The 72,089-nt window shown below is 46.9% G+C and overlaps 2 long non-coding RNA genes and 1 pseudogene across 2 annotated transcripts; all 3 read right to left on the bottom strand.

Moving 5' to 3' along the window:
• Nucleotides 1-32,986: 32,986 nt before the first annotated feature.
• On the bottom strand, nucleotides 32,987-33,379 carry LOC134929249 (uncharacterized). Its single transcript, XR_010178415.1, has 2 exons — nucleotides 33,299-33,379; nucleotides 32,987-33,105 (listed from the first exon to the last, which is right to left on the bottom strand). It is a non-coding gene; the product is annotated as an uncharacterized LOC134929249 (long non-coding RNA).
• A 1,268-nt stretch (nucleotides 33,380-34,647) lies between these two features.
• LOC134929248 (uncharacterized) lies at nucleotides 34,648-37,372 on the bottom strand. The gene is made up of 6 exons (XR_010178414.1): nucleotides 37,309-37,372; nucleotides 36,594-36,635; nucleotides 36,210-36,290; nucleotides 35,565-35,627; nucleotides 34,793-34,816; nucleotides 34,648-34,677 (listed from the first exon to the last, which is right to left on the bottom strand). It is a non-coding gene; the product is annotated as an uncharacterized LOC134929248 (long non-coding RNA).
• Nucleotides 37,373-46,282: 8,910 nt separating this feature from the next.
• On the bottom strand, nucleotides 46,283-46,401 carry LOC134929985 (5S ribosomal RNA; annotated as a pseudogene).
• Between the last annotated feature and the right edge of the window lie 25,688 nt (nucleotides 46,402-72,089).

Below are 72,089 nucleotides of genomic sequence, written 5' to 3'. Positions count from 1 at the left end.
GTCCATAAGTATAAGTAATAATAGTATACTATCCACCCATCTACATTGTATACCTGTGGTGGCTTTTAGTTGTGCGCAAAATATGGAGAACAAAAATGTGGAAGTTAAATAAATAGGGAAAGATCAAGATCCACTTCCACCTCGTGCTGAAGCTGCTGCCACTAGTCATGGCCGAGATGATGAAATGCCATCAACGTCGTCTGCCACGGCCGATGCCCAATGTCATAGTACAGAGCATGTAAAATCCAAAACACAAAAGATCAGTAAAAAAATGACCCAAAAATCAAAATTAAAAGCGTCTGAGGAGAAGCGTAAACTTGCCAATATGCCATTTACGACACGGAGTGGCAAGGAACGGCTGAGGCCCTGGCCTATGTTCATGGCTAGTGGTTCAGCTTCACATGAGGATGGAAGCACTCATCCTCTCGCTAGAAAAAAGAAAAGACTTGCGGCAAAAGCACAGCAAAGAACTGTGCGTTCTTCGAAATCCCAAATCCCAAAGGAGAGTCCAATTGTGTAGGTTGCGATGCCTGACCTTCCCAACACTGGACGGGAAGAGCTTGCGCCTTCCACCATTTGCACGCCCCTTGCAAGTGTTGAAAGGAGCACCCGCAGTCCAGTTCCTGATAGTGAAATTGAAGATGTCAGTGTTGAAGTACACCAGGATGAGGATATGGGTGTTGCTGGCGCTGGGGAGGAAATTGACAAGGAGGATTCTGATGGTGAGATGGTTTGTTTAAGTCAGGCACCCGGGGAGACACCTGTTGTCCGTGGGAGGAATATGGCCATTGACATGCCTGGTCAAAATACAAAAAAAATCAGCTCTTCAGTGTGGAATTATTTCAACAGAAATGCGGACAACTGGTGTCAAGCCGTGTGTTGCCTTTGTCAAGCTGTAATAAGTAGGGGTAAGGACGTTAACCACCTCGGAACATCCTCCCTTATACGTCACCTGCAGCGCATTCATAATAAGTCAGTGACAAGTTCAAAAACTTTGGGCGACAGCGGAAGCAGTCCACTGACCAGTAAATCCCTTCCTCTTGTAACCAAGCTCGCGCAAACCACACCACCAACTCCCTCAGTGTCAATTTCCTCCTTACCCAGGAAAGCCAATAGTCCTGCAGGCCATGTCACTGGCAAGTCTGACGAGTCCTCTCCTGCCTGGGATTCCTCCGATGCATCCTTGAGTGTAACGCCTACTGCTGCTGGCGCTACTGTTGTTGCTGCTGGGAGTCGATCATCATCCCAGAGGGGAAGTCGGAAGACCACTTGTACTACTTCCAGTAAGCAATTGACTGTCCAACAGTCCTTTGCGAGGAAGATGAAATATCACAGCAGTCATCCTGTTGCAAAGCGGATAACTGAGGCCTTGACAACTATGTTGGTGTTAGACGTGTGTCCAGTATCCGCCATTAGTTCACGGGGAACTAGACAATTGCTTGAGGTAGTGTGCCCCCGTTACCAAATACCATCTAGGTTCCACTTCTCTAGGCAGGCGATACCGAGAATGTACACAGACGTCAGAAAAAGACTCACCAGTGTCCTAAAAAATGCAGTTGTACCCAATGTCCACTTAACCACGGACATGTGGACAAGTGGAGCAGGGCAGACTCAGGACTACATGACTGTGACAGCCCACTGGGTAGATGTATTGCCTCCCGCTGCAAGAACAGCAGCGGCGGCACCAGTAGCAGCATCTCGCAAACGCCAACTCGTTCCTAGGTAGGCTACGCTTTGTATCACCGCTTTCCAGAATACGCACACAGCTGAAAACCTCTTACGGCAACTGAGGAAGATCATCGCAGAATGGCTTACCCCAATTGGACTCTCCTGGGGATTTGTGGCATCGGACAATGCCAGCAATATTGTGCGTGCATTACATCTGGGCAAATTCCAGCACGTCCCATGTTTTGCACATACCTTGAATTTGGTGGTGCAGAATTATTTAAAAAACGACAGGGGCGTGCAAGAGATGCTGTTGGTGGCCAGAAGAATTGCGGGCCACTTTCGGCGTACAGGCACCGCGTACAGAAGACTGGAGCACCACCAAAAACAACTGAACCTGCCCTGCCATCATCTGAAGCAAGAGGTGGTAACGAGGTGGAATTCAACCCTCTATATGCTTCAGAGGATGGAGGAGCAGCAAAAGGCCATTCAAGCCTATAGATCTGGCCACGATATAGGCAAAGGAGGGGGAATGCACCTGACTCAAGCACAGTGGAGAATGATTTCAACGTTGTGCAAGGTTCTGCAACCCTTTGAACTTGCCACACGTGAAGTCAGTTCAGACACTGCCAGCCTGAGTCAGGTCATTCCCCTCATCAGGCTTTTGCAGAAGAAGCTGGAGACATTGAAGGAGGAGCAAATACAGAGCGATTCCGCTAGGCATGTGGGACTTGTGGATGGAGCCCTTCATTCGCTTAACCAGGATTCACGGGTGGTCAATCTGTTGAAATCAGAGCACTACATTTTGGCCACCGTGCTCGATCCTAGATTTAAAACCTACGTTGGATCTCTCTTTCCGGCAGACACAAGTCTGCAGAGGTTCAAAGAACTGCTGGTGAGAAAATTGTCAAGTCAAGCGGAACGCGACCCGTCAACATCTCCTCCTTCACAATCTCCCGCAACTGGGGGTGCGAGGAAAAGGCTACGAATTCCGAGCCCACCCGCTGGCGGTGATGCAGGGCAGTCTGGAGCGACTGCTGATGCTGACATCTGGTCCGGACTGAAGGACCTGCCAACGATTACTGACATGTCGTCTACTGTCACTGCATATGATTCTCTCACCATTGAAAGAATGGTGGAGGATTATATGAGTGACCGCATCCAAGTAGGCACGTTAGACAGTCCGTACATATACTGGCAGGAAAAAGAGGCAATTTGGAGGCCCTTGCACAAACTGGCTTTATTCTACCTACGTTGCCCTCCCTCCAGTGTGTACTCCGAAAGAGTGTTTAGTGCCGCCGCTCACCTTGTCAGCAATCGGCGTATGAGGTTACTTCCAGAAAATGTGGAGAAGATGATGTTCATTAAAATGAATTATAATCAATTCCTCCATGGAGACATTCACCAGCAGCAATTGCCACCAGAAAGTACACGGGGACCTGAGATGGTGGATTCCAGTGGGGACGAATTAATAATCTGTGAGGAGGGGGATGTACACAGTGAAAGGGGTGATGAATCGGACGATGATGATGAGGTGGACATCTTGCCTCTGTAGAGCCAGTTTGTGCAAGGAGAGATTGATTGCTTCTTTTTTGGTGGGGGCCCAAACCAATTAGTCATTTCAGTCACAGTCGTGTGGCAGACCCTGTCGCTGAAATGATGGGATCCTTAAAGTGTGCATGTCCTGTTTTTACAACATAAATGTGGGTGGGAGGTCCCAAGGACAATTCCATCTTGCACCTCTTTTTTCTTTCATTTTTCTTTGCATCATGTGCTGTTTGGGGAGTATTTTTTGGAAGGGCCATCCTGCGTGACACTGCAGTGACACTCCTAGATGGGCCAGGTGTTTGTGTCGGCCACTAGGGTCGCTTAGCTTAGTCGTCACACAGCTACCTCATTGCACCTCTTTTTTTCTTTGCGTCATGTGCTGTTTGGGGAGTATTTTTTGGAAGGCCATCCTGCGTGACACTGCAGTGACACTCCTAGATGGGCCAGGTGTTTGTGTCGGCCACTTGGGTCGCTTAGCTTAGTCACACAACGACTTTGGTGCAGCTCTTTTTTTCTTTGCATCATGTGCTGTTTGGGGACTATTTTTTTAAGTGCCATCCTGTCTGACACTGCAGTGCCACTCCTAGATGGGCCAGGTGTTTGTGTCGGCCACTAGGGTCGCTTAGCTTAGTCGTCACACAGCTACCTCATTGCGCCTCTTTTTTTCTTTGCGTCATGTGCTGTTTGGGGAGTATTTTTTGGAAGGGCCATCCTGCGTGACACTGCAGTGCCACTCCTAGATGGGCCAGGTGTTTGTGTCGGCCACTAGGGTCGCTTAGCTTAGTCGTCACACAGCTACCACATTGCGCCTCTTTTTTTCTTTGCGTCATGTGCTGTTTGGGGAGTATTTTTTGGAAGGGCCATCCTGCGTGACACTGCAGTGCCACTCCTAGATGGGCCAGGTGTTTGTGTCGGCCACTTGGGTCGCTTAGCTTAGTCACACAACGACTTTGGTGCAGCTCTTTTTTTCTTTGCATCATGTGCTGTTTGGGGACAATTTTTTTAAGTGCCATCCTGTCTGACACTGCAGTGCCACTCCTAGATGGGCCAGGTGTTTGTGTCGGCCACTTGTGTCGCTTAGCTTAGTCACACAGCGACCTTGGTGCGCCTCTTTTTTTCTTTGCATCATGTGCTGTTTGGGGACTATTTTTTTGAAGTGCCATCCTGCCTGACACTGCAGTGCCACTCCTAGATGGGCCAGGTGTTTGTGTCGGCCACTTGTGTCGCTTAGCTTAGCCATCCAGCGACCTCTGTGCAAATTTTAGGACTAAAAATAATATTGTGAGGTGTGAGGTGTTCAAGAATAGACTGAAAATGAGTGGAAATTATGGTTATTGAGGTTAATAATACTATGGGATCAAAATGACCCCCAAATTCTATGATTTAAGCTGTTATTTAGGGTTTTTTGTAAAAAACACCCGAATCCAAAACACACCCGAATCCGACAAAAAAAATTCGGTGAGGTTTTGCCAAAACGCGTTCGAACCTAAAACACGGCCACGGAACCGAACCCAAAACCAAAACACAAAACCCGAAAAATTTCAGGTGCACATCACTAATTTTAATACAATTAGAGCAAGCCTGTCCAATTCATATCTTTTTTAAATTGAGAAAAAAAATATATCATGCAGTGTATTATGTGAAAAACACTATTAATCTTTGTTTTTTAATTTTCGTGCAACATCTACAGGTATAACATATAGCATTTTAAGCACCGTTTTAAACATATTTGTAACCTGATAAATTTAATCTCTCTTCACAAGTAAATATACAGTGTATAAATTCTCATTTGCATACATGATGGCACTACACATGATAAGGTTAAAGACACAGATGATTGTATAATCTCCTCATTTGCATAATTAGTGGTGATACTGATAACTGTAGCAATTAGCTATAACAGAGAAGTGTTATATTTGCTAAATGTATTTAAGATACATAGCACTGATGATCTGAATCCCGTCTATGTCCTTTAATAGGCCTTAATTTAATCAGTGGAAAGTGCATCCAGCCAGGCAGCCTTCTGAGCCCCCTATAACGAGCCCAGCAATGCACAGTGCACATACAGGCCCTCTGTCCTAGAATTGTATTCACAGCCAGCCCTGGGCCCCCTTCTGCCTCTCTCACAATTTCATACTTATCCTTCTTGTGGTGAATGTCCGTCCTTTTCCTTCTGTGACTGTCCACACTCACGCTTGTGTCTGCTCCTTTGTCCGGACTCTGGCGGCTCCTCTTCTCTTCACTGGCACGACGTGGCATCATGCTGTTCTTTCTGCTGCATGTAGTGGCCTCTGGCCAGGCTGTGGGGGGGGGGGGGGGGGGGGTGGGGGGGGGGGGGGGGAATTCCACACCACTGTTCCAGTATAAAACAGGAACTGTTAAATTATTCAGGTTTTTGATACCTGCGCCCAACTTTATACTCTATGTTGTATGTGAGAAACAAGTGTCTATATGGTCTGTAAATACTTTTGTTTTTGGAGTCATAATGCTCAGTATAACACATGCAGTGCTGGATGTCTTCCTGGCTCTGCTGTTGGGCCGGGTCCCACCAGAAGCTACACTGAACAGGGGAAGTTGCGTTGCCGCAAGGCTCCGCTTCTTCCTGTGTCCTTTGTGGTCTCAACGGCCGCTCCACTCACCAGCCGGGGAGGATTCTTATGGATGTGGTCTGCGGTGATGTGCAGGCAATGCAGGCTAGCGGTGTCTGTGTGTGAAAATGGTCCGAACGAGTTTCAGCCGCAAACGGCCTTTGTCAACAACATTAATAACATTCATTTCCACTCATTTCCAGTCTACTCTGAACACTTCACAATATTGTTTTTAGGCCTAAAAGTTGCACCGAGGTGGCTGTATGACTAAGCTAAGCGACAAAAGTGTGTGGCACAAACACCTGGTCCATATAGGAGTGGCACTGCAGTTGCAGACAAGATGGCACTATTCAAAAACTAGTCCCCAAACAGTACATGATGCAAAGAAGAAAAAGAGGTGCAATTAGGTAGCTGGATGGCCAAGCCAAGCGACGCAAGTGTGTGGCACAAACACCTGGCCCATCTAGGAGTAGCACTGCAGTGTCAGACAGGATGGCACTTTTCAAAAACTAGGCCCCAAATAGCATCTCATGCAAAGATGTAGAAGAGGTGCAATGAGGTAGCTGAATGACTAATCCAAGCTACACAAACAATTGGCCCATCTAGTAGTGTCACGTAGTGGCTGAATGTCGAGAGTGGGCCACAATTGTTCAGTCCACTGACAGCATCTCCAACACGCCCCTGTCATTTTTTAAAAATTCTGCAATTAGTGGACTTATACGGCAGTACCCAAGGACTAATACAGCAGTACCCCTGCACTCATACGGCAGTGTCAGACATAATGGCACTTTTCAAAAACTAGGCCCCAAACAGCACCTCATGCAAAGATGTAGAAGAGGTGCAATGACAGTGGCGCATGCAGGGGGGGGTTCCGAGCACCCAGAAACCCCCCTCCACCCAAAAAAATAATAATATATATCTTTTTTTTTTGGCTGCATTTTGCGAGCCGAGTATTACTAATGGCTGTCTGGTCTCCTCTGCAGCCTGCTGTCTTCGTGGTGGCACTTGTAAGTGCTTAATAAAAGTTTACTTTATTTTAATTATAGTAAATATATGTCCATGTGCATACATATATACACATGTATATACATACATATAAACACACACACACACACACACACACACACACACACACACACACACACACACACACACACATATGATATATATACATGTGTGTATATACGTGTACTGTATGTATATATATATATATATATATAGAACAGAACAGAAAAGCCGCACACATTTCCATAGTTCAGTCCGGGTGCTGTAATTCCATATAGAAAGTATAGTGAGACGTTCCTATAACATGAGAATCCCTCCTCAGCCACAAGAAAGAAACCAGCACACCAGCAATAATCAATTCAAAGAGAGCTCTATTTCAGCATGGCAACAGTCAGAGTTGAAACCACATTATTTTCCAGTTAGGATAAACATGATACATCACATGTCCCTTTGGTGAAAAGGAGAATCCTGATCCCCTCTGCCCAACAGCTGTTTCGATGTCACCACCTTCCTCAAGGGCATCCATACTAACACTGAGCCAAACGCTGCCATTTATCCACAGTCTGACGCCTGTCAACAACCTCATAATCCCACTCACCTGTCCACACGAACCACCATCACCTGGGACCAGTCACGTCCACACCGCTCAAGGCCGGAAGTCCCCGTCTTGGAACGCATTCAGCCCGCGGTGGAACGCACTTCCTGTCCCGGCTTCCGTCACGGGTGCACCATACATCCGCATGACGCGGCCGGGCGCTCGCGTGAGCCAATCCAGTGCGTGTGTAAAAATTCACCTAGGCAACCCGGGTAAACAAAGCCTTCTCATAATATGAGCTCATCTAGAACCAAATAGGATCTTATGGAAAACAATCAAAAGTTTTGAAGTATTGAAGTATTCACTCTCTCTCTGTAATGTCTCGCTACTGGAGGTGTAGATTGTTCAACCTTGGCCATGTCTACACCTCCAGTAGCGAGACATTTTGTGACTCATGGTCACACACTACGTGACTTTAAATTTATGCCATTGGATCAGATCAAACCATGGAAGAGAGGGGGTGATCGGCATAAGAGGCTGTTACAGAGAGAGTGTGAATTGATCTATAACTTCAATACTGTCTCACCACACGGGTTAAACGAGGAATTAACTTTCACTTGTTTCCTATAAACGAATGGAGAACTTTTGATTGTTTTCCATAAGATCCTATTCTTGCCGTGGCTTTTGCTTGCCATATGATTGATATAGTTGGTTCAGATGATTGGACTCTGAGGGCTGCCTTATGGTTATTATTTATTATTATGTTTTGATCTGTATGTATATAATGTTATGTATGTTTTTTGATTTTGTTGTTGATCTTGGGTTCTGTATTGATCCGACACAGACTCCGCAGTATGGCGCCTGTCAGGCAAGCCTCAGACCCTGCCGCACTAAGGTTTACGGGTATGCTGGGATCTCATCATTGCGATAACCAAAGTATGGTTCTAGATGAGCTCATATTATGAGAAGGCTTTGTTTACCCGGGTTGCCTAGGTGAATTTTTACACACGCACTGGATTGGCTCACGCGAGCGCCCGGCCGCGTCATGCGGATGTATGGTGCACCCGTGACGGAAGCCGGGACAGGAAGTGCGTTCCACCGCGGGCTGAATGCGTTCCAAGATGGGGACTTCCGGCCTTGAGCGGTGTGGACGTGACTGGTCCCAGGTGATGGTGGTTCGTGTGGACAGGTGAGTGGGATTATGAGGTTGTTGACAGGCGTCAGACTGTGGATAAATGGCAGCGTTTGGCTCAGTGTTAGTATGGATGCCCTTGAGGAAGGTGGTGACATCGAAACAGCTGTTGGGCAGAGGGGATCAGGATTCTCCTTTTCACCAGAGGGACATGTGATGTATCATGTTTATCCTAACTGGAAAATAATGTGGTTTCAACTCTGACTGTTGCCATGCTGAAATAGAGCTCTCTTTGAATTGATTATTGCTGGTGTGCTGGTTTCTTTCTTGTGGCTGAGGAGGGATTCTCATGTTATAGGAACGTCTCACTATATATATATATATATATATATATCTATATATATATACTAGGTGATTCATCGCGCAATACGGGCGCTCTTCACACTGTCGCAAGGGGGAAACCCCTTTAACCCTTGCATGCCTTTCTGGGGTTCAATATTTGTGTTATATGGAGTATTACCTGCATTCCTTTGTTAGTGGTTAAATATTGCACAATGAAAGGGCGTGCGATGGTGAAGGAGGCGCAGCCCTTTGCGACGGCGTGAACAGCACCTGCAGGGCACGATGTACAGAATGTAGTGGGTGCGGGTGCGGAAGGGGGAGGGTGTCTGTAGATGCTGCGGGTGGAGGGGGGGCAGATTGGGGGGGGGGCGGATGGGGAAGGGCCGGGAGGTGATGCGAGTGGGGGAGGGGCAGAGGAGTGGGGGTTGCAGATGGGGGAGGGGTCCGGATGCACTGCAGGTGGGAGAGTGGCAGGGGTGCCACGGGTGGGTGAGGGGCAGGTGCGGGATGTTGCGGATGGGTGAAGGGTTCCGGAAGTGCTGTGGGATGGGAAGGGGCGGGGGTGCCGGGGGTGGGGTAGGGGGTCCGGAGGCACCGCGGGTGGGGGAGGGGCTGGTGCGGGTGGTGTGGTGGATGGGGAAAGGGGTCCGGAGGCGCTGCAGTTGGTGGAGGGTTGGGTGCGGGGGTGCCGTGGTTGGGGGAGGTGTGGGTGAGGGGGGAAGCGGATGGAGGAGGGTGTCTGCAGATGCTGCGGGTGGAGGGGGGGCAGGTGTGGGGGAAGACATATATGGGGGTGGATGGTGGAGGGGGTCTGGAGGTGCTGTGGGTGGTGGAGGGGCGGGGGAGTGGGAGCCGCGGGTGGTGTAGGGGGTCTGGAGGCACAGCGTGTGGGGGAGGGGTGGAGTACCGCATGTGATGGAGAGGAAGGTGCGGAGGTGTGGTGCATTGGGGAGGGGTCTGGAGGCGCTGCGGGTACCGTACCTGCCAAAAAGGTAGTTGGAGGGTATGCAGTAACAGGGCCAGGACAGGGTGACGGGGCCAGTACAGGGGTGATGGGGCTAGGACAGGGGTGATGGAGCAAGGACAGGGGTGATGGGGCCAGGACAGGGGCGACGGGGCCAGGACAGAAATGACATGGATAGGATGGGGGCGGCAGGACCAGGACAGGGGTGACAGGGCCAGGATAGGGTTGACAGTGCAAGCACAGGGGTGACAGGGCCAGGAAAAGGGTGACAGGGCAAGGCCAGGGGTGACAGGGCAAGGCCAGGGGTGACAGGGACATGACAGAACACAGGGCACGGGAGAGATTGGTATTAGGGACAGAACAGTGGTGACAGACAGATGTGTCTTACCGGAGTCACTGCTGCTGGCTGCTGCTGTTCCACTCCAACCTGTTGGGATCTTCTGCTGGTGGAGACTTGGCATGGCTGACTCTCTCAGGCTGGAGTCCTGCTTCCTCTGTCTGCCCGCATCCCTCCCCCCGGACCTCACGCGGCTGCCGGGCACTGTGGTAAGGGGAGACTGGGAGTGACTGGTTAGCCCCCAGGAGATGCTGCGCCTGGAGGGATGAGGGGGTCGGAGTCTGCAAGCAGCACAGACTTCTGCAGCGCTGCCCACCAGCTAAAGTTTGAGAAGGAGCTGGGTGCACCTCACTGCGGGCGGCAGTGCTGCAGCAGCTAGCGGTGGGGTTGCCGGGGCTGGAGATAACAGAGGCAGTACGGAACCTGCACAACGGCAGGTGCCCCACAAAACTGCAGCTAAGAAGCGTGGAGTGTGCCAGAAAGTGCCGCTCCTCCACGCCAGAGAGCCCCTGCTGAGTATGCTGATGTGGGGGGTCAAGCACACAGTGAGCCGGTGCCCGTCTGTCTGCACGGCATACCCCCTCACACACCCCATACCTCCCAACTGTCCCGATTTTCACGGGACAGTCCCATTTTTTTGGGTCTGTCCCACCCGCAGGCCGCAGTGTCCTGTGGTGGGAGGTGGGGCAGTAGGGAAGCTCCTGTACTCACTGTTCTGCTTAGCAGAGCAGCGGTTAATAGACGCTGTGCGCATATGCACAGCGTCTATTTAGTGGAGACAGAGGGAGAGGGGGCATCAGGGGGTACGGATTGAGGGTGGGGTCCGGCAGCAGAGCCGGATTAAGGGGGAGCCCCAGGGGGTACGTACCGTGGGCCCCACAGTTTTAGGGGGCCCTCCGGCTGGAGTAGCTCTGTCCCAGCTCTGAAGCTCCCCCTTCCTGCCAGCAACAGCAGCAGCATTGTGCTACAGTCAGCACACGCTGCTGTGTGTTGGCAGGTCTGTAGTGTTGCTTTCTTCTGCCTGTGCGGGTGTGTAGGGGGGGAGCGACCACACCCTCTAGATTTACCCCTAGCTGGGTGGCCAAAATCCCATAAAAAAACCAACAATTAGCGGAATTTACATAAGGGTGTGTGGCCACACGTCCCACGATTAGGCCACGCCCCCGAACCTGCAGCAGGCACAGCAATGAGATAGGTCCCCCCTGTCTCAAGTGCCCTGGGCCCCCCGGACTCATAATCCGCCCCTGGGGGCATGTCAGCAGCTCACAGAGCGCTGGGCATGCCCCCTCACTGACGAAAACAGGGGCGTGGCTCGCGATTGCGGGTCTTCCCATGAAGCCACGCCCCTTTTTGTTGGACACGCCCCTTTTCGCCACGCGTATGTCCCTCCTTCTGCCTGAAAAAAGCTGGGAGGTATGCACCCATGCCTGTGCCATGGCCATACCATCTGCTCCTGCTCCTAGTCTTCTATAGATTTGCCCAGATATGTGACTCATTTGACTAACTCCGCCCAGTGTTGTGACTCCACCCAGCGTTAGCAAATGAGGCACAAAGTCACAGATCTGGGCTCATATATAGGATATGCATGTTTAATATGCTATGTGTATATGTATATATATATATATGTATATATATATATGTGTGTGTATATACGGTATATATATGTGTAGATATGTATATGTGTGTGTGTGTGTGTGTGTGTGTATATGTATATATATATATATATATATATATATATATATACAGAGACACACTAGTTTTACGGACCCAGCATATATTGGATAACAGTCCCCAACCCCGTGCTTTGCTCCACCCAGTTCTGGAAACCCCCCATGCAAATTCTGCGTTTGTCACTGAATGGGGTAGCTGTATGACTAAGCCAAGCGACACAAACAATTCCCACTGGAATTACTCGTCCAAATCACTGGAATTATACGTCCAAATCACTGGAATTAAATGGCAAAATCACTGGAATTATACGTCCGAATCGCTGAAATTAAATTGCAGTACCACTGGACATATACGGAACTGTCAGACAGGACGGCAATTTAAAAATATAGTCCCCAAACAGCACATGATGATAAGAAGAAAAAAATGTGCAAGATGGAATTGAGTTTGTTTGGGCCCCCAGCAGGGGCGTCGGAATGGAGGGGGGCAAGGGGGCAGCTCGCCCCCCGCAAAAATGAGAGAGGCACCTATCAACTGTAGTAGCGGAGCAGAAATACCGCTGCTGCACTTTACAGCTGACGTGCGTGCAGCAGCAGTACCTCCTGATTCCTCATTGCACCGTCTGACTGTGTGGTCCTGGACTCCTCCATGGCGCCACCTCCTCCTCCGTAGTGGCTCCGCCCCCTCCCGCATTGGCCCCACTTCCTCCTCCCAGCATGGAAACGACCCTGCAGAAGCGAAGGATGTAGCAGGAGGGGGGATATACCAAGCCTGGCCCAGCGTGCTCTGCCCCTACACTGCTTGCGCTGGCCAGCTCCCAGTGGAAGTGTCGTGATTTTCGGTTATTTAGGGGGCGGGGCCTAATGCCGTGAAGTGCCCGCCCCCATAAAATACCTGTGCTCTGCTGCAGTATGAAAGTGTATCTCTGGCTGGCTTCATCTCTCTCTCTCCCCCCCTCTCTCCACCTCTCCCCTCTGTTTTTACACTGTCTACCTCCAGGCTCGGTGAGAGGGAGGGGACAACTATACCAGGGCCCACAGTTCAGAGGGGCCCAAAAAACGGGGGCCCGAGTGCTTAGTACTACTTTTTTAATTAAGCCAATTAAGTTTAAAAAAAAAATTAGTTACGCCTCACCGGCCACTTCTTCCCCCATTGTTACACTGTCACCTGGTCTGGTCCTGCTTCAGCCCTTCCATGCTGTTTTCACACCGCGCAGCAGGTCATCCCTGAGCCCAGCAGGAAAATCGCCTCCTGACATGACAGCAGTGTGTGTTGATGCTATCTGTATGAGAGGGCACATCACGTCAGGACACTTGCCAGCCACCGCTGCTTGCCCAGCAGCAATGCCGAGACCGGACAGTTTAAATCCACCACACAAGAGCGATCTGCCTGCTTTCCCGGCCACCCTCCCGCCACAATTACAGAGATGAGTAGAACAGGAGAAATCCATCCTCCTGCACTAAGGTACAGCCTCAAAGTCACGTTGCCCTTAGACATGACTGACAGTATCCAGCCCACACGCAGCAAGCTGACAGCAGTGACCTTCCCCTACCACTACCACTTCACTAAAGGAAAGTCCCTGTCTGTTCAACCTCCCACACCCCCACTCTTTTTGCTCTATGTATGGTCTCATGTTGATTGTTACACACAATGTCATACAGTGCTCGAAGTGGGCCGGTATATACCGGTATGGCATACCGCCACTTCGAGCACTGACTGAGACCCCCGCCGCCGCAGTATTTCAAATTCAGCGCTATTAAATCGGTCATGACCAGCAGCCAATCAGGCGCGGCCGCTCCTGATTGGCTGCCGTTCAGTGGCAGATTTACTATAGCCCGCTGTCTCTTTCGCACCCATGCCCAGAGCATCCTGCTCGGCACCGCCGCCTCCCACAGCACAGCCTCCTCCGCACCGCCGCCCACAGCCTCCTCATCCGCCGCCGACCACAACCAGCTCTGCACTGCTGCTGACCACAACCTCATCAGCCTCCACGCCGCAAATCACACCCTCTCCACACCGCCGCTGCTGCTTAGGTAATTTTACACTGCTGCCTTTCTCTCTCCCTTCTGTATGACATTGCTGTTCCTCTCTCTGTCACTCTCCCTTTCCCTACTGTCACTCTCCCTGTCCCTATGTCCCTGCTGTCAATCTCCCTGTCCCTATGTTCCTGCTGTCAATCTCCCTGTCCCTATGTCCCTGCTGTCACTCTCCCTGTCCCTATGTCCATGCTGTCACTCTCCCTGTCCCTATGTTCCTGCTGTCAATCTCCCGGTCCCTATGTCCCTGCTGTCACTCTCCCTGTCCCTATGTCCATGCTGTCACTCTCCCTGTCCCTATGTTCCTGCTGTCAATCTCCCTGTCCCTATGTCCCTGCGGTCACTCTCCCTGTCCCTATGTCCATGCTGTCACTCTCCCTGTCCCTATGTTCTGCTGTCAATCTCCCTCTCCCTCTGTCCCTACTGTCACTCTCCCTGTCCCTAGGTCACTCTCCCTGTCCCTCAATTGCGGCTTATACTGTGTGGCATAATGTGCATTTTGGCTCATTCCATGTGGCATAATGTGAATTTTGGCTCATTCTGTGTGAATTATGGCTCATTCCATGTGGCATAATGTGAATTTTGGCTCATTCCATGTGGCATAATGTGAATTTTGGCTCATTCCGTGTGAATTTTGGCTCATTCCATGTGGCATAATGTGAATTTTGGCACATTCCATGTGGCATAATGTGAATTTTGGCTCATTCCATGTGGCATAATGTGAATTTTGGCTCATTCCATGTGGAATAGTATAAGTGGTCCTACTATTGTGGTGAATAATGGGGGTCATTCCGAGTTGTTCGCTCGGTAAAAATCTTCGCATCGCAGCGATTTTCCGCTTAATGCGCATGCGCAATGTTCGCACTGCGACTGCGCCAAGTAAATTTGCTATGCAGTTAGGAATTTTACTCACGGCTTTTTCATCGTTCTGGCGATCGTAATGTGATTGACAGGAAATGGGTGTTACTGGGCGGAAACAGGCCGTTTTATGGGCGTGTGGGAAAAAACGCTACCGTTTCCGGAAAAAACGCAGGAGTGGCCGGAGAAACGGAGGAGTGTCTGGGCGAACGCTGGGTGTGTTTGTGACGTCAAACCAGGAACAACAAGCACTGAACTGATCGCAGATGCCGAGTAAGTCTGAAGCTACTCAGAAACTGCTACGAGGTGTGTAATCGCAATATTGCGAATACATCGTTCGCAATTTTAAGATGCTAAGATTCACTCCCAGTAGGCGGCGGCTTAGCGTGAGCAAATCTGCTAAAATCCGCTTGCGAGCGAACAACTCGGAATGACCCCCAATGTGTATAAGGGGTATATGGTATGGTACACTACACTTAAGGGCACGTCCTTTTTTCAGGAGCACGCGCGCTTAATAACAGCCTTCACTTTTCCATACCCACACTTCAAAATTTCCACTTCGACCACTGGTGTCATATAGATTTAGTGCAGCTGCAGTTCTATCTTGCCCTGCTGGAAAATGTAGTGCATATAAATTCTATCAGTGGAGACCAACTCTTAGGGGCCCATTTATCATGTATCGCATGTTGAATGCGACCTGGGAGGGATCTTACCTCCCTGAATGTATAATGCAGCGTAGGCAGGGACAGGGGCTCCGAAAGGAGCCCATCCCTGGGATGTGCTGTGGTGTCTGCCGGGACATCTGCGCATGCACGGTCAGCTTAGACTATACACGCACAGAGGTTACTTCGGGGGAAGGTTGCAGGGCCAGCAATGCGATGTGTAGCCCATAGGCTACAATAGGCTGAATTGCAGTAGCTGCGGGGAATAATATCGGGAATGCTTTGCATTCCAGATATTGGTAAATAAGGCAGCATCGCATCCCCCATAGAAACCTGTGAGAGATGCTGGTGCGGGCGACAATGGAGGGATCCCAGCAGGTATCTCTGATACCTGCTGCGATCCCTCCATACATTCAGTAGATCCCTAATATTTGCGGGTAACCCCCGAAAATGTGTGTGTAGAAATATATATATACAGGTTGAGTATCCCATATCCAAATATTCCGAAATACGGAATATTCCGAAATACGGACTTTTTTGAGTGAGAGTGAGATAGTGAAACCTTTGTTTTTTGATGGCTCAATGTACACAAACTTTGTTTAATACACAAAATTATTAAAAATATTGTATTACATGACCTTCAGGCTGTGTGTATAAGGTGTATATGAAACATAAATGAATTGTGTGAATGTAGACACACTTTGTTTAATGCACAAAGTTATTAAAAATATTGGCTAAAATTACCTTCAGGCTGTGTGTATGAGGTGTATATGAAACATAAATGCATTCTGTGCTTAGACTTAGGTCCCATCACCATGATATCTCATTATGGTATGCAATTATTCCAAAATACGGAAAAATCCGATATCCAAAATACCTCTGGTCCCAAGTATTTTGGATAAGGGATACTCAACCTGTATAGCCGTAAATGTACTTTGCTAAATGGGCCCTTTAACCCCATGCTACACATGGCCATGAACAACTTCCTAACAGGTTTATATTTATACCGTAAGCTAGCCCCTCTCCCCTAACCCTCCCTTCCCACAGCCTAACCCTAACCTCCCCCTTAGTGCCTAACTCTTACCTCCCCCCGGTTTTACCTAATCCTAACCCCTTGTCCCCACAGCCTAACCCATCACCCGTAGTGCCTAAACCTAACCGCCCCCCCACCGGTGGTGCCTGACTCTTACCTTCCCTCCCTGCAGCCTAACCCTAACCTCCCCTCCCCTCCCACAGCCTAACCACAACCCCCCCGACTGGCTCTTACACCTAACCCGCCCACTATACTTGCGTTCGGGATATCGGTGTCAGTATCCCATATACTGTGTGTGTGTGTATATTTACATATATACATATATATATATATATATATATATATATATATATCCAGGGCCGCCATCAAGGGGGTGCCCTATGTACAGTTGTCCCGGGCCCGGCCACTCTGACAGAGTGGAGGGCCCGGGCTGCGGCGGACGCCACTGGTGAGACTGACGCGGCTACCCTTCATATCCCACCGGCCGCCGCCGCTCCCCTTCTGCTGAGTGCGGGCCGGGCCAGCTATCACCGCGAGCTGCCCGACCAACCCACCCACCTGCTGCCGCCGCCGAACTTAATCAGCAAGCAGCAGCTTGCTATTTAATAACGTTTTTTTTAATCCGGATGCAGCGCAGCGTAACGTCATGACGTCACGCTGCATCGGGTGAAGAGGATCCGCAGTGCTGAAGAGCTAGGGACAGGACGGAGGCCAGCAGCAGACAGCGTGGGAGAGAGAGAGCAGAGAGGACTCTCAGGACGGATTCGGAAAATTAAGTATGTCTGTGTTTGTGTGCTTGTGAGAAGGGCGCCTGGGGCTGGCAATATAATATAAAAGGTATTCTCTGAAGGGGGGGCACTGTGTACATATGTACCTGGCACTGGGGGCATATCTGGCACTGGGGGCATTTCTGTATCTGGCACTGGGGGCATATCTGGCACTGAGGGCATTTCTGTATCTGGCCCTGGGGGGTATATCTGTCACAGGGGGCATATGTGGCACTGGGGGCATATCTGGCTTGATAATTTTTGGCCAAAATATCCGCCTAAAATATTTTTTGTAAAAGTGTGTTGAAGGGGGGGGCATGCCCTGCCTAATTTGCCAGACCCGGGCTTCACAATTACTGGTGGCAGCCCTGTATATATCTATATATATATATATATATATATCTACACATATATATATATGTATATATATATACACACACACACACACACACACACACAGTATATATATTTGCGCAAGTGTATTGAGAGGGGTTGATGGGTGCCCCAGAGATATCCATTTACTGGGCCCCCAAATTTCTGCTGCCAGCCCTGCTCCCTCACTCTCTTCATGGCTCTCTCTCTGTGACACTGTCTCTCCCTCTCTCCCTTATGCTGTGTATATCTCTTTTCCTGGCACTGTCTCTCTCTCCCTGACACTGTCTGTCTCTCTCCCCCTCTTTGACACTATCTCTTTCTCCCTCTCTCACTCCCTGACACTGTCTCTCCCTCTCCCCCTAACAGTCTCTCTCTCTCTCTCTCTCTCTGAGTCTCTCTCTCTCCCTGACACCATCTTTCTCTCCCCCTGACATTGTCTCTGTCTCTCTCTCTGACACTGTCTCTCCCTCACCCCTGATACTCACTGACTCTTTCCCTGACACTCTCCCTCTCATCTTTCTCTCCCTGACCTCCCTCTCTTTCTCGCTTCTCTTTCTCTCTCCCCCTGATACCCACTTTGTCTCTGTCTCTCTCTCTCTCTCCTGCACCCCTAAGGGGTATTGTAGTGACAACGGCGGGGGTAGGGGGGCCCATTCAAGATTTTTTCTACCACAAAGTTCTACTTACACCCCTGCCTCACACCGTACTGCATCAGCCGCCTTGTCATTTCCTTTCCTCCCCTCCGTCCCCCCAACCTCCCCCACTAACCCCAATGGCCACAACCACTGCCCATGGTCTGGGAGCCCACCAGAGCTTCTGCAGACCCGCTGCCTAGCTGGAGAGACAATACAGCCTCCTCCTGGAGACCTCCATGTAACTGCTCTCCTGGGCACCTCACATTCTGCTGCTGATAATATACCCCTCTCTCTCTCTGTCTCCATGTCGCTCTACATGTATCTCTCTCTCTCTCTCCATGTGTCATTTTCCCGGTCTCTCTCTCTCCATCTCTCTCTTATTGTTTCTCTCCATGTGTCTCTCTCTCCATCTCTGTTCTTGTCTCTCTCCATGTGTGTGTCTCTCTCCATCTCTCTCTCCGTATTTGTTATGAGGTATAACACAGAGGGGGCGACATTTAGAGATTTAGGGGTGCCAAACTGAAATTATATCTTGCCCCCCCACCTAAAAATGTTCTGACACCCCTGGCCCCCACCAAAAAAAGTAGCAATCAATCGCTCCTTGCACAAACTGGCTTTACAGAGGTAAAATGTCGACCTCATCCTCCAATTCCTCACCCCTTTCAATCCTCCTCCTCACAGAGTATTAATTCGTCCCCACTGGAATTCACCATCACAGGTCCTTCTGTACTTTCTGGAGGCAATTGCTGGTAAAGGTCTTCCTGGAGGAATTTATAATTCATTTTAATGAACATTATCTTCTCCACATTTTGTGGAAGTAACCTCCTACGCCGATCGCTGACAAGGTTACTGGCTGCACTAAACACTCTTTCGGAGTACACGCTGGAGGGGGGGTAACTTAGGTAAAATAAAGCCTGTTTGTGCAAAAGCATCCAAATTGCCTCTTTTTCCTGCAAGTATACATACAGGTCTGACGTCCCTACATGGATGCTGTCACTCATATAATCCTCCACTATTCTTTCAATGGTGACAGAATCATATGCAGTGACAGTAGACATGTCAGTAATCGTTTGCAGGTCCTTCAGTCCGGACCAGATGTCAGCACTCGCTCCTGACTGCCTTGCATCACCACCAGCGGGTGGGATAGGACATTTTATCCTTTTCCTTACAGCCCCAGTGGTGGGAGAAATTGAAAGAGGAGCTGTTGACGGGTCACGTTTCACTTGAGTTGTCAATTTTCTCCCCAGCAGGTCTTTGCACCTCTGCCAGAAAGAGAGAAACAACGTATGCTTTAAACCTAGGATCGAGCACGGTGGCCATAATGTAGTGCTCTGATTTCAACAGATTGACCACCCTTGAATCCTGGCAAAGCAAATGAAGGGCTCCATCCACAAGTCCCACATACTTTGCGGAATCGCTCCGTCTTAGCTCCTCCTTCAATTTCTCTAGCTGCTTCTGTAACAGCCTGATAAGGGGAATGACCTGACTCAAGCTGGCAGTGTCTGAACTGACTTCACGTGACTCAAGCTGGCAGTGTCTGAACTGACTTCACGTGTGGCAAGTTCGAATGGTTGGAGAACCTTGCACAAGACAGAAATCATTCTCCACTGTGCTTGAAAAGCTGGATATCTGCACACTCAGAAATCAATATTATAATAATCTGGGTGAATGTATGTGATTCATCACCATACATTCACTCATAAGAAACCACTATTTAATATTAACCACATGTTGATTTAATTAGGGGGTGCAGTCAACTACAGTATGTCAGAACTAGAGTGTTTGAAGAAAAAAGAGAAGGAATTCTGTATTGTCGACGCACTGGAAGAAACTAATTCTAAAATATAACCTTTATTAGATATGTATTAAGATATGATTATGATTGAATCATTTTCCCAAACTACAGTGAAACATAGAATTAAAATCACAGACAAACAGGTAAGTGAATCTAAACAAAGAATTGGAAATTTGTGAATAAAGATTTTAAAAAGCATGTCCACGTGTATTTATAAGTGTATCCTTATAATCTGGGTTACTATATTGGTATAAATACCATCAGCATTCCTACATCCATCCAGTATTATACGACTACTATAAGTATCTATAGTGTTGATACATACATATAATGTCGACCACTATCAGTATCTATAGTGTCGGTATCCACTACTTTGAGTTCAGGGACTTGGGGATCATATATAATATATGAAATTTTCAAATAAAGGTTACTCTGTTTAATTAACAGTTGGGGTGACTATGGGTCATCTATAAATACATTCCCAGGTCTAATTCCCCCTGAAGTTAAATCTCCATGTATTAAGAGCCTCTCACACCGGCTATCAATATTATTAGAGTATCTATTTATACATGGGGACACGTTGCTTTAAGGGGTATAGCAATCCCTCCTTGCATCGAAAGCAACTGCCATATACAGTAATGTTATTCAATTATGTGATATCCAACTCTGTTGCACAAATTTCGGAGATACTGCTTATGTTAGGGGTGTAGCAACCCAGTTATATTCCAAAGCAGGCCGTTTATAATACGGTTTATTTCTAATGCGTCAGTTGTTATGCATACCCTCAGTTGCCATAGTTTGTCTCCTGTCTATAGTGCCAGAGTGAGTTCGCCTAATCACTGTTATGCCTGTTAAAGGAAAATTCCTAATTTTATTGGCCAACAGTGCAAGTCTAATACTGTTGATACTGTATAGCGGTCTCAATTTTTAATTAAAAATGATCCGCATGCATAATACTCTCGAGTAACAATAAGGAATAGTTCCTATTTACCAGTGTCAATCAAAATAAAAAGTTGCAGAGTAACCCATATACATATTTAATGGACCCCAATTTCATTGGACTCAGAGTAATATATATTTTATTTCAGGTATTTGTTTTTGGATGGAATTTTATATTAAAATTTACAATATTCCCCAGAATATAAGGTATCTGTTTTGGCTGGTAGTTATTGCATAATAATACATTTAATATACATTGATAGGATTTGCGAGCTTCTCACACACTGACTACTTTGCTACAGTATATGACACTTAATACTCTTACTCAGAGCATGCAGCTGCTATGCTCCTGAATGTTACCAATTGTTGCAATGTAATAATTGATACTGTTACAATTGCAGCCACACTGTTGCCTGTATATATTGCAGTGGTGTGAAAATGCCTTAATATTCACAGTGCTTCACAGTGCTTTAATATGTGCAGTTGCAAATATAGGATCCAAAGTGACACAGACTACTTGGCCAGTAATAATAATACTGTTTCAATTACAGCCACACTATTGCCTGTATATATTATAGTAGTGTGAAAGCACCTCAATATTCACAGTGCTTTTAATATGTATAGTTGCAAATACAGGATCCAAAGTGACACAGACTACTAGGCCAGTAATTACTTACTACCTGTGTTTATATGTTAACTTTGGATATGACTGACTCCTTTGCTACAATGTATAACTATATCTTATTCAGAGCATGCAGCTGCTATGCTCCTGAATGTCACCAATTGTTACAATGTAATAATTAATGCTATTTCTCTTACAGCCACACTATTGTCTAATATGTTGCAGTGGTGTAAAGGGCACCTGGATATTCACAGTGCTTTAATATATAGAGCTACAAATGCACATTCTGAAGTCTGTGTTATAACTCTGACTGTCTTAAATCATCACAGTCTATATAGACAGATTTAGTGTGACACACATCGACATATGTGGCTAGTCTTCTGTAGCTTATTTTTCCTATCACTAACGAAACAGTAGAGAGGAAAGGATTGTCTCTTTGTTGGCGCACTTTAGAAAGAAAGGTAAGTATAATTAAAATTTAACTTTTATTAACATGCAGTTAAAATCGCCCAATGGTGTGAAAAATTATAAGACAAACAATTACAAACCATACGAATAAAAAGATTAATAATAAATACACGTATGTGTCTTTATTTATAAAGTTATTGTGTGTGTATGATCATTTCCAAAAACCACCTTAATAAATTTACTTGAATTAAGTCCCTGTTTAGGGTTATCTAATCATATAAGGTGTGTTTTTCTCACCTTTCTCTTTTCTCTTCTCCTTTTCCCGCATAACATTACTTGTCTCTGGTAGCACCCCCGAACGTCCTACAATTAATACTTAATGTAACTGATGGACATTTATTGGGGCCTCTTCTTACAAATATTTAGAATTCAATAGCTGGTGCAGAACATATCCCCTTCCCCCCATTCCCTGCATATCTGCAACTATAGTTGCAATCCTGGTATCGGCAACAGAATAGTGGCTTTGAAAGTGAGCTAAAACACTATAAAAGCTACATCATAAGAAATGTGAATTATCAGTAGCAATTTCATGACAGAATTTCCTGTCAACATTCTAAGACCGATTAAAGACATTTAACACAGAGAGAAAAAGAACACTGTATGTCTGCTCATTGACTATAAAACATTTAACCCCATTTTAATTACATGAGGGTTTGATAATACAACCACACTGTATCATTTATGGGATTAGTGACAGATCTATTGTATCTTAACACACCTTATATGATTAGATAACCCTAAACAGGGACTTAATTCAAGTAAATTTATTAAGGTGGTTTTTGGAAATAATCATACACACACAATAACTTTATAAATAAAGACACATAAGTGTATTTAATATTAATCTTTTTATTCGTATGGTTTGTAATTGTTTGTCTTATAATTTTTCACACCATTGGGCGATTTTAACTGCATGTTAATAAAAGTTACATTTTAATTATACTTACCTATCTTTCTAAAGTGCGCCAACAAAGAGACAATCCTTTCCTCTCTACTGTTTCGTTTCAACTTTTTTGTCTCTGGTGGCACCCCCTAAAAAGCTTTGTGAATTAATGTATGATATATAAATTGGGGAATCATATTGAGCAATATTACCTATTTGAGAATAGTCTGGTGCAGAGGATTCTCAGTCCCCCTTTTCCCTAATCTATTGTTTTCCTATCACTAAACTATCAGCTAACATGTCAAATTAATTCATATATTTGCATCATAGCTTAAACACTAAAAAGCGTGTGGACACGCTGTGCCCTACATGCGTGTTTCACTGCACTTATGGCAGCTTCGTCAGGGAGCTGCCATAAGTGCAGTGAAACACGCGTGTAGGGCACAGCGTGTTTACGCGGTTTTTAGTGTTTAAGCTATGATGCAAATATATGAATTAATTTGACATGTTAGCTGATAGTTTAGTGAAAAATAAGCTACAGAAGCCTAGCCACATATGTCGATGTCTGTGTGTCACAATAGATCTGTCTATATAGACTGTGATGATTTAAGACAGTCAGAGTTATAACACAGACTTCAGAATGTGCATTTGTAGCTCTATATATTAAAGCACTGTGAATATCCAGGTGCCCTTTACACCACTGCAACATATTAGACAATAGTGTGGCTGTAAGAGAAATAGCATTAATTATTACATTGTAACAATTGGTGACATTCAGGAGCATAGCAGCTGCATGCTCTGAATAAGATATATCAAATGTTATACATTGTAGCAAAGGAGTCAGTCATATCCAAAGTTAACATATAAACACAGGTAGTAAGTAATTACTGGCCAAGTAGTCTGTGTCACTTTGGATCCTGTATTTGCAACTATACATATTAAAAGCACTGTGAATATTGAGGTGCTTTCACCCTACTATAATATATACAGGCAATAGTGTGGCTGTAATTGAAACAGTATTATTATTACTGGCCAAGTAGTCTGTGTCACTTTGGATCCTATATTTGCAACTGCACATATTAAAGCACTGTGAATATTAAGGCATTTTCACACCACTGCAATTTATACAGGCAACAGTGTGGCTGCAATTGAAACAGTATCAATTATTACATTGCAACAATTGGTAACATTCAGGAGCATAGCAGCTGCATGCTCTGAATAAGACGTATTAAGTGTCATATACTGTAGCAAAGTAGTCAGTTATATCAACAGATAAACACAGTAACTTGAAGTAATCATTAGCAGTGTGTGAGAAGCTCACAAATCCTATCAATGTATATTAAATGTATTATTATGCAATAACTATCAGCCAAAACAGATACCTTATATTCTGGGGAATATTGTAAATTTGAATATAAAATTCCATCCAATAACAAATACCTGAAATAAAATATATATTACTCTGAGTCCAATGAAATTGGGGTCCATTAAATATGTATATGGTTTACTCTGCAACTTTTTATTTTGATTCACACTGGTAAATAGGAACTATTCCTTATTGTTACTCGAGAGTATTATGCATGCGGATCATTTTTAATTAAAAATTGAGACCGCTATACAGTATCAACAGTATTAGACTTGCACTGTTGGCCAATAAAATTAGGAATTTTCCTTTAACAGGCATAACAGTGATTAGGCGAACTCACTCTGGCACTATAGACAGGAGACAAACTATGGCAACTGAGGGTATGCATAACAACTGACGCATTAGAAATAAACCGTATTATAAACGGCCTGCTTTGGAATATAACTGGGTTGCTACACCCCTAACATAAGCAGTATCTCCGAAATTTGTGCAACAGAGTTGGATATCACATAATTGAATAACATTACTGTATATGGCAGTTGCTTTCGATGCAAGGAGGGATTGCTATACCCCTTAAAGCAACGTGTCCCCATGCATAAATAGATACTCTAATAATATTGATAGCCGGTGTGAGAGGCTCTTAATACATGGAGATTTAACTTCAGGGGGAATTAGACCTGGGAATGTATTTATAGATGACCCATAGTCACCCCAACTGTTAATTAAACAGAGTAACCATTATTTGAAAATTTCATATATTATATATGATCCCCAAGTCCCTGAACTCAAAGTAGTGAATACCGACACTATAGATACTGATAGTGGTCGACATTATATGTATGTATCGACACTATAGATACTTATAGTAGTCGTATAATACTGGATGGATGTAGGAATGCTGATGGTATTTATACCAATATAGTAACCCAGATTATAAGGATACACTTATAAATACACGTGGACACGCTTTTTAAAATCTTTATTCACAAATTTCCAATTCTTTGTTTAGATTCACTTACCTGTTTGTCTGTGATTTTAATTCTATGTTTCACTGTAGTTTGGGAAAATGATTCAATCATAATCATATCTTAATACATATCTAATAAAGGTTATATTTTAGAATTCGTTTCTTCCAGTGCGTCGACAATACAGAATTCCTTCTCTTTTTTTCTTCAAACACTCTACCTCCACTGTGCTTGAGTCAGGTGCATTCCCCCTCCTTTGCCTATATCGTAGGTGGATGTATAGGCTTTAATGGTCTTTTGCTGCTCCTCCATCCTCTGAAGTCATATTTCATCTTCCTCACAAAGGACTGTTGGACAGTCAATTGCTTACTGGAAGTAGTACAAGTGGTCTTCCGACTTCCCCTCTGGGATGACGATCGACTCCCAGCAGCAACAACAGCAGCGCCAGCAGCAGTAGGCGTTACACTCAAGGATCCTCCGGAGGAATCCTGGTTAGGAGAGGACTCCTCAGTCTTGACAGTGACATGGCCTGCAGGACTACTGACGTTCCTGACTGAGGAGGAAGTTGACGTTGAGGGAGTTGGTGGTGTGGCTTGCAGGATCTTGGGTACAGGCGGAAGAAGGGATTTAGGTGTCAGTGGAATGCTTACGCTCTTACCCACTTATGATGAATGTGCCGTAGGTGACGTATAAGGGAGGATGCATTGGTGTATCTACCTATTGGCCAGGATGGCACTTGCCAGGGGCACCAGGCAAGGAGGGGGCGCCATCTGGCAGTGCCATCCATGGCCAGGGGCTAGAACCAAGTAGTATTGTCAGACTTGGTAACTGTCTGTTAGTGCTGGCACCAGTGTCCGGCAGCAGCGTACTGCACCTCACTTGTAATCAGACTCAACATAAACTACAGCTCCCAGCAGCCCAAGGGCTGATAGGAGCTGTAGTTTACTTTGAGCCTGGTTAATCACTCTTGCGGAGCTGTGCCGCTGGACACTGGCGCCGGTAGTGACAGACAGTCACCAGGTAAGTCAGAGCCGGATTATGGGGAGGGGATGGGTTTGTTGACGCACAGGACTGCACTGCCCTGCATTGGGCTAGGGCAGTGGACTGAGTGGAAGCACGGGGGTGGGGCTACACGGCACTCACTGCCAGTCAGCACAGCAGCATGGAGGACAGAGAGAGAGGACAATGAGCTACTAAAGTACATGCAGTGAACCCTGTCTGTAATGTGGGGGGTGGGAACACTATATAGTCTGTCTGTATGTGTGTCTGTGACTGAATTTATGTATGTGTGTGACTATGTATGTGTATAAGTATCTACTGTATTTTTGTGTGTATTAGTGTGTGACTATGTATGTGAATAAGTGTGTAACTATGTATGTATGTGACTGTATTTGTATATACTGCATTTGTGGCTGTACTGTATATCATATGTATGTGTTTTGTGTGTGACTATATAAGTAAGTGTATATGTGTGTGCCTATGGGCATGATCAGATATACTTATGGCAAATGTGGTTTGACCGCATTCCCCATATAAAATTATAAATATATTTATTAGCACAAGTCCACATTTCTATTTTCTATTTACATTCCCCAAATGACCTGAATAGACTGTTTTCTATAGGGGTATGACTGTGTGGCGTAACGTGAATAAGAGACACTACCGTGTGCTGTAATGGACACTATTGTGCGGTGTAATGTGATACTGTGTGGCATAATTTGATTTGGAAGTACTATTGTATGGCCATGCCCCTTCCCCACAAGGCCACATTCCTTTTTTGACACGCTTTCCTTATTTCAAATATGTGTATGTGTGTTAGTGATGTGCACCGGACATTTTTCGGGTTTTGTGTTTTGGTTTTGGATTCGGTTCCGCGGCCGTGTTTTGGATTCGGACGTATTTTGGCAAAACCTCACCGAAATTTTTTTGTCGGATTCGGGTGTGTTTTAGATTTGGGTGTTTTTTACAAAAAAACCCTAAAAAAACAGCTTAAATCATAGAATTTGGGGGTCATTTTGATCCCATAGTTTTATTAACCTCAATAACCATAATTTCCACTCATTTCCAGTCTATTCTGAACACCTCACACCTCACAATATTATTTTTAGTCCTAAAATTTGCACCGAGGTCGCTGGATGCGACACAAGTGGCCGACACAAACACCTGGCCCATCTAGGAGTGGCACTGCAGTGTCAGGCAGGATGGCACTTCAAAAAAATTGTCCCCAAACAGCACATGATGCAAAGAAAAAAAGAGGCGCACCAAGGTCGCTGGATGGCTAAGCTAAGCGACACAAGTGGCCAACACAAACACCTGGCCCATCTAGGAGTGGCACTGCAGTGTCAGGCAGGATGGCACTTCAAAAAAATAGTCTCCAAACAGCACATGATGCAAAGAAAAAAAGAGGCGCACCAAGGTCGCTGTGTGACTAAGCTAAGCGACACAAGTGGCCGACACAAACACCTGGCCCATCTAGGAGTAGCACTGCAGTGTCAGGCAGGATGGCACTTCAAAAAAATTGTCCCCAAACAGCACATGATGCAAAGAAAAAAAGAGGCGCACCAAGGTCGCTGTGTGACTAAGCTAAGCGACACAAGTGGCCGACACAAACACCTGGCCCATCTAGGAGTGGTAGTGGGTTGGGGTTTTGGAATCTGCACAGGACCAGATTGTAAATAGATGTTAACAATTTTTAACCAATTTTTGTACCAAAAAAGGCAAAATTAATGACCAACATAAAACTACCGCTTTGCCTGCCTGGCTTTTGGGATAGAACGAAGTTGGCGGTGCTCCTGGACATTAGTTCAGAGAAAACTATTGAATGTTTTTTTTTGCAAAGACGCAAAAGAAATACTGTTTTTATATGTCTCTCTGGGGCACACTTTATATGAATTAATTCATTAATGAAGGTTGAATATTTGAGAATGTAATTATAAAGATAAAACGTTACTTTTATTAGATATCAGACGAAAAAAGACAAATACACAAATGATGCATTTTGTCAGGTTGCTAAGCGATCCAGCTCGGTATAACGTAATGTACATAGACCTTGCTTATCCCGGTGTACTACAGGTATGTGCAGTAGTACTGAATGATTGCTATCACTTGTGGTGAAACACCTATCTTATCAAATACAGTAACTACTGTACAGTATAGTTGTTCGCACAGGTGATGGTAATCATACTGTATATTTAAACTGAAGTCCGTAACAGAGCATTCTGTCCCTCCTGCAGAGGTTCTTGTTGGGAGGCACAGGGAAAAAAGGCAAATACTGTACAGTACTGTATTTGCACTTTACTGTTGTGCACTTTATTTGAAAATGTACAGTTGTTTGCTATTTTTAGCATGCTGTGCTTTACATGTTTTCTTATTGTGGTTTTTATATTTTTAGACAAAAGACAAAGAATGCAGACTACCAGATTTTACGGGAGTGCCAAAACCCACCCATCAGTGGCACAGAAACTTGCTGCATTAGTCCCACAAAAGAAGAAGAAAACTGCCAAGGCGGCTCAGAAAGAAAATGTGGTGAAACCACGAAAAAATGCCAAGGCAAAGAATAATACGTTGGAGATGATATGTGGTGTGGCAAATGATGTAATTGTTCCATCTCCTGCAGATCACAGTGTTCAGCCAATGAATCTGGAAATACCGGTGCTAGAGGACGTGACAAACACGCTGCATCAGGAAGCTTCTTTTTTGGACCATGTAGCCACCCCTGGACAAGAAGACATGACACATTCACCACGAAGAAGGTTGCATTTCACAGATGTGAACACCAAAGTGCAGGACTGCCAGTGTACCTGTCCTGTTTTACTAAAGGAGCTACTCAGTAAGGTGACCAATATGGAGTCAGAAGTTGGTGGACAGGTCAATCAGCTGCAGACCGATGTGGCTGGCCTTAAAGAAGGCATAAAGGAACAGATGGTAGAAGCCATGAAGAAAGTCATTGAACAAACGAGGGAAGAATGGCAAGTTGGAGTTTGCCGCACCATCATTGCAACACACCACCAAGCGGTTCAAGTCAGCGGCCTGGACGACCGAGGCCTGGAGGACCGCAGAGGAGGCCTGGACGACCGCAGAGGAGGCCTGGACGACGTCAGCGGCATGGAGGACCGCAGAGGAGGCCTGGAGGACCGCAGAGGAGGCCTGGAGGACCGCAGAGGAGGCCTGGAGGACCGCAGAGGAGGCCTGGAGGACCGCAGAGGCCTGGACCACAGCAGCGGACTGGACGAAGTCAGCGACTTGGACGACCGCAGAGGAGGCCTGGAGGACCGCAGAAGAGACCTGGAGGACCGCAGAAGAGACCAGGAGGACCGCAGAAGAGACCTGGAGGACCGCAGAGGAGGCCTGGAGGACCGCAGAGGAGGTCTGGAGGACCGCAGAGGGCTGGACGACCGCAGAGGAGGCCTGGACGACGTCAGCGGCATGGAGGACCGCAGAGGAGGCCTGGAGGACCGCAGAGGAGGCCTGGAGGACCGCAGAGGCCTGGACCACAGCAGCGGACTGGACGAAGTCAGCGACTTGGACGACCGCAGAGGAGGCCTGGAGGACCGCAGAAGAGACCTGGAGGACCGCAGAAGAGACCAGGAGGACCGCAGAAGAGACCTGGAGGACCGCAGAGGAGGCCTGGAGGACCGCAGAGGAGGCCTGGAGGACCGCAGAGGGCTGGACGACCGCAGAGGAGGCCTGGAGGACCGCAGAAGAGACCTGGACGACCGCAGCGGACTGGACGAAGTCAGCGGCATGGAGGACCGCAGAGGAGGCCTGGACGACCGCAGCGGACTGGACGAAGTCAGCGGCATGGAGGACCGCAGAGGAGGCCTGGAGGACCGCAGAAGAGACCTGGAGGACCGCAGAGGCCTGGACGAAGTCAGCGACTTGGGCGAACGCAGAGGAGGCCTGGAGGACCGCAGAAGAGACCTGGAGGACCGCAGAGGAAACATGGAGGACCGCAGAGGAGGCCTGGAGGACCGCAGAGGAGGCCTGGAGGACCGCAGAGGAGGCCTGGAGGACCGCAGAGGAGGCCTGGAGGACCGCAGAGGAGGCCTGGAGGACCGCAGAGGCCTGGACCACAGCAGCGGACTGGACGAAGTCAGCGACTTGGGCGAACGCAGAGGAGGCCTGGAGGACCGCAGAAGAGACCTGGAGGACCGCAGAGGAGGCCTGGAGGACCGCAGAGGAGGCCTGGAGGACCGCAGAGGAGGCCTGGAGGACCGCAGAGGAGGCCTGGAGGACCGCAGAGGATGCCTGGAGGACCGCAGAGGAGGCCTGGAGGACCGCAGAGGAGGCCTGGAGGACCGCAGAGGAGGCCTGGAGGACCGCAGAGGCCTGGACCACAGCAGCGGACTGGACGAAGTCAGCGACTTGGGCGAACGCAGAGGAGGCCTGGGCGAACGCAGAGGAGGCCTGGAGGACCGCAGAGGAGGCCTGGAGGACCGCAGAGGAGGCCTGGAGGACCGCAGAGGAGGCCTGGAGGACCGCAGAGGAGGCCTGGAGGACCGCAGAGGAGGCCTGGAGGACCGCAGAGGAGGCCTGGAGGACCGCAGAGGCCTGGACCACAGCAGCGGACTGGACGAAGTCAGCGACTTGGGCGAACGCAGAGGAGGCCTGGGCGAACGCAGAGGAGGCCTGGAGGACCGCAGAGGAGGCCTGGAGGACCGCAGAGGAGGCCTGGAGGACCGCAGAGGAGGCCTGGAGGACCGCAGAGGAGGCCTGGAGGACCGCAGAGGAGGCCTGGAGGACCGCAGAGGCCTGGACCACAGCAGCGGACTGGACGAAGTCAGCGACTTGGGCGAACGCAGAGGAGGCCTGGAGGACCGCAGAAGAGACCTGGAGGACCGCAGAAGAGACCTGGAGGACCGCAGAGGAGGCCTGGAGGACCGCAGAGGAGGCCTGGAGGACCGCAGAGGGCTGGACGACCGCAGAGGCCTGGATTCAAGTGTGCTGTTGCCAGGAACACCAATGATGACCAGCACACCTGCTCACAGGCCACTTCGCAATACATTCGGAGGCTCTCTGAACAATATTGCCCTGGCTGTCATCTCAACTTCCCTGGACGACCATCTGTACAGAGCTTCAAATGGACATATTCAGAAATATGCATATTCTCTGTTCCAGCACCATGTACGGTACGACAAATACTTGACGTGGGCCAATCGTGTGAACTTTGATGGTTCCAAGGGCAAACTTCCGCTGCCCAAAAATCTGGTACATGACATCATGGCTAGGTGTGAACGCCGCGTGAGGATTGGTGATCCAGAAAAGAGGAAGATAAGGGATACCATAAACTCTGTGCTGAGAACGAAGAGGAAAATGACTTGGAAGCTCGACTATGATGAAACCAGATCATTACCTAACTCCTAGCTTCTGCACATCAGCTTCACACAGCTGAAGTTAAAAAATTGTGTCAATGTACCTGTATTACCTGTACATTTTCTGGGGCTGCATGCACTGTGCTGAATCCACTTGGAGCAGCTCGGTTACTCAAAGGGGAGTGCATGAACTTGGCTCACCACATTCCTGGTAATGTAAGGGCCTGTTACAAGTTGCCCCTTTTATTCCTGTTGATTTTTTCGGCGCTGCTGTATCTATCCAGTAGCAGCCGAGTCCATTGTGCTGTGTCCATCTGGGGCCTTGGGCTGCGTTTCCATCCAGGGGCTGCTGTTGTCAGTTCTCTATTCTGGTGTCCGTATGCGACAGTGTTAAAAAGCAAAAGACAAAAACGAAAAATAATTCCAAAAAGCAAAACCTAAAAATAAAGTACAAAAACCATTACCCCGCACCACCACCACAAAAAAATAAATTATAAAAATGTTAAAGTTGATATTGTTACTGTATTTGTGCTGTTACCTTTTGATTAAAGTACCGTACAGTATGTGTGATGTTGGCTTTATTACAATACAGTACAGTATGTGTGATGTTACATGTTCCAAATGACTTTGTCCGTAAATAAAGTGTTTCTTAAAATAAACATGACGTGGTTTCCAATGTTTGTATTCCCAACTTCCTGTACTGTATAAATTAGTACTACTGTATGATGGAATTCAATTAAGAGTGGTATACTGTATGTAAAACAACTTGGTTAGGCATCTTGCATTTCATATTTTAATAAAAACCACAGGAAACTTCTATTTTTAAAAGTTTATTGAAGAAAAAAAAGGTGTTTTTTTTTTTAAATAAAGTTTGAAAGTTAATTAAAACAAAAAAGTAGTTTGTTCTTCGTTACATTCTTTTCTTGTGTATATACAGTAGATATCTGTGGGGAAAAAAAAAAAAAAAAGTATTAAAGTAAAGACACTCATGTTCATTTGTTTTCCAAGAAAATTTGTGGAACCACACAGCCCAGCAATAAGTCATGCTGGGCTGTGTGGTTCCACAAAAGGCATGCGGTACAAAGTGAAATAGTGGTGTCAGTGGTCAGCACTTTGACACGCTAACAATTGTGGAACCACACAGCAATGGCTGACACACATAAAATGGCTGACACACACAAAATGCCTGACACACACAAAATGCCTGACACACACAAAATGCCTGACACACACATGCTGGAGTGAAAACACATGTTTGCCAAACAGTCGACAGCACATGTCGGCAAGATGGCCGACCAAACTTGCTCCAAATCACCCCAAACTGGCCAGAAAGCACCCCAGCACACTCAGGAGGTACTGTACACCACAGCTAAATTAGGAGAGAATTTCATTACAAACAGCCAGATCTTGCAGATTATCTGCCAGATAATTGTATGGTGTACAGTATGCCTATCTTATACAGTAGAAAAAGATACTATACAATGGAGTACAAGAACAAAAATTTTTATTAAATAAAATTAAATAAAACTTAATAAAATATTAAAATAGTGGTCCACTAGGAGGTGGACCACCACCCGCTGGAGCTGGATGGCACGCTGCAACTGTTCTGTGGGAAAAAAAGGACAGTATTACAAAACAAATACTGAATACTTTACAGTGTAGTAATGGCAATACAGTACTGTACTTTACTCTATATTAGACAATATTGTTATTTACAATGTACAGTACTGTATTGTCAGTACAGTAAATCAAACACTACTGTATGCTGTCGAGGTAATTTAAACATTGCTTTAGTTTACCTCTTGTATAAGTGGGCTGCTGCCTGCCCGCTTCTGGGCCAGCCCACCTATCTTGCCCCTGTCTGGGGCCCCCATAAATAATTGGCACTATATTGGAGAAAAAAAAACATTTAGTCACATTCAAATAGTAAACAATTATTACTGTATACTGTAGGTACAGTATTATACTGTATTGCTGGTATTCAAAATATAAAGTACTGTACAAGAGTTTAGCTTCAATAGGTCATAAACAAATTGTCAAAGGAATTAAACACCACAGTACAAATACTGTAGACATTTACTGTATGTATTAGCAGTCATGACATTTCATGACCGCTTCAGAAAAAAGAGGGTTACAGTACTGTAGGTGGTGTTGTAGGGAGTACTATCCATAATAGTGGACTGTACTCAGAGCCAGCCATAAATAATATGATTCCCTAGTCAAGTTTTTGGATGCTGCCCCCTTGCACAGATGCTATTTCCGCCTCTGAGCCTGTACCCCTTTCCCAGCACCATCACCCCTCAACCATAGCAGTCGTCATTTTGGTGCTCCTCCAACTTACTGTACTGTATGTTTAAAATAGCAACAGTGTGCACATTCGGTGTGCATCCCAAAACGGTGCATGTTCTTGCTGGGAAGGGGCAAGGCCACACAGTAATTCCCCAATCTGAAATGACGCCACACAGTACTGCAACTTTATTCACAACATATCATGCAATAGTGTCTCTTTTTCTCGTTACATCATATGATAGTACCACATTACTCCTCAAAGTATTCCCACTTATTCACATTGCATCACATCATATTGCTCTTTGTTCACATTAGACCACACAGTAGTGCCCTTGCTACAGTATATGTTACACAACAAAGTACTGTATACACATAATGCTGCACATTAGTAATGCATTTTGTATGCACAGAATATACTGTAGGCATGCTGCATATCATATTAATCAGCAGAAGCTGCTTGTGCCCCTGGGCATTTGGCAAGTATGCCTATGCCTAGGGCAGGCTCAGACTGGAGATCAGTACGTAATCCCGCTGGACGGGATCCCGGCAGTCAAAATACAGACGCCGGAATCCCGACCACACAATCCCGACAGGGGCGGCGAGCGGAAAGCAGCCCCTTGCATGCTTGCTTCGCTCGCCACGCGGTGGGCACGGTGCCTCGCTACGCTCTACACACTATTATATCAGTAGTCAGGAAACGCAGCATGCATTTGTGGAGTGAAGAGGGTGAAAAAGGAGAGAAAGTACAGTTTGTACTGTAAGGTTATGTCAGAGGGTGTGAAGATGATCAGCTCAGTGTTATACATGTTACAGTAAGTTAGAATACAGTACAGTGCATTATGTATTTCTATTTTATTACCAGGTGTCTCCTCCACTGGTTGGCGACGGACTGTAAAAAGATAATACAGTACAGTTAGTCATATCAGTTTGACTTAAAATAATGTTGGAGAAAAAAAAATACTGTAATTACAGTACCAACTATTGCTACTGTACAGTATATTTACCAAAAATGTATTCTGGCTCGTCGTCTGTGGGTAAAAGAGAAGAATATTATAAGATACAGTATACAGTAAAAAGTATAGTAATAGTACACTAGTTTCCAGGCCCAGTGTCAGGTGGGTAAAAAAAGGTATGCTTGTGACAGGCATGGTGATTCCAAGGGACCCCACCGAGACCATCAGAAAATTTGTGAGTGACCCGTATGCCGGTGATTATGACTAGAATAAGGTACAGTAGCAACTCTTTTTTCTTTTGAATTATGTATACTGTACAGTACTGTATGTGCATATTGTACAGTACACTTAAAATATTTAGCAGTTACTGTAGTGGTAATTTTTGGGATGACAGTATTAGCATACTGTAAGCATCCAACTGAGGCCCCCAAACAGATGCCGCCACTAGGTACAGTACGTGCCTCTCGTGCCTAATGGGAAATTCATCACTGACAGTATCTAGAGAGATGAATGGAGAGACAGTGACAAGGGGTGAGAGAGAGAGAGAGAGAGAAATTGAGTAAGATGGGTGTTTTTTTTAGAACAGGATGTTGTCCATACAGTAGCAACCAATCAAATATTACCTACTGTACTGTATTATCGTCTGTAAGTGTAACTAGATACTGTAAATGTTAATGTGGGATGTGATCGGTTGCTACTGTATGGGCAATATCACCAGTTCAAACAAAAACAATTTTCATCCGATTTCTACGCATTTGCCAGAAAAATCTGATGAAAAGTGCTACTCTGATGGCATCAGATCAATGTCAGTAATAATTCTTACCACTAAATGCAGCAGCATCATCATCATCCTCCTCCTCCTCCGTGGCCTGTTCCAGTGTAGGGCCTGTGAAAAAAAACATTAATGTGAAAAAAAAAAAAGGTTAATTCCAGGAAATACACATACCCTCCAACATGGTACAAAATGCTCTGGTTCTGGACTTCCCTCTTAATTTATTATTGCCATCACCTGTGAAGAAACAGCTTTCTTATCATATAACTAGTTCAACACAGGTGATGGAAATCATAAATTAAGAGGGAAGTCTAGAAACAGAGCAGTGCGGCGGGTCATGTTGGAGGGTCTGCATACAGAAACATAGAATTTGATGACAAATACTGTAAGAACCACTTTGCCCATCTAATCTGCCTCTTTTTTTTAACCTTTTTTTTACATCAAACCTTATAACAATTTTCCCCAAACATCACATGATGCAAAGATAAATAAATAAAAAAATAAATAAAAAAAGAGGTGCAAGATGGAATTGTGATTGGGCCCTCCCAACCACCCTTATGTTATATAAACAGGGTCTGCCACACGACTGTGGCTGAAATGACTGGTTGGTTTGGGCCCCCACCAAAAAAAGAAGCAATCAATCTCTCCTTGCTCAAACTGGCTCTACAGAGGCACGATGTACCGGACTGGACTTACTTAATGGGTGCAGTGTGGTGAGGGACAGAGAGTCCTGGTCCTCCTCCTCCTCCTCCGCCACCGCCTGTGACAGTGTAGGGCCTGTGAAAGCAAAAAATCCATGAAATATACTTTTGTATTCTGTGTTGAATACAGTAAAGCAAAAATTCAGTCAGGAATTGGAGGAGGAGAGTAAATTTCGCACACAGAGACGAGAATGTCGAGGCCAGAATCAGGGGGTAGTGGAGGAGGGTTAGGATACCGTACCTCACCCTGTTGGGATTGCTGCAATCAGGATGCCACTGTCGGTCACCTGACCGCTAGAATCCTGACTGCTGGTCACGCAAACCCAACCCATTGGTTTAACACAATGTACAGTACAGTACAATACTGCAGTTTACTTACCAAGTTGGGGAGAGGGTTTTTCATCCTCACTGTCAATAATTACTGAGTTGAAAATAAAAAAATATTATAAACAAAATACAGTAGAGTACAGTTACTACAAAATTGCACAGTAGTACAGTGCTACAGGAGGCAGAGATATATTCATAATACAGTAGGAGCAGAATGACTGTCCAGCGGTAGGGGACATACAGTACTGTATTTAAAAGACCTGCTGTCTGGATCCCGACATTCAGAATGCAGAGTGTGGATTCAGAGTATGATTGGAGGGTTAGGCTAGTGGAGGGTGGGTCGGATGCACAATTTTGGGCACCATAATACAAAATGGATATCGTGGAACTACAAAAGGTTTAGAGGCGGGCGACCAAAGTGATGAAGTGGATTGAGAAGATGGAATACAAGGAAAGGCAGGCTAGGCATGTTTACATTGGAAAAGAGGAGATTAAGAGGGGACATGATTAACCTTTACAAATATACTGTATACAGTACAGTAAGGGGACAATACACAGGAACGGTTTTTGATAAGATGGACACAGAGGACACGTGCACAGTAACTCTTGTTGAAGTAGAGGCGATTTCGCACAGAGGCGAAAAGGGGTCTTCACAGTGAGGGAAATACTGTACAGTGCATGTTTGGAATTCCCTGCCTGAAAAGTAATAAAAGTGGACTTGGTCAATACTTTTAAGAATGGGCTTGAGAAAATCCTACTGTACTTACTATAATCTGGCTCCTCTTCCCCCGAATCAATGGGAATGAGCTCCTCCTCTGTATCAATTACGAGGCGGTCTGTGTGTAAAAGATGACAAGTATTGTAAAATACAAAAATTACAGTAATACTGTAGGAAACTAGTGTGACTGTAACAAAAAGTAATTATTACCACTTCCGGAGCTCTCGGATGCAGCAGCAGGTGGTGGTGGTGGTGGTGGTGTTGGTACTGTGGGAAAAAAAATAACAGTACTGTAAGTGAAGCTGTCAATTGGAAACATGTACTGTACAGTATCAAGGACACATGTACAGTAGTGTAACAACGATGACAGTAGCACCAGAATTCTCGTTACACAATACCTGGCAGCGCAGCAGGTGGTGGTGGTGGTGGTACTGTGGGAAAAAAAATAACAGTACTGTAAGTGAAGCTGTCAATTGGAAACATGTACTGTACAGTATCCAGGACACATGTACAGTAGTGTAACAACGATGACAGTAGCACCAGAATTCTCGTTACACAATACCTGGCAGCGCAGCAGGTGGTGGTGGTGGTGGTACTGTGGGAAAAAAAATAACAGTACTGTAAGTGAAGCTGTCAATTGGAAACATGTACTGTACAGTATCCAGGACACAAGTACAGTAGTGTAACAACGATGACAGTAGCACCAGAATTCTCGTTACACAATACCTGGCAGCGCAGCAGGTGGTGGTGGTGGTGGTACTGTGGGAAAAAAAATAACAGTACTGTAAGTGAAGCTGTCAATTGGAAACATGTACTGTACAGTATCCAGGACACATGTACAGTAGTGTAACAACGATGACAGTAGCACCAGAATTCTCGTTACACAATACCTGGCAGCGCAGCAGCAGGTGGTGGTGGTGGTGGTGGTGGTGGTGGTACTGTGGGAAAAAAAATAACAGTACTGTAAGTGAAGCTGTCAATTGGAAACATGTACTGCACAGTATCCAGGACACATGTACAGTAGTGTAACAACGATGACAGTAGCACCAGAATTCTCGTTACACAATACCTGGCAGCGCAGCAGGTGGTGGTGGTGGTGGTACTGTGGGAAAAAAATAACAGTACTGTAAGTGAAGCTGTCAATTGGAAACATGTACTGTACAGTATCCAGGACACATGTACAGTAGTGTAACAACGATGACAGTAGCACCAGAATTCTCGTTACACAATACCTGGCAGCGCAGCAGGTGGTGGTGGTGGTGGTACTGTGGGAAAAAAAATAACAGTACTGTAAGTGAAGCTGTCAATTGGAAACATGTACTGTACAGTATCCAGGACACATGTACAGTAGTGTAACAACGATGACAGTAGCACCAGAATTCTCGTTACACAATACCTGGCAGCGCAGCAGGTGGTGGTGGTGGTGGCACTGTGGGAAAAAAATTAACAGTACTGTAAGTGAAGCTGTCAATTGGAAACATGTACTGTACAGTATCCAGGACACATGTACAGTAGTGTAACAACGATGACAGTAGCACCAGAATTCTCGTTACACAATACCTGGCAGCGCAGCAGGTGGTGGTGGTGGTGGTGGTGGTGGTGGTACTGTGGGAAAAAAAATAACAGTACTGTAAGTGAAGCTGTCAATTGGAAACATGTACTGCACAGTATCCAGGACACATGTACAGTAGTGTAACAACGATGACAGTAGCACCAGAATTCTCGTTACACAATACCTGGCAGCGCAGCAGGTGGTGGTGGTGGTACTGTGGGAAAAAAAATAACAGTACTGTAAGTGAAGCTGTCAATTTGAAACATGTACTGCACAGTATCCAGGACCAAAAAGGGGTCCGGCCAATAAACAATCTGCATCAGAGAAGCAAGATACAGTATGCTTAAAGTATACAGTACTATATACTACAGTAGATCGCCAACAAACGTAAATTAACAAACAACTATCACTGGAATTTACCATCCTCATCCCGTAGCGAAGCACGGGTATTCAGCTATCTACAATGTTATTTATACTTTGTGTTTAATATTTACATTTAGTTTTGTAAACAGACATTCTTAACATTAACGGATTGCAGCGAGTTATCTGTGATGGTCAGGACAGGGGGTTGGGACTATAGAAATCACTATGTACTGTACACTACTGTATTTGACAATACTTACCAGCTTGGCGGCGCCTGTCCCGCCTCCTGTGACGTCGTGCTACCAGCCCTGTAAAAATATATATACAGTATAATGGCAGCATACTGTACAGCCAATGAAATTCAACATTGACAGCATCTTTATGACATCACAATAAATGGAATTGTTCATTCTAGTACCCTGCACCTAATCACTCAGGAGGGCATAGTGTACTGTACTGTCTTCAAAACTTAAGGGGCACATTTCTAAATGTGACATACAGTACACTTACAGTATCGCTACAGTACAGTAGGTCCAGGGTATTAGACAGAACACTACCTTTATAGACATTGTAACACACATAAGCATTGCCCTTATAAACATTATGACACACATCAGCATGCAGCCCTCCCACCCTTAACCATCTCAGTACTGTTCATTACATTACAAATTGATTTCATGACAGATGATGCAGTACTCACCTGAATTCATCTTATTCACGTCATGTCACAGTAGTGCAGTTTATTCACGTCACAGTATTGTCCTTGATTCACGTTGTGTCACACAGTAGAGCACCGTATTCACGTCACAGTACTGTCCTTGATTCACGTTGTGTCACACAGTAGAGCACCGTATTCACGTCACAGTACTGTCCTTGATTCACGTTGTGTCACACAGTAGAGCACCTTATTCACGTCACAGTACTGTCCTTGATTCACGTTGTGTCACACAGTAGAGCACCGTATTCACGTCACAGTACTGTCCTTGATTCACGTTGTGTCACACAGTAGAGCACCTTATTCACGTTACTGTACGTCACAGTAGTGCAGTAGTATATCCACATTACGTCACAAAGTAGAGATCTGCCAGTCATGAACCTTATGCAAGAGTAATGCACGTCAGAACACATTAGGCCACTGTAACATCCCTTAGAATAATTTCTGCCAAAGTAACATCCCTTAGAACACTGTACTATCTGAAACACAAATTTCGGCACACTGCAATTAAACCACACAATGCACTGCACGACTGCGTGATATGACAAACTGCACATTTCCCTGCAAAATATGATACAATGTACACTACACAAAAAACTGCAATTACCACATGTGTATACAGTACACTGCACGACAGTGCTGGCCCTAGCCAGGTACAGATACAGCCGCAGTCACGCAAAATATAGGCATGCCGCATATCATTTTAATCAGCAGAAGCTGCTGGTGCCCCTAAGCATAGCAAATGCCCTAGGCATTTGCCTACTGTAGTTTGCCTATGCCTAAGGCCGGCTCTGCTGCACGATGTGATTCACTATGTATTACACTCACTGCACAATACCATATTCTGAATGTACACTGCATGACACGCTGCAATTACGCAGCACGATACACTGTGATACATTGCATATACTGTACACTGCATGATACTGTACACTGCACAATCGTAGACCACCTGGATTGTAAAGAACTACTGTACTGTATATACACAAGTTTAAAAAAATAACAATTGTTTTTGTAAAACGCATGTCGATCTTTTTCCATGTCAACTTAACGACCATGTCAACCTACAGTAACTGGTGTCAACCAATTTCAAAAGCCGCACCATCTAGGTCGACGCAAAAAAACAAATTGACCTTTTGACCGGGTTAACGTTTGGTCCTTGTTTAACCATTTGTTTACCACAAATACTGTACAGTGCTGTATAGACCGGATACCTGCTGCTACAGCAGCCCCTGCTATAATGTACTGTACCTGTAACTACAGTAACTTAAAGTACAGTAATCTACAGTAATGTACTGTACTTACAATCCCTTATGGCCTGCAGGCGTCGTGGGGTCCGCCTCACGAGGTCACTCCACCTCCTCTGGAGAGACCTCACCGTTCTCCTCCTGTTATACTTCCGGAGGATGTCCCTGCTGGCCCTCCGGTATGCCCTCACTTTCTCCTCGTTGCTGGCGAGAGTTCTGTCCCGCCAGCGAACGAGGAGACGCAGCTCACCAAGAGCATAGGGACGGTCCCGTGCAGCAGCCATAACCGTCCTTATGCTCAATGAGCGTCTCAGACGTCGTGCGCCTCAGACGTCGTGCGTCTCAGACGTCGTGCGGTCCAGGCATTCAACGTACAGTACTGTAGTTACTGTACTTTGTGACAGTTTCCCTTAGTTTTAAATATGCCCTTTCTTTGACCACAGTATTTTCCACTGTCTTGCCCTACGCCCTTCCCTCCTGGGAGCCTTCACAGGTCTTATGCAATACACAAATACCGAAGATGCACAGTCCGTCAGAATACACTCATTTCATTCCCGCTGTTTAGGTGCATTTAGCGTAAAGAATCGCTCCTGCAGATGTACTTTGATTTATGTGAAACCTGTGTGCATCCTTCCATTGACTGTCTTACAATGTAAATAAAATAATACAGTGCATTATTACAGAAAAAAAAAAAAAAAAGAAAGAAAGCACATCAGGTCTCGAACCCTGGACTCCCAGCGAGGGAGGTGGGAGCCTTCACCCCTAGCCCACGACGCCTCATGAGAGATTTCCAATTTCATGTGTGAAAGTACTGCAAACAGCGCCCGGCCCCCGCCCCATTGCTGTTGGTTTATGCCTTAGAGGACTCGGACGCTCGCATTTGTAAAGCACGGTGTTTTCCTCCGCCTCCTGCTAGCCTGTTGCCCTTCCCCCATGGGAGCCTGCACAGATCATGCAGTAGACAGGGAGGGAATGCAGGTCATGTGCAATACACAAACGCCCACTGTAGTACTATTTTGCTCACTTACAGTACCGTACTGTAGGTTGCATTTAGCGTAAAGAATCGCTCCTGCAGATGTACTTTGATTTATGTGAAACCTGTGTGCATCCTTCCATTGGATGTACTGTATTGGAGAGAATTTTTTTTTTTTTAAAGTGAATGTCACGGGAACACATTAAAAATAAGGTTGGCACTTCCTTCCCATTGGTGTTGGTTTACAGTATGCCGTAGTGTACTCGGACGCTCATGTAATTGCATTTCAAAGGCACAGTATTTTCCATCGTCTCCCCCCTACCCCCATCGCCCTTCCCCCCTGGGGGCCTGCACAGGGAGGAAATTCAGGTCCTGTGCAATACACAAACGCTGAAGATCTACTGTACAGTACTGTTTTGCTCAGTTGGTAGCGTCAGAATACACTCATTTCATCCCGCTGTTTAGGTGCATTTAGCATAAAGAATCGCTCCTGCAGATGTACTTTGATTTATGTGAAACCTGTGTGCATCCTTCCATTGACTGTCTTACAATGTAAATAAAATAATACAGTGCATTATTACAGAAAAAAAAAAAAAAAGAAAGAAAGCACATCAGGTCTCGAACCCTGGACTCCCAGCGAGGGAGGTGGGAGCCTTCACCCCTAGCCCACGACGCCTCATGAGAGATTTCCAATTTCATGTGTGAAAGTACTGCAAACAGCGCCCGGCCCCCGCCCCATTGCTGTTGGTTTATGCCTTAGAGGACTCGGACGCTCGCATTTGTAAAGCACGGTGTTTTCCTCCGCCTCCTGCTAGCCTGTTGCCCTTCCCCCATGGGAGCCTGCACAGATCATGCAGTAGACAGGGAGGGAATGCAGGTCATGTGCAATACACAAACGCCCACTGTAGTACTATTTTGCTCACTTACAGTACCGTACTGTAGGTTGCATTTAGCGTAAAGAATCGCTCCTGCAGATGTACTTTGATTTATGTGAAACCTGTGTGCATCCTTCCATTGGATGTACTGTATTGGAGAGAATTTTTTTTTTTTTAAAGTGAATGTCACGGGAACACATTAAAAATAAGGTTGGCACTTCCTTCCCATTGGTGTTGGTTTACAGTATGCCGTAGTGTACTCGGACGCTCATGTAATTGCATTTCAAAGGCACAGTATTTTCCATCGTCTCCCCCCTACCCCCATCGCCCTTCCCCCCTGGGGGCCTGCACAGGGAGGAAATTCAGGTCCTGTGCAATACACAAACGCTGAAGATCTACTGTACAGTACTGTTTTGCTCAGTTGGTAGCGTCAGAATACACTCATTTCATCCCGCTGTTTAGGTGCATTTAGCGTAAAGAATCGCTCCTGCAGATGTACTTTGATTTATGTGAAACCTGTGTGCATCCTTCCATTGACTGTCTTACAATGTAAATAAAATAATACAGTGCATTATTACAGAAAAAAAAAAAAAAAAGAAAGAAAGCACATCCAGGTCTCGAACCCTGGACTCCCAGCGAGGGAGGTGGGAGCCTTCACCCCTAGCCCACGACGCCTCATGAGAGATTTCCAATTTCATGTGTGAAAGTACTGCAAACAGCGCCCGGCCCCCGCCCCATTGCTGTTGGTTTATGCCTTAGAGGACTCGGACGCTCGCATTTGTAAAGCACGGTGTTTTCCTCCGCCTCCTGCTAGCCTGTTGCCCTTCCCCCATGGGAGCCTGCACAGATCATGCAGTAGACAGGGAGGGAATGCAGGTCATGTGCAATACACAAACGCCCACTGTAGTACTATTTTGCTCACTTACAGTACCGTACTGTAGGTTGCATTTAGCGTAAAGAATCGCTCCTGCAGATGTACTTTGATTTATGTGAAACCTGTGTGCATCCTTCCATTGGATGTACTGTATTGGAGAGAATTTTTTTTTTTTTAAAGTGAATGTCACGGGAACACATTAAAAATAAGGTTGGCACTTCCTTCCCATTGGTGTTGGTTTACAGTATGCCGTAGTGTACTCGGACGCTCATGTAATTGCATTTCAAAGGCACAGTATTTTCCATCGTCTCCCCCCTACCCCCATCGCCCTTCCCCCCTGGGGGCCTGCACAGGGAGGAAATTCAGGTCCTGTGCAATACACAAACGCTGAAGATCTACTGTACAGTACTGTTTTGCTCAGTTGGTAGCGTCAGAATACACTCATTTCATCCCGCTGTTTAGGTGCATTTAGCGTAAAGAATCGCTCCTGCAGATGTACTTTGATTTATGTGAAACCTGTGTGCATCCTTCCATTGACTGTCTTACAATGTAAATAAAATAATACAGTGCATTATTACAGAAAAAAAAAAAAAAAAGAAAGAAAGCACATCAGGTCTCGAACCCTGGACTCCCAGCGAGGGAGGTGGGAGCCTTCACCCCTAGCCCACGACGCCTCATGAGAGATTTCCAATTTCATGTGTGAAAGTACTGCAAACAGCGCCCGGCCCCCGCCCCATTGCTGTTGGTTTATGCCTTAGAGGACTCGGACGCTCGCATTTGTAAAGCACGGTGTTTTCCTCCGCCTCCTGCTAGCCTGTTGCCCTTCCCCCATGGGAGCCTGCACAGATCATGCAGTAGACAGGGAGGGAATGCAGGTCATGTGCAATACACAAACGCCCACTGTAGTACTATTCTGCTCACTTACAGTACCGTACTGTAGGTTGCATTTAGCGTAAAGAATCGCTCCTGCAGATGTACTTTGATTTATGTGAAACCTGTGTGCATCCTTCCATTGGATGTACTGTATTGGAGAGAATTTTTTTTTTTTTAAAGTGAATGTCACGGGAACACATTAAAAATAAGGTTGGCACTTCCTTCCCATTGGTGTTGGTTTACAGTATGCCGTAGTGTACTCGGACGCTCATGTAATTGCATTTCAAAGGCACAGTATTTTCCATCGTCTCCCCCCTACCCCCATCGCCCTTCCCCCCTGGGGGCCTGCACAGGGAGGAAATTCAGGTCCTGTGCAATACACAAACGCTGAAGATCTACTGTACAGTACTGTTTTGCTCAGTTGGTAGCGTCAGAATACACTCATTTCATCCCGCTGTTTAGGTGCATTTAGCGTAAAGAATCGCTCCTGCAGATGTACTTTGATTTATGTGAAACCTGTGTGCATCCTTCCATTGACTGTCTTACAATGTAAATAAAATAATACAGTGCATTATTACAGAAAAAAAAAAAAAAAAGAAAGAAAGCACATCAGGTCTCGAACCCTGGACTCCCAGCGAGGGAGGTGGGAGCCTTCACCCCTAGCCCACGACGCCTCATGAGAGATTTCCAATTTCATGTGTGAAAGTACTGCAAACAGCGCCCGGCCCCCGCCCCATTGCTGTTGGTTTATGCCTTAGAGGACTCGGACGCTCGCATTTGTAAAGCACGGTGTTTTCCTCCGCCTCCTGCTAGTCCTCCATTCCCATTATGCATTAGCGAACTCAGACGCTCATATATTTTAAAAGCACGGTGTTTATGCATTGTACTGTACATTCTTCCTTTTACACAATTACTGTAGTTGCGTCTCCATACACATACTGTACTGTACAATACTCCATACTTTTTCCACCGCCTCCCGTTACGCCTACAGTATTGCCAGAGCTGTAGATCAATCCGCCGCTATACTGTACGATCGAAAGTACTGGATTAGTGGAGCATTAGCGACACAGTGGTGGAGATGTGTAATGCATGATGAGTATCTAGATCGTCTCAACGCGCCTGCCTGTGATGAAACTCAGCTATCGCATTAGCGTGGCTAGACGCCCGTCTCGGCGGAGAAACAGTCAAGATAAAGGTGGCTACATCTGTATATATCAGCAGAGTGATTAAAAAAGTATTAAATGGTATAAGACGATTGTGACTCACTTGATATGAAGTAGGTGGCAAATAATTTGTATGCACACCCACTTGGATTGAGCGAGTATTGTTATTTGAAATTAATCAGAGCGAAAATTTGGTAATCTTGTTTTCTCTATTGATTTATGAATTTTTATACGTAAGTATATTCATATGAGAGAGACAAGAAAAACCGTCTTGAACGACTCCGGACTCCTTCTCGGAAGGTAAACATAGGTAAATTACTGCATTTAAGTAATTGTGGTGGAAAATACTGGTAAGTAAAGGGCGTATACACGGAAGGTATGTTCCTTGATACTACAGTACCCAGTATTCCCAGAGGGTCACCCTTTCTGGTACTGACCAGGCCCAAAGCTGCTTGGCTTCCAAGATCAGACGATATCGGGCATGTCCAGCATGGTATGACTGTAGATAGTCAAGTAGGTACCTCTCTGCGTATGGAAAAAAACAGTTGCTTGATAGGTTTGAGCCGGTCAAGAAAAAATGGGGTAGGGAAAAAAGGTATTCTAGATTACTTCATAGTGTCTGGACAGTAAGTCCCGTTACTTTTGAAGTGAAAATGAAGTCAAAAGAAAGGAAGTTTTTCACATAATATAGTGCCAAGAATAAACATTGGAGGGCCAGTATCTTGGTGTTGATACTGGGACAGTTTGTAAACAGAATAATAATAATAATAATAATAATAATAATAATGGGGGCCTCGCATGGGGCCATACATATCATGTATGTGGTGATACCAGTGAGCATATGAGCATTGCCCTACTGACACAAATAAAGTGAAACAAAACTGCGGAAATGTAGCCTTTTAGCTGTACAATATAATACAATTGAAAATAAAGCACAAAAAAATGACTTCTATCTATCAACTAAGTAAAAGACAGAGTATGTCAATATTAATATTTCCACCATCCAAGCTGATTGCCAGGTGGGAATAGTATTAAAGTAACTGAAATTAAAGAGTATATCAGTCTGAATCAGACAAATGCAGCAGTACCATATGATGTCTCATAAAGAACATAATGTTTCACATATAATCCAGCATAAAACAGCACACAAAAAACAGTGTAAGCAGTGGACTGTTAATTGCGGAGAGAGTACACATTAAGAGCAGTATTTATCATCATTTATTAAAGCCACACTATGTATACTGAACCTCTGTGGATAATTTAACCAGGTTCTCCTTAGCAATAGTCTGACTGGGCTGGTAATAAAGGTAGTATAAGGATTGATGCATAAATTACCAACTGGTAAAATAGTTTCCCTATGTTGGTAGATGACCTTATCTACATGGAATGGATCTGTGGAGACAGCCAGCTAATGCTGTTTGGTCTGACCTTGTTGCTAGGCAACCTCTTCTGTCCGTGCTGTGTGCACAGAGTGGAGAGTATGACTCCCCTGTAACGTTTAAAGAATACAGGGGAATCTGGTGCCTGTAAGGAGAGCTGGACAGAGGAGTGGCACTGCAGTGTCAGGCAGGATGACACTTCAAAAAAATAGTCCCCAAACAGCACATGATGCAAAGATAAAAAGAGGCGTACCAAGGTCGCTGTGTGACTAAGCTAAGCGACACAAGTGGCCGACACAAACACCTGGCCCATCTAGGAGTGGCACTGCAGTGTCAGGCAGGATGGCACTTCAAAAAAATTGTCCCCAAACAGCACATGATGCAAAGAAAAAAAGAGGCGCACCAAGGTCGCTGTGTGACTAAGCTAAGCGACATAAGTGGCCGACACAAACACCTGGCCCATCTAGGAGTGGCACTGCAGTGTCAGGCAGGATGGCACTTCAAAAAAATTGTCCCCAAACAGCACATGATGCAAAGAAAAAAAGAGGCGCACCAAGGTCGCTGTGTGACTAAGCTAAGCCACACAAGTGGCCGACACGAACACCTGGCCCATCTAGGAGTGGCACTGCAGTGTCAGGCAGGATGGCACTTCAAAAAAATAGTCCCCAAACAGCACATGATGCAAAGAAAAATGAAAGAAAAAAGAGGTGCAAGATGGAATTGTCCTTGAGCCCTCCCACCCACCCTTATGTTGTATAAAAAGGACATGCACACTTTAACGAACCCATCATTTCAGCGACAGGGTCTGCCACACGACTGTGACTGAAATGACTGGTTGGTTTGGGCCCCCACCAAAAAAAGAAGCAATCAATCTCTCCTTGCACAAACTGGCTCTACAGAGGCAAGATGTCCACCTCATCATCATCCTCCGATTCCTCACCCCTTTCACTGTGTACATCCCCCTCCTCACAGATTATTAATTCGTCCCCACTGGAATCCACCATCTCAGGTCCCTGTGTACTTTCTGGAGGCAATTGCTGCTGGTGAATGTCTCCACGGAGGAATTGATTATAATTCATTTTGATGAACATCATCTTCTCCACATTTTCTGGAAGTAACCTCGTACGCCGATTGCTGACAAGGTGAGCGGCTGCACTAAACACTCTTTCGGAGTACACACTGGAGGGAGGGCAACTTAGGTAGAATAAAGCCAGTTTGTGCAAGGGCCTCCAAATTGCCTCTTTTTCCTGCCAGTATACGTACGGACTGTCTGACGTGCCTACTTGGATGCGGTCACTCATATAATCCTCCACCATTCTTTCAATGGTGAGAGAATCATATGCAGTGACAGTAGACGACATGTCAGTAATCGTTGGCAGGTCCTTCAGTCCGGACCAGATGTCAGCACTCGCTCCAGACTGCCCTGCATCACCGCCAGCGGGTGGGCTCGGAATTCTTAGCCTTTTCCTCGCACCCCCAGTTGCGCGAGAATGTGAAGGAGGAGATGTTGACGGGTCACGTTCCGCTTGACTTGACAATTTTCTCACCAGCAGGTCTTTGAACCTCTGCAGACTTGTGTCTGCCGGAAAGAGAGATACAACGTAGGTTTTAAATCTAGGATCGAGCACGGTGGCCAAAATGTAGTGCTCTGATTTCAACAGATTGACCACCCGTGAATCCTGGTTAAGCGAATGAAGGGCTCCATCCTCAAGTCCCACATGCCTAGCGGAATCGCTCTGTATTAGCTCCTCCTTCAATGTCTCCAGCTTCTTCTGCAAAAGCCTGATGAGGGGAATGACCTGACTCAGGCTGGCAGTGTCTGAACTGACTTCACGTGTGGCAAGTTCAAAGGGTTGCAGAACCTTGCACAACGTTGAAATCATTCTCCACTGTGCTTGAGTCAGGTGCATTCCCCCTCCTTTGCCTATATCGTGGGCAGATGTATAGGCTTGAATGGCCTTTTGCTGCTCCTCCATCCTCTGAAGCATATAGAGGGTTGAATTCCACCTCGTTATCACCTCTTGCTTCAGATGATGGCAGGGCAGGTTCAGGAATGTTTGGTGGTGCTCCAGTCTTCGGCACGCGGTGGCTGAATGCCGAGAGTGGCCCGCAATTCTTCGGGCCACCGACAGCATCTCTTGCATGCCCCTGTCGTTTTTTAAATAATTCTGCACCACCAAATTCAATGTATGTGCAAAACATGGGACGTGCTGGAATTTGCCCCGATGTAATGCACGCACAATATTGGTGGCATTGTCCGATGTCACAAATCCCCAGGAGAGTCCAATTGGGGTAAGCCATTCTGCGATGATGTTCCTCAGGTTGTCAGCTGTGTGCCTCTTCTGGAAAGCGGTGATACAAAGCATAGCCTGCCTAGGAACGAGTTGGCGTTTGCGAGATGCTGCTACTGGTGCCGCCGCAGCTGTTCTTGCTGCGGGAGGCAATACATCTACCCAGTGGGCTGTCACAGTCATATAGTCCTGAGTCTGCCCTGCTCCACTTGTCCACATGTCCGTGGTTAAGTGGACATTGGGTAAAACTGCATTTTTTAGGACACTGGTGACTCTTTTTCTGAGGTCTGTGTACATTTTCGGTATCGCCTGCCTAGAGAAATGGAACCTAGATGGTATTTGGTACCGGGGACACAGTACCTCAATCAAGTCTCTAGTTGCCTCTGAATTAACGGTGGATACCGGAACCACGTTTCTCACCGCCCAGGCTGCCAAGGCCTGAGTTATCCGCTTTGCAGCAGGATGACTGCTGTGATATTTCATCTTCCTCGCAAAGGACTGTTGGACAGTGAATTGCTTACTGGAAGTAGTACAAGTGGTCTTCTGACTTCCCCTCTGGGATGACGATCGACTCCCAGCAGCAACAACAGCAGCGCCAGCAGCAGTAGGCGTTACACTCAAGGATGCATCGGAGGAATCCCAGGCAGGAAAGGACTCGTCAGACTTGCCAGTGACATGGCCTGCAGGACTATTGGCTTTCCTGTGTAAGGAGGAAATTGACACTGAGGGAGTTGGTGGTGTCGTTTGCAGGAGCTTGGTTACAAGAGGAAGGGATTTAGTTGTCAGTGGACTCCTTCCGCTGTCACCCAAAGTTTTTGAACTTGTCACTGACTTATGATGAATGCGGTCCAGGTGACGTATAAGGGAGGATGTTCCTAGGTGGTTAACGTCCTTACCCCTACTTATTACAGCTTGACAAAGGCAACACACGGCTTGACACCTGTTGTCCGCATTTGTGTTTAAATAATTCCACACCGAAGAGCTGATTTTTTTGTATTTTAACCAGGCATGTCAATGGCCATATTCGTCCCACGGACAACAGGTGTTTCTCCGGGTGCCTGACTTAAACAAACCACCTCACCATCAGAATCCTCCTTGTCAATTTCCTCCCCAGCACCAGCAACACCCATATCCTCATCCTGGTGTACTTCAACAGTGACATCTTCAATTTGACTATCAGGAACTGGACTGCGGGTGCTCCTTCCAGCACTTGCAGGGGGCGTGCAAATGGAGGAAGGCGCAAGCTTTTCCCGTCCAGTGTTGGGAAGGTCAGGCATCGCAACCGACACAATTGGACTCTCCTTGGGGATTTGTGATTTAGAAGAACGCACAGTTCTTTGCTGTGCTTTTGCCAGCTTAAGTCTTTTCATTTTTCTAGCGAGAGGATGAGTGCTTCCATCCTCATGTGAATCTGAACCACTAGCCATGAACATAGGCTAGGGCCTCAGCCGTTCCTTGCCACTCCGTGTCGTAAATGGCATATTGGCAAGTTTACGCTTCTCATCAGACGCTTTCAATTTTGATTTTTGGGTCATTTTACTGAACTTTTGTTTTTTGGATTTTACATGCTCTCTACCATGACATTGGGCAACGGCCTTGGCAGACGACGATGATGGCATTTCATCGTCTCGGCCATGACTAGTGGCAGCAGCTTCAGCACGAGGTGGAAGTGGATCTTGATCTTGCCCTATTTTAACCTACACATTTTTGTTCTCCATTTTTTAATGTGTGGAATTATATGCCAGTATCAATAGCAATGGCCTACTACTATATATACTGCGCACAACTGAAATGCACCACAGGTATGGATGGATAGTATACTTGATGACACAAAGGTAGGTACAGCAGTGGCCTACTGTACCGTAATGCTATATATTATATACTGGTGGTCAGCAAACTGTGCAAAACTGAAATGCACCACAGGTATGGATGGATAGTTTACTTGACGACACAGTGGTAGGTACAGCAGTGGCCTACTGTACCGTACTGCTATATATTATATACTGGTGGTTAGCAAACTGTGCAAAACTGAAATGCACCACAGGTATGGATGGATAGTATACTTGACGACACAGAGTTAGGTAGAGCAGTGGCCTACTGTACCGTGCTGCTATATATTATATACTGGTGGTCAGCAAACTGTGCAAAACTGAAATGCACCACAGGTATGGATGGATAGTATATTTGACGACACAGAGGTAGGTACAGCAGTGGCCTACTGTACCGTACTGCTATATATTATACACTGGTGGTCAGCAAACTGTGCAAAACTGAAATGCACCACAGGTATGGATGGATAGTATACTTGACGACACAGAGGTAGGTACAGCAGTGGCCTACTGTACCGTACTGCTATATATTATATACTGGTGGTCAGCAAACTGTGCAAAACTGAAATGCACCACAGGTATGGATGGATAGTATACTTGACGACACAGAGGTAGGTACAGCAGTGGCCTTCTGTACCGTACTCCTATATATTATATACTGGTGGTCAGCAAAATTATGCACTGTACTCCTACTATATACTGTCTACAATGCAGCACAGATATGGAGTGTTTTTCTGGCAGACAACGTATACTGGTGGTCACTGGTCAGCAAAACTCTGCACTGTACTCCTCCTATATAATATTATACTGGTGGTCCCCAGTCCCCACAATAAAGCAGCACACTGAGCACAGATATGGAGTGTTTTTCAGGCAGACAACGTATACTGGTGGTCACTGGTCAGCAAAACTCTGCACTGTACTCCTCCTATATAATATTATACTGGTGGTCCCCAGTCCCCACAATAAAGCAGCACACTGAGCACAGATATGGAGTGTTTTTCAGGCAGACAACGTATACTGGTGGTCACTGTCAGCAAAGCTCTGCACTGTACTCCTGCTATATAATACAGCTGCTCCCCAGTCCCCACAATTAAGCAGTGTGAGCACAAATATATTCAGCACACTGAGCACAGATGAGCGTTTTTTTCAGGCAGAGAACGGATAAACCTGGTGGTCACTGGTCACTGATCAGCAAAACTCTGCACTGTACTCCTCCTATATTAATATACAGCTGCTCCCCAGTCCCCACAATTAAGATATAACTAAGCAAGCACAAATATTTGCATCAACAATTAATAAACGGAGAGGACGCCAGCCACATCCTCTCCCTAACATTTCCAATGCACCAGTGAAAATGGTGGCGACGCCCGGCTGCTTATATAGAATCCGAACCTCGCGAGAATCCGACAGCGGGATGATGACGTTCGGGCGCGCTCGGGTTAACCGAGCCATACGGGAGAATCCGAGTATGCCTCGGACCCGTGTAAAAAGGGTGAAGTTCGGGGGGGTTCGGTTTCCGAGAAACCGAACCCGCTCATCACTAATACAAACTACCACATTTACATATTGGGTATGAAGTTTCCTTTAGAACAACACACACAATACAATAAATGTGTTGACCAATACACTCATACATTGTTCAAGGCAGTCAGTGGTCTGGCAAAAACGTAAACAAATATAGTGGCCTAAAATGTACACATTAACAATGGATGAAAATGTATTAAGGTGCCCTATGTTTAGAAGTGGTGTTGTTGGCCATGCAAAACAATTGGATGAGACTTAACATTTATGTTGTTTTTTTACTCCAAAAATTATGTGACAAAAATGTGTTGATATGGCCAACATCACATCTGACAATTATCCATCTAAAAATACCTTAACACCATCTGCTTGTTGTTGTTGATTATTGCAAGGATGACTGGTCATTAGTGTATTTTTATTTTCTATGTACTAACAGTGGGGCAGATGTATAAACCTGGAGAAGGCATAAGGAAGTGAAAAACCAGTGATATGTGCAAGGTGATAAAGGCACAAGGCAAACAGATCCAATATGTACATTAACAGTTGTGTTTATTTTGTACTGCTGCCTTTATCACCTTGCACATATCAGTGTTTTTTTACTTCCTTATGCCTTCTCCAGGTTAATAAATCTACACCACTGTTTGTTTACTTATTTACACATAATTGTTATGTTTACTCACCAGACAAGTGAGGGGATTGTGGATCCTCACTTTGGGGGCTGGCCAAAAGAGCTAGTGGTGGCACGGCCGACACTGCGGAGATGCGCCGTTGGGGTGGTGATGCTGGTGCTGGAGCTGGAGCCTCAAGACGGCGTCTCTTGGGTTGCCTCATTGCCACAGTAACCGAGCCCTGTGATGGGCGCCTTAGTGTCGGTGGATTTGCCGAAGAAGAACCTGTGTGATAAGATAATCATTAACATTTTGTGTTTCTATGTGTTTGCAGAATATGTGTTTACAGTTAAATCTTACCGGCATTGCCACCATCTGCATCTCTTGGCAGTGTTGGCTGTGGCCTGGCTGTGCTGCTTCTCTGGCGTACTGTAGAAATATGAAGAATGTCCTTATGAACATACTATTTTGGTGATATGTTTATGCAAATTCCTTATTGTGATGTAAACATATGTGGTACCTGATGAGAATTAAACTAAACGATGCTTATGCTTTTCTGCCTGACTTCATTGGGTGTGTATTCTTTAAATTAGCAAAAATTACCCAAAAAAAACCATACACAAAGGCGCATAATGCAAACAATTATACTACTTAAAACCAAAATGTCGTAGCTTGACACAACCACAATATTGCACGCTAAGGTCCCAATTTTTGATAATAATAATAAAACACTAGACAAAAAATTGGAAACATCACAACCAAATATGCATTCAAAAACACATCAAGCACACAAAGGGCAACCCAGAACAACACAGAATAAACATAAATGCTATGAAATGTATTTACAAAAAACCTTTGTAAAAAAAAAAAAAAACTTCTTGAAAACACACCTACAAACATTTACTTTTGACATAAAACACCAGAAAAACTCCAAGGCAACCAGAATTTTTTTTTACAAAAGTTAATAACAAAAAAACATAATTGAGAATAACAGTACATCAGTCCTGGCCAACCTGTGGCTCTCCAGATGTAGTGAAACTACACATCCCAGCATGCCCTGCCACAGTTTTAGCATTCCCTAATAGCAAAACTGTGGCAAGGCATGATGGGACTTGTAGTTTTACAACAGCTGGAGAGCCACAGGTTGGCCAGGCCTGCACCACATCACCAACACATTAGAAGAATGAACAAACTGACAACCAACATTAGCTAGAAGACATTTCAGACAACTAAGGACAAAGCACAAATGCTTAAATTGTTAAAAAAATAACACAAATAACTCACCATCCTGCCTTGGCCGATCCGAATCCCGGACATGAGTGGCACCAACCACTTCTGGCGGAATGAGTGCACGAACAGGCTCCTCCCAATCACGGTAAGATGCACGGAAGGGGTGTCCACCCCCGGTTTGGCGGGCCAATTTAGCCTCCTTGGCCATCTTCGCCTTGACACGGCGCTTTATGTCGTAGAAACGCTTATGACACGTGTCCTCGGTCCGCCTCACCACACCCTCACTATTCACAGCCGCAATGACCTTCCCCCACAGAACACTCTTCCTGCGTGACGACACCTTTGCAGCATCATGGCCAAACAACTGCCGATGATGCCTCATCAGCTCCCGCACCAAAGCCATATTTTCAGCATAGCTAAATTTGACAGTCTTTGTAGTGGTGCGTGGCTGCGGAGCCACAACACCATCACTCTCACTGGAGGCCGCAGCAACAACCTACCCCTCATCCTCACTATCCGCCTCCACCTCACTAACCTCCTCCCTCTCACTCACCTCCTCCACCTCAATCACCTCCCCCCTCTCACTCACCTCCTCCACCTCACTCACCTCCTCCCTCTCACTCACCTCCTCCACCACACTCACCTCTGACTGGGACATAATCAGGACAAACAACAAATAACACTGAGAAAAAAAAACAGTAAACACACTCCTCCACTACCACTACACACCACACACCAAACACACACACACACACACACACACACACACACACACACACACACACACACACACACACACACACACACACTCACTCACTCACAAACAATGACAATAGACGTGAAATAAAAAACAATGACAAAAAACTAGACAGACTTTTAAATAACTACACAACAAGTATGACAAGACTACTTACACACACAGTACAGCACTCAACAATCACAAAGAACCTCCTCAAAACCACCAAAAACTCCGAACTACTCACCAACTCCTAACACACCTTCCTCTCCCCTCTCCACTAGCTAAACCCACGAGGTTCGGACGATTTGGGGCATTTTTATAGTAATGTGCACAGACACTCCTCCATCACGAATCAAACCAATCACGGACGAGTGACAAAAACGAAACTTAGGAAAAAAACGCGTCCGTGAACGGACAAACCCTGCCGTAACCGAAATGTGACGCAGTCGTAAGAAAACCTCATAACACGGCCGCAAAACCACTAAATCAGCCGCATTCTACCTTACAAAACCACGAATGACATCGACATCGGAAAACACGAAAAATAAAAATACGACAGCTTAGTAAATGAGGCGTAACCAATTCAAAAAGTTGCACATTTACACATTCGATGTCATTCGTGATGATTCTCACTCCAAATCAGTACAAATACGAATTTTAGTAAATATACGCCCCGGCAGAGGCGTATCTAGGGTAGGGCGAGTGGGGCACGTGCCCTTGGCGCCTTGGCAGGCCCAGGAGAGGGGGGCACCGCCGGCAGCCAGGGCATCATGCCCCACTCGCCCCCGTCACGCCGAAAGCCGAAATGTGAGGGGAGGAGAGCGCACCGTCTCTCCCTCCCCTCACCACCGCTGAAAGCCCTAGCAGCACTGCCAGCAGCACTGCCAGCAGCGCTGCTGTGTCCGGCCTCCGGTGGCGTTAGCCAATCAGAGCTTGCGGATCGGCTCCTGATTGGCTGCTAGTCCGCGAGCTCTGATTGGCTAGCGAACCGGCGCCACACAGCCACCAGAGACCTGTCCTGGAGCGGTGAGGGGAAGGAGAGGCGCTCTCCTCCCCTCACATAGAACAAGCGGCGCCACCGCGCCGGTGACTCGGTAAGTGACCGGGGGGGGGGGAGGGAGAGAGCACAGTGGGGCATGTAACTGGCACTGTGGGGCATGTAACCGGCACAGTGGGGCATGTAACTGGCACAGTGGGGCATGTATCAGGCACAGTGTGGGGCGTGTATCTGGCACAGTGAGGTATGTAACTGGCACAGTGGGGCATTGTGTCTGGCACTGTGGGACAATGTAACTGGCACTGTGGGGCATGTATCTGGCACTGTGGGGCATTGTATCTGGCACTGTGGGACAATGTAACTGGCACTGTGCGGCATGTATCCGGCACTGTGGGGCATTGTATCTGGCACTGGGGGGCAATGCAATTGGCACTGTGGGGCATGCATCCGGCACTGTGGGGCAATGTAAATGGCACTGTGGGGCAATGTAACTGGCACTGTGGGGCATGTATCTGGCACTGTGGGGCATTGTATCTGGCACTGTGGGGCAATGTAACTGGCACTGTGGGGCATGTATCCGGCACTGTGGGGCATTGTATCTGGCACTGTGGGGCATTGTATCTGGCACTGTGGGGCAATGTAACTGGCACTGTGGGGCATGTATCCGGCACTGTGGGGCATTGTATCTGGCACTGTGGGACAATGTAACTGGCACTGTGCGGCATGTATCCGGCACTGTGGGGCATTGTATCTGGCACTGGGGGGCAATGCAATTGGCACTGTGGGGCATGCATCCGGCACTGTGGGGCAATGTAAATGGCACTGTGGGGCAATGTAACTGGCAATGTGGGGCATGTATCTGGCACTGTGGGGCATTGTATCTGGCACTGTGGGGCAATGTAACTGGCACTGTGGGGGCATGTATCCGGCACTGTGGGGCATTGTATCTGGCACTGTGGGACAATGTAACTGGCACTGTGGGGCAATGTAACTGGCACTGTGGGGCAATGTAACTGGCACTGTGGGGCATTGTATCTGGCACTGTGGAGCATGTATCTGGCACTGGGGGGCAATGCAATTGGCACTGTGGGGCATGTATCCGGCACTGTGGGGCAATGTAACTGGCACTGTGGGGCATGTATCCGGCACTGTGGGGCATTGTATCTGGCACTGGGGGGCAATGCAATTGGCACTGTGGGGCATGTATCCGGCACTGTGGTGCAATGTAACTGGCACTGTGGGGCAATGTAACTGGCACTGTGGGGCATGTATCTGGCACTGTGGGGCAATGTAACTGGCACTGTGGGCCATTTTCAGTGGCCACACCCCTTCTGGAGCCACGCCCATTTTTTCGGTTCTTTTCTATGTTTTTTTTTCTTTGGGGGGGGGGGGGCACCATTTTACATTTTGCCCTGTGCTCCAAAAACCCTAGTTACGCCTCTGCCCCCGGACTCTGCTTGGGGATTTGTGATACCATCTCAGAATGCACAGTTCTTTTCTGTGCTTTTTCCAGCTTAACTCTTTTAATTTTTCTAGTGGGAGGATGAGGGCTTCCATCGTCATGTGTAGCTGAACCACTAGTCATGAACATAGGCCAGGGCCTCGGCCGTTCCTTGCCACTCCGTGTCGTAAATGGCATATTGGCAAGTTTACGTTTCTCCTCAGACTATTTAAATTTCTTTTTTTGGGTCTTTTTACTGAACTTTGGCTTTTTGGATTTTACATGCCCCCTACTATCACATTGGGTATCGGCCTTAGCAGACGACATTGATGGCATTTCATCGTCTATGTCATGGCTAGTGGCAGCAGCTTCAGTACTAGGAGGAAGTGGTTCTGACAATATTACAGGAATTATACAGCAATATCATAGGAATTATACGCCAGTATTCCAAGAATTATACAGAAATATCACAGGAATTATATGCCAGTATCACGTGAATTATACGGCAATATCACAGAAATTATACGGCAATATCACAGGAATTATAAGGCAGTATTCCGAGAATTATACGGCAATGTCACAGGAACTATACGCCAGTATTCCGAGAATTATACGGCAATATCACAGGAATTATGCGGCAATATCATAGGAATTATACGCCAGTATTCCGAGAATTATACGGCAATATGACAGGAGTTATACGGCAATATCACAGGAATTATACGCCAGTATTCCGAGAATTATATGGCAATATCATAGGAATTATACGCCAGTATTCCGAGAATTATATGGCAATATCACAGGAATTATACGCCAGTATTCCCAGAATTATACAGCAATATCACAGGAATTATACGCCAGTATCCCGAGAATTATACTGCAATATCACTGTAATTATACGCCAGTATCACGGGAATTATACGTCAATATCACAGGAATTATACGGCAATATCACTAGTATTATACACCAGTAACACTGGATATATGGCAGCAGAGGACACCACTACTGTGACTGGTCACTGGACTGATGCTGCACAAGAGAGACACTACCCCTGGTCTGATGCAAGACAACACAGCAAAACTGCAAGGGACTTATACAGCAGCACTGTGGACATATAGCAGCAGAGGACACCACCACTGTGACTGGTCACTGGACTGATGCTGCACAAGAGAGACACTACCCCTGGTCTGATGCAAGACAACACAGCAAAACTGCAATGGACTTATACAGCAGCACTGTGGACATATAGCAGCAGAGGACACCACCACTGTGACTGGTCACTGGACTGATGCTGCACAAGAGAGACACTATCCCTGGTCTGATGCAAGACAACACAGCAAAACTGCAAGGGACTTATACAGCAGCCAGCAGCACTGGGGACATATAGCAGCGGGATCCGGTCTGAAGATCGACAGTGTCTAGGTCGACAATGTTTAGGTCGACCACTATAGGTCGACAGTCACTAGGTTGACATGGATGGAAGGTCGACAGGGTATCTAGGTCGACATGTGCTAGGTCGACAGGTCTAAAGGTCGACATGAGTTTTTCACATTTTTTTGGGGGGGATTTTTTCATACTTAACGATCCATGTGGACTACGATTGGAACGGCAAAGTGTGCCGAGCGAAGCGGTAGCGGAGCGAAGGCACCATGCCCGAAGCATGGCGAGCGAAGCGAGCCATGCGAGGGGACGCGGTGCACTAATTTGGGATCCCGGTCACTTTACGAAGAAAACGACACCAAAAAATAAATAAATCCTCATGTCGACCTTTAGACCTGTCGACCTAGCACATGTCGACCTAGAAACCCTGTCGACCTTCCATCCATGTCGACCTAGTGACTGTCGACCTATAGTGGTCGACCTAAACATTGTCGACCTAGATACTGTCGATAAAACGAACCACACCCGCAGCAGCAGTGGACACCAACACTGTGACTGGCTGGACTGATGCAGCATAAGACACTGACTACACTGGACTGAGCAGCACAAGACAGCACTAGAATCGCCTCCCCACTTTCCCGCCCCCACACAGACACTGAGGACAGAGACACGTCCTCTCACTACACTCTCCGAGACTGGAGTAAAAATGGCGGTGGCCCGCGGCTCCTTATATGGAATCCAAATCCCGTGAGAATCCGACAGTGGGATGATGACGTTTTACCTTGTTCTGGTTTCCAAGTCAGATAGGAAAACCCGAGCCTGACTCGGAACTGGACTCGAATGGTAAAGTCCAGTAGGGTTTGGTTCAAATATATATATATATATATATATATATATATATATATATATATTTATTTATATATATATATATATATATATATATACAAAAACAATACTCCCCTCCTGCGCTATTCTATTATAATATAGGGGATGTGAGAAACAGTATCCAAACGATACTAGTACAACTGGCTGCCTAATTCCACTAAGTTCCCTGTTAGGGGGAACTAAACATAGAAATGGAGTAAGAAATAGAGGAATAGGGCACCCAAGGATTATGTCAACCCCAAAATTTAAAGAACCTCAGAAAATTACATGGTATGATTAGATCTGGCATTAAAATATAAAAATATACTGTTCATTTAATAATTTATTAAAAAAATACAGAAGCATACATGGTGTCCATCATATTACATAGTTAACAAGATGCAAATCTCCTATGTTTTGTGGATGTTAGGGTCTCCTGCCCTGTGCTGCCACGTCATCATGGCAACCGGGAGACAAGTGCTAGCGGAGTAACCTGAGCGCAGCTGATACTCCGGTTCGGGTCTTTTGCTGTGCAGTGGTTACAGGCAGGGGATCCGGTGCTGGTTTTTGTGCTCACAGTCTGTGAGGTCTGAGGGGGGCGTGAACAGCACCTGCTTTATAAGGCCTCTTCTCAGGTTAAGCAGATGCTGCTGAATCTTTGTTGGTTAGTCAGTTCCTGAAAGTTAGCCAGTACTGTGTAGCTTTGTATTTGTTGTTGCTTACTGCAAATAGGCCTGGGGATTTGGTACTACACTCTGCCAATCCAGACCTAGCAGTAAGACTGGAGTCAGTCGTTTAGCCTGCTGAGGTTCTTTTGATATTCTGTGAACCCAGCAGGTTTGTGGCTGTACTTTCAGACCTGCCTGCTTAATCCTCTCTCACTGTGCAGGGTGTCCATGTGTCAGTTTAGTGGCAGTAAGCTGTACCTGGGCCCTGCAAGTGAGAATTAGGATTGTGGAGACTCTCCTTGTGTCTATTATTCCATCTCTGACCAAGGAGTTTACTGCCACACCCGTTGGTAACCCTTTAGGGTTTTGCTGTTGCCCTTAGCAACAGCATTTCGGGTTCTCTACGTATTAAAACACAACATCTTGCTTTTTCCATCTGAGCATTTCTAATACTAGGGAGACACCCAGTTTCTTAGCCTCTGGGCTTCTCTGTTCACTCTGTGTTGGTTTTGTTAACCTATCACCTTCTGTGTACGTTATGTCATATTTCCCAGTCTGTCTGTGAGTTCATTTGTTTTGCATCCCTCTCTGTTCAGACACCAGTACATTCCTGCAGGCACTGGTGTGCATAACATATTCAGCAGCCCAATACTCCTGTTGAAATTTTGTGGGAATATGGAGCATACCCCTCAAAATACGTTGCAACAGGTGGTCGATCAGGTGCAGGTCCTGACTCGTCAATTTAATGATTTGTCCATTAAAATGCACACCTCCCAGGCCGCTGGCGGAGCTCCCGCAGCAGCAGCACCTTCAGGGGTTAAGGAGCCGATAGTAAATCTTCCGGATCGTTTTTCTGGAGATCGCTCGCAGTTCTTTTGTTTCAAGGAGAGCTGCAAGTTATATTTCCAGCTTAGGCCTCAGTCTTCTGGGTCAGAGATTCAGCGGGTGGGCATAGTGATTTCCTTGCTACAAGGAGACCCACAGGTCTGGGCATATGGGTTGCAGCCTGACTGTCCGTCGCTTAAAAGTGTTGATGCTTTTTTTACGGCACTGGGCATGTTGTATGATGACCCTGACAAGACGGCCTCAGCCGAGGCTCAGATTTCGATCCTTAAGCAAGGGCGAAGGCCAGTTGAGGTTTACTGTACGGAGTTTCGGAGGTTGGCCCATGATACCCAGTGGAATGACCCAGCCCTGAGACACCAGTACCGAAGAGGTCTTTCTAACCAGATAAAAGACCAACTGGTACAATATCCCTTGCCTGATAGCTTGGATCAGCTCATGCAGTTATCCATCCGGGTGGATAGACGGCTGAGAGAGCGTAGGCTTGAAAGGGAGACCGAGGTTTCCTTCTTTCCCAAGGGAACCTCTGACTCTGAGGAATTTTCAGAGGAGCCTATGCAGATTGGGGCTACCCGCCTCTCCTCGCGTGAGAAGACGCGGAGGAGACAGCAGGGGTTGTGTTTGTACTGTGGGAATAAGGGTCATGTGGTAGTATCATGCCCAGAAAAGCCGGAAAACTTCAGGGCCTGAGGGTGATGGGAAATATCCTGTCAGGCAAGAAGTCAGAATTTCCCAAGAAGACTTTTATCATTCCGGTGACCTTGAAGATCCTCGGTCAAACTGTCAAGACTGGGGCCTTTGTGGACAGTGGGGCCGACGGGGTTTTTATGGACCGCCAATTCGCCCTGAAACACTCTGTTTCCTTAGTACCCTTGGCGTCGGAAATTGAGATTTGTGGGTTAAACGGGGAACCATTATCCCAGGGTAAAATTACCTCTTGCACTAGCCAGATTTCTTTGTTTATTGGAGCCACACACTCTGAAAAATTGTCCTTTTATATGACTGTCTGTACTTTTTCCCCATTGGTGTTGGGGTTACCCTGGTTAAGGGCCCACAATCCTCAATTTGACTGGGTCTCTGGGAAGATTCTTAGTTGGGGTACTGATTGTTTCAGGAGTTGCTTGAGCCTTCCAGTCAGGCTCTCGCAGCTAAGTTTGCCAGGATTGCCAGGGTGTTATGCAGATTTTGCGGACGTGTTCTCCAAAAAAGTTGCAGAGGTACTACCTCCCCATCGCCCCTATGACTGTGCCATTGATTTGTTGCCGAATGCTAAGCTTCCCAAGAGCAGGTTGTACTCCCTGTCACGTCCTGAGACTCAGGCTATGGCAGAGTACATTCAGGAGAACTTGGCTAAAGGATTTATCAGACCTTCACAGTCTCCAGTTGGGTCGGGGTTCTTCTTCGTGGGTAAAAAGGACGGTTCATTGCGACCCTGCATCGACTTCAGGGAATTGAACCGTATCACGATTAAAAACTCATACCCACTGCCTCTCATTTCGGTCTTGTTTGACCAGCTTCGTACTGCCACCATTTTTTCTAAGATTGACCTACGCGGTGCGTACAATCTAATCCGAATAAGAGAGGGGGATGAATGGAAGACTGCCTTTAATACCCACTCAGGGCATTATGAATATTTGGTGATGCCTTTTGGGCTCTGTAATGCCCCGGCAGTCTTCCAGGATTTCATGAACGATGTGCTCAGGGAATATTTGGATAGATTCTTAGTTGTATACTTAGATGACATCCTAATCTTCTCCCATTCCCTGGAGGAACATCGGAAGCATGTACGCTTAGTACTCCAGAAACTCAGAGACCACCGGCTTGGGGCGAAGCTGGAGAAGTGCGAATTTGAAGTTCAGCAAATCGCATTTCTAGGATATATTATCTCCCCAGAAGGTTTCCAAATGGAGGGTTCCAAGGTACAGGCAGTCCTGGATTGGGTGCAGCCCACTAGTTTGAAGGCGCTTCAGCGTTTCCTGGGCTTTGCAAATTTTTATAGACGATTTATCGCTGGATTTTCGTCTATAGTGGCGCCCTTGGTGGCACTCACTAAGAAAGGGGCGGATGTTGCTCACTGGTCTCGTGAGGCCAAAGCGGCTTTTGCCCGTCTCAAAAGGGCATTTGTCTCGGCCAAGGTGCTGCGACACCCAGATCCAGAGCGTCCTTTTGTGGTGGAGGTGGATGCCTCTGAGATGGGTATTGGGGCAGTGCTCTCTCAGATGGGAGTGTCTGATAATCGCCTTCATCCCTGTGCTTACTTTTCCCGTAAATTTTCGCCTGCCGAGATGAATTATGACGTGGGTAACCGGGAATTGTTGGCTATTAAGGATGCACTCGAGGAGTGGAGACACTGGCTTGAGGGGGCTAAGTTTGTGGTCTCAATTCTCACCGACCATAAGAATTTGGCATATTTAGAGTCAGCGAAGCGTCTCAATGCCAGGCAGGCACGATGGGCTTTGTTTTTTGCTCGCTTTAATTTTTTGATAACATATCGCCCTGGGTCAAAAAACATCAAGGCTGATGCGCTCTCGCAGAGTTTTGCTCCAATCCAGGAGACCACCGAGGAGCCGTTGCCCATTGTGTCCCCATCATGTATTAAAGTGGGCATTACCCAGGACCTCTTGTCATTAGTCCTTAGAGCACAGGAGCAGGCTCCTCCAGACCTTCCGGTAGGTCTTTTGTTTGTGCCTCCTAGGTTAAGACAGCGAGTGTTCCTGGAATTCCATGCCAAGAAGTCGGCAGGTCACCCGGGTATTGCCAGAACTCGGGAGTTGCTATCTAGGTCGGTGTGGTGGCCCTCGGTGGCTAAGGATGTGGATCAGTGGGTTCGGGCATGTGACATCTGTGCCCGAAATAAGACTCCTAGAGGGGTTCCTGTTGGCCCATTACATCCACTCTCTATTCCATCTAAGCCATGGACCCACATTTCAATGGATTTTGTTGTGGACTTGCCCAAATCCTCGGGGATGACAGCCATCTGGGTTGTCGTTGACAGGTTTTCGAAGATGGCGCACTTCGTTCCACTGGTTGGGCTGCCATCGGCAAGACGCCTGTCTGAATTATTTATGCTGCATGTTGTGCGTCTCCACGGGTTGCCACTTGATGTGGTCTCTGACCGCGGATCCCAGTTTGTGGCCAAATTCTGGAGGGCATTTTGTTCCGATCTCCAGATTTCTGTCAGCTTGTCGTCAGGCTACCATCCGCAGTCTAATGGGCAGACTGAAAGGGTGAACCAGTCCTTGGAGCAGTTCCTCAGGTGTTATGTCTCCAAGTGTCAGACTGACTGGGTTGCTCATCTGTCAATGGCGGAGTTTGCCTATAACAACGCGGCTCACTCTGCTACAGGGATCTCTCCCTTCCTTTGTGTGTATGGGCATCATCCTAAGGCCAATTCTTTTGACCCCCTGGACTCCACGCCTGGTGGTTCCTCTGTCGTTTCGGTCCTTAGAGGTATTTGGAGGAAAGTGAAGAAAGCCCTTGTGTCTGTGTCATTAGTGACCAAAAGGGTTTTTGATAAGCGGAAAAGACCCTGCAGCTTCAAATTAGGAGACTTCGTCTGGTTGTCTACCAAGAATTTGAAGTTGAGACAGCCATCTCATAAGTTAGGCCCCCGGTTCATCGGCCCTTATAAGATCACCAGGGTTATCAATCCGGTGGCATTTCAGTTAGATCTGCCCCGTTCTTTGGGTATCAATAAACCATTTCATTGTTCCCTTTTAAAACGGGCGATTAGTAATCCTTCTTCCAGAGGAAGACCTTCCCCTCTTCTGATACGTGGCCAGAGGGAGTTTGTTGTTGAAAGGATTCTTGACTCCAAGATGGTTCGGGGTCGGCTGTCATTTTTGGTGCACTGGAAGGGGTATGGCCCGGAGGAGCGGTCGTGGGTGCGCAGTTGTGATCTTCATGCCCCCAGACTGATACGCTCTTTCTTCTCGCAGTTCCCCGATAAACCCGGTGGTAGGGGTTCTTTGACCCCTCGTCAGAGGGGGGGTACTGTTAGGGTCTCCTGCCCTGTGCTGCCACGTCGTCATGGCAACCGGGAGACAAGTGCTAGCGGAGTAACCTGAGCGCAGCTGATACTCCGGTTCGGGTCTTTTGCTGTGCAGTGGTTACAGGCAGGGGATCCGGTGCTGGTGTTTGTGCTCACAGTCTGTGAGGTCTGAGGGGGGCGTGGACAGCACCTGCTTTATAAGGCCTCTTCTCAGGTTAAGCAGATGCTGCTGAATCTTTGTTGGTTAGTCAGTTCCTGAAAGTTAGCCAGTACTGTGTAGCTTTGTATTTGTTGTTGCTTACTGCAAATAGGCCTGGGGATTTGGTACTACACTCTGCCAATCCAGACCTAGCTGTAAGACTGGAGTCAGTCGTTTAGCCTGTTGAGGTTCTTTTGATATTCTGTGAACCCAGCAGGTTTGTGGCTGTACTTTCAGACCTGCCTGCTTAATCCTCTCTCACTGTGCAGGGTGTCCATGTGTCAGTTTAGTGGCAGTAAGCTGTACCTGGGCCCTGCAAGTGAGAATTAGGATTGTGGAGACTCTCCTTGTGTCTATTATTCCATCTCTGACCAAGGAGTTTACTGCCACACCCGTTGGTAACCCTTTAGGGTTTTGCTGTTGCCCTTAGCAACAGCATTTCGGGTTCTCTACGTATTAAAACACAACATCTTGCTTTTTCCATCTGAGCATTTCTAATACTAGGGAGACACCCAGTTTCTTAGCCTCTGGGCTTCTCTGTTCACTCTGTGTTGGTTTTGTTACCCTATCACCTTCTGTGTACGTTATGTCATATTTCCCAGTCTGTCTGTGAGTTCATTTGTTTTGCATCCCTCTCTGTTCAGACACCAGTACATTCCTGCAGGCACTGGTGTGCATAACAGTGGAAGGGTGCAGATAAACTTTTGCCTGTGTCCTTAATCTTCCTTATTGAATATTCGGAGATAACATCAGAAAACAGAGTAATAGCCCAAAGCGTTTCGTCTAATATCAAGACTTCATCAGGGGTGTGTCTCCGATCTTTGATAAATAATGACAAAATTGAACTATTTTGATGAACCCAGACAATCAATCAAGGATATTCATAAGGAAAAATCGATAACCACCATTGTGGTAATATCACTCCAACCTCTAGAGTCGACTACCCAAATTTTAACCATCAATTAAGGAGATTCAGAAGGTGAATGAAGTCGGCTAATTCCAACCAAAGAGAACCTCAAAGGTCAGCTCAAAAAATGGAGCTTATGCATACAAAAGATCCTTGTATGAATAAATGGATTTTGGAACCTTCCAACAGCAAGTCAGTGAATGTCCAGTCCTCCATGCAATATATATATAGGTTGTGGCTCTCAGTTATAATAAGATCCTGTGTAACATATAACATGTTTTATATGTGTTTCTGTCTATGCAATGGTAGATTACAGTATCTGAATTTTACTTGTTAGATAGTGTTCCTTCGCCTGTAATAACTATTCATTTAGTTACTATGCTGTTATTAACTAAGTGAATAGTTATTACATGCGAAGGAATACTAATTCAGATACTGTAATCTTCCAATGCATAGAAATGTTATATAGGATCTTATTATAACAGAGAGTCACAACATATATATCTCCTTTATATTAGCCCAGATCTGTGACTTTGTGCCTCATTTGCTAATGCTGGGCGGAGTCACAACACTGGGCGAAGTTAGTCAAATGAGTCACAGATCTGGGCAAATCTATAGGAGACTAGGAGCAGGAGCAGATGGTATGGCCATGGCACAGGCATGGGTGCATACCTCCCAGCTTTCTTCAGGCAGAAGGAGGGACACACGCGCGGTGAAAAGGGGCATGTCCAACAAAAAGGGGGCATGGCTTCATGGGAGGACCCACAATCGCGAGCCACACCCAGTTTTCGTCAGTGAGGGGGCATGCCCAGCGCTCTGTGAGCTGCTGGCATGCCCCCAGGGGCGGTTTATGAGTCCGGGGGGCCCAGGGCACTTGAGACAGGGGGGCCCTATCTCATTGCTGTGTCTGCTGCAGGTTAGGGGGCGTGGCCTAATCATGGGACGTGTGGCCACACACCCTTATGCAAATTCCGCTAATTAGTTGTTTTTTTTAAATGGGATTTTGGCCCCTCAGCTAGGGGTAAATCTAGAGGGGGTGGTCGCTCCCCACCTACACACCCGCACAGGCAGAAGAAAGCAGGGAGGCTGCTGCCTCCCTGCAACACCACAGACCTGCCAACACGCAGCAGCGTGTGCTGATTGTAGCACAATGCTGCTGCTGTTGCTGGCAGGACGGGGGAGCTTCAGAGCTGGGACAGAGCTACTCCAGCCGGGGGGCCCCCTAAAACTGTGGGGCCCATGGTACGTACCCCCTGCCCCCCCCCCCCTTAATCCGACTCTGCTGCCGGACCCCACCCTTAATCCGTACCCCCTGATGCCCCCTCTCCCTCTGTCTCCACTAAATAGACGCTGTGCATATGTGCATAGCGTCTATTAACCGCTGCTCTGCTAAGCAGAACAGCGAGTACAGGAGCTTCCCAACTGCCCCACCCCCCACCGCAGGACACTGCGGCCCGCAGGTGGGACAGACCCCAAAAAATGGGACTGTCCCGTGAAAATCGAGACAGTTGGGAGGTATGGGGTGTGTGAGGGGGTATGCTGTACAGACAGACGGGCACCAGCTCACTGTGTGCTTGACCCCCCACATCAGCATACTCAGCAGGGGATCTCTGGCACGGAGGAGCGTCACTTTCTGGCACACTCCACGCTTCTTAGCTGCAGTTTTGTGGGGCACCTGCCGCTGTGCAGGTTCCGTACTGCCTCTGTTATCTCCAGCCCCGGCAACACCACCGCTAGCTGCTGCAGCGCTGCCGCCTGCAGTGAGGTGCGCCCAGCTCCTTCTCACACTTAAGCTTGTGGCAGCGCTGCAGAAGTCCGTGCTGCTTGCAGGCTCCGACCCCCTCCTCCCTTCAGCCACAGCATCTCCTGGGGGCTAACCAGTCACTGCCAGTCTCCCCTTACCACAGTGCCTGGCAGCCGCGAGGTCTGCGCCGCGTGCATGCTATGACCCCCTCCTCTCTCTAGCTGCAGCGTCTCCTGGGGGCTAACCAGTCACTCCCAGTCTCCCCTTACCACAGTGCCCGGCAGCCGCGCGAGGTCCGCGGTGTGACTTAGGAGTGGGGTGAGGGATGCGGGCAGGCAGAGGAAGCAGGACTCCAGCCTGAGAGAGTCAGCCGTGCCAAGTCTCCACCAGCAGCAGATCCCAATAGATTGGAGTGGAACAGCAGCAGCCAGCAGCAGTGACTCCGGTAAGACACATCTGTCTGTCACCACTGTTCTGTCCCTAATACCAATCTCTCCCGTGTCCTGTATTCTGTCATGTCCCTGTCACCCCTGGCCTTGCCCTGTCACCCCTGGCCTTACCCTGTCACCCTTATCCTGGCCCTGTCACCCCTGTGCTTGCCCTGTCAACCCTATCCTGGCCCTGTCACTCCTGTCCTGGTCCTGCCGCCCCTACCCTGGCCCTGTCATTTCTGTCCTGGCCCCATCGCCCCTGTCCTGGCCCTGTCACCCCTGTCCTTGCCCCGTCACCCCTGTCCTAGCCCCATCACCCCTGTCCTGGCCCCGTCACCCCTGTCCTGGCCCTGTTACTGCATACCCTCCAACTACCTTTTTGGCAGGTACGGTACCCGCAGCGCCTCCAGACCCATCCCCAATGCACCACACCTCCGCACCTTCCCCTCCACATGTGGCACTCCACCCCTCCCCCACACACTGTGCCTCCAGACCCCCTACACCACCCGCAACTCCCACTCCCCCGCCCCTCCACCACCCACAGCACCTCCAGACTTCCTCCACCATCCACCCCATATATGTCTTCCCCCACACCTGCCCCCCTCCTCCCGCAGCATCTGCAGACACCCTCCTCCATGCGCTTCCCCCCTCACCCACCACTCCCCCACCCACGGCACCCCCGCACCTGACCCTCCACCAACTGCAGCGCCTCCGGACCCCCTTCCCCATTCACCACACCACCCGCACCTGCTCCTCCCCCACCCACGGTGCCTCCAGACCCCCTCCCCCACCCATGGCACCCCTGCCACTCCCCCACCTGCAGTGCATCCGGACCCCTCCCCCATCTGCAGCCCCTACTCCTCTGCCCCTCCCCCACCTGCATCACCTCTCGGCCCTTCCCCATCCGCCCCCCCCCCCCAATCCGCCCCCCCTCCACCCACAGCATCTACAGACACTCTCCCCCATCCACACTCGCACCCGCTACATTCTGTACATCATGCCCTGCAGGTGCTGTTCACGCCGTCGCAAGGGGCTGCGCCTCCTTCACCATCGCATGCCCTTTCATTGTGCAATATTTAACCACTAACAAAGGAATGCAGGTAATACTCCATATAATACAAATATTGAACCCCAGAAAGGCATGCAAGGGCTAAGGGGGCGTAGCCCCTTGCGACGGTGTGAAGAGCGCGATGAAGCACCTAGTATATATATATATATATATATACGGCAGAACAAAGGAGGCGGCACTTCCAGATTAGAAAAGTGAAAATACTTTAAGTCATAAGTTGACGTTTCGGGGGGTTTCACCCTATCAACAGGATAACATGTGTACAGAGATAACAAAACATTTATACTCACAGCCAGCCTGTTCTCCCACCCGCCACTGGCCGCAGTCCCGGGACCCATCTGAACCCTTCCGGCTTCCGGTTGCTGACGTTACCGGAAGCGGGGAACCAACGGGACCTGCGTCGGAAGGGTATGGGAGAGACACACAGCACGCCTATGAGTCACAATGACAACCAAAACAACAATAATCAGTGAAAATAACCAATAAGATGTGAGGAAAAGCCTCACAATAATGAGTTTTATGGTAAGAACTTACCTTTGTTGAAACTCTTTCTGCGAGGTACACTGGGCTCCACAAGGAAAGACATAGGGGTGTAGAGTAGGATCTTGATCCGAGGCACCAACAGGCTCAAAAGCTTTGACTGTTTCCATAATGCACAGCGCCGCCTCCTCTATAACCCCGCCTCCCTGCACAGGAGCTCAGTTTTTAGTTAACCAGCCCAATGCAGTAGCAGGAAAAGAGACGACAACTGTTAGTAGCCACATACACCACACTCTCATGACAGGAGAAGTGTCAGCGGCTAATGCCATACCAACCCAAAGAAGCTAAGTGCATCAGGGTGGGCGCCTTGTGGAGCCCAGTGTACCTCTCAGAAAGAGTTTTAACAAAGGTAAGTTCTTACCATAAAACTCGTTTTCTGCTGCGGGGTACACTGGGCTCCACAAGGAAAAACATAGGGGATGTCCTAAAGCTGTTCCTTATGGGAGCGGACGCACTGTAGTGGGCACAAGAACCCGGAGTCCAAAGGAAGCATCCTGGGAAGCGGCAGTATCGAAGGCATAGAACCTTATGAACGTGTTCACTGAAGACCACGTAGCCGTCTTGCACAATTGTTCAAGGGTCGCACCACGGCGGGCCGCCCAAGAAGGTCCAACAGACCAAGTAGAATGGGCCGTAATGTGAGCAGGAGCTGATAGACCAGCCCACACATAAGCATGTGCAATCACCATTCTAATCCATCTGGCCAAAGTTTGCTTGTGAGCAGGCCAGCCCCGTTTGTGAAATCCAAACAGCACAAAGAGAGAATCAGATTTCCTAATAGAAGCAGTTCTCTTCACATAGATACGGAGAGCCCGTACCACATCCAAAGACCGCTCTTTGGGAGACAGATCAGGAGAAACAAGTGCCGGAACCACGATCTCCTGGTTAAGGTGGAACGAAGAAACCACCTTAGGTAAATATCCGGGACGAGTCCTAAGAACCGCCCGGTCACGGTGAAATATCAGATATGGGGAACTACAAGACAAGGCACCCAAATCCGACACTCTTCTAGCTGAAGCAATAGAAAGCAGAAATACCACCTTAAGGGAAAGCCACTTAAGATCAGCTGAACCAAGAGGTTCAAACGGAGACTCTTGTAACGCCTCCAAAACCACCGACAAGTCCAAGGAGCCACAGGCGGAACATAAGGAGGTTGGATACGCAACACACCCTGAGTAAAGGTATGCACATCAGGTAAGGTTGCAATCTTTCTCTGAAACCACACCGACAAGGCAGATATTTGTACCTTGAGGGAGGCGTCTGGCCTAAGTCCAGGCCCAGCTGAGGAAAGGCCAACAACTTGGCTGTACTAAACTTGGAAGCGTCATAATCGTTAGATGCGCACCAAACAAAGTAAGAATGCGTGACCCTATAATAAATCCGAACAGAAGCCGGTTTCCGGGCCCGCAACATAGTTTGAATGACCGCCTCAGAAAACCCTTTAGCCCTTCAAGAGCCACGCCGTCAAAGGCAGCCGGGCTAGGTCCTGGTAGACACAGGGGCCCTGAACGAGGAGGTCTGGG

The sequence above is a fragment of the Pseudophryne corroboree genome, chromosome 5, assembly GCF_028390025.1.
Source record: "Pseudophryne corroboree isolate aPseCor3 chromosome 5, aPseCor3.hap2, whole genome shotgun sequence".
Classification (NCBI taxonomy): Eukaryota; Metazoa; Chordata; class Amphibia; order Anura; family Myobatrachidae; genus Pseudophryne; species Pseudophryne corroboree.
Note: the sequence above shows the minus strand (reverse complement) of the source record. Positions and strands in the feature narration are given on the sequence as shown.